The 72,089-nt window shown below is 41.0% G+C and overlaps 1 long non-coding RNA gene and 1 pseudogene across 1 annotated transcript; both read left to right on the top strand.

Moving 5' to 3' along the window:
* Positions 1-11,995: 11,995 nt before the first annotated feature.
* Positions 11,996-42,195, top strand: Gm34745. Its single transcript, XR_872744.3, has 7 exons — positions 11,996-12,124; positions 13,801-13,907; positions 14,879-14,992; positions 15,634-15,746; positions 26,533-26,669; positions 39,976-40,183; positions 41,481-42,195. It is a non-coding gene; the product is annotated as a predicted gene, 34745 (long non-coding RNA).
* Gm7172 (predicted gene 7172) lies at positions 34,140-35,718 on the top strand (annotated as a pseudogene).
* Positions 42,196-72,089: the final 29,894 nt, after the last annotated feature.

Genomic DNA, 72,089 nt, shown 5'->3' with positions numbered 1-72,089 from the left:
TTATTGTGTCTACTTCCCTTTTTAGGTCTAGTATGGTTTTGTTCATTTCCATCACCTGTTTGTATGTTTTTTCCTCTTTTTCTGTAAGGACTTCTACCTGTTTGATTGTGTTTTCCTGTTTTTCTTTAAGGACTTGTAACTCTTTAGCAGTGTTCTCCTGTATTTCTTTAAGTGATTTATTAAAGTCCTTCTTGATGTCCTCTACCATCATCATGAGATATGCTTTTAAATCTAGGTCTAGGTTCTCAGGTGTGTTGGGGTTCCCTGGACTGGGCGAAGTGGGTGTGCTGGGTTCTGGTGATGGTGAGTGGTCTTGGTTCCTGTTAGTAAGATTCCTCCGTTTACCTTTCGCCATCTGGTAATCTCTGGAGTTAGTAGTTATAGTTGACTCTGTTTAGAGATTGTTCTTCTGGTGATTCTGTTACCGTCTATCAGCAGACCTGGGAGACAGATTCTCTCCTCTGAGTTTCAGTGCTCAGAGCACTCTCTGCTGGCAAGCTCTCTTACAGGGAGGGTGCGCAGATATCTTGTATTTGGACCTCCTCCTGGCCGAAGAAGAAGGCCCAAAACAGGACCTTTCTCAGACACTGTGTTGCTTTGGCAGTTCCCAGGTGGTACAGACTCTCACCTAAGCAGACTAAATTCCTAAGTTCCTTGGAGTCCCGGGACCAAGATGGCGACCGCTGTCAGGTTCTCTGGCGCACCCTCTCACCTGTTCAGACTAATTTCCTAAGTTCGGCGGGTCCCGGACCAAGATGGCGACCGCTGCTGCTGTGGCTTAGGCCGCCTCCCCAGCCGGGCGGGCACCTGTCCTCCGGTCCGGAAGGTGGCCGGCTGTCCCCGGCCCACACAGGGTGCTGCCTCAGCGCCTCTGTGCTTCCGCCTGTTCCAGAAGCTGTCAGGTTCTCTGGCGCACCCTCTCACCTGTTCAGACTAATTTCCTAAGTTCGGCGGGTCCCGGACCAAGATGGCGACCGCTGCTGCTGTGGCTTAGGCCGCCTCCCCAGCCCTAGAAGCCATTTTCTTTAATGGCAGGTAATAAGTGGTTATTTAGTTTAGTTTCTTGGGTATTATGCAAACTTTATTTATTATCTCTCTCTCTCTCTCTCTCTCTCTCTCTCTCTCTCTCCTATCTATCTATTGTCTAATTAATTGTTTATCTATTTTAATTTTTTAAAAAAAAATTGAAAATACCTTCTTCTCATAGTATGTATATCCTGACCATAGGTTCCCTTCCCTCTACTCAACCTCCTTTCCTTTTCTCCCAAATTCATTCCCTCTCTGGTTCCTTACAGAAAAGAACAGGACTCCAAGAGACAACAATCAAATCTAAGCAAATAAAATACAATAAAAGAAAGGAAAAGCCCTCATAGGGATGGGCAAAGACAGACTCACAGCCAGACTTTATGTGTGTGTGTGTGTGTGTGGGGAGGGAGAGAGAGAGAGAGAGAGTGAGAGAGAGAGAGAGAGAGAGAGAGAGAGATCCATTTTAAATTGGAGCTCTCCCTCTAGTCCCTCTCCTTGGATCAAACTACATTTAAAATAAAGAAGATAATCATTGGTTTGAATATATTTATTTTTGTACTTTGTTTATGTTTATGTGTGTTTTTCTTGAATGTATGTCAGTGTGCACTGTGTGTGCAGTGCCCATGGAGTCCAGAAGAAGGCACTGGGCTCTCTGGAATTGGAGTCACAGACGGTTTTGAACCACCATGTGGGTGCCCAAACCCAGGTCCTCTGGAAGAACAGATGGTTTTCATAACTGCTGAGCCATTTCTCTAGTCCCATAAATCATACATTTTTTTGTTGGATAATATATTCTGAATTTTACAGAATGCCAGGGCAGGGCATTACCCCACTATCTAGCTGGAGCAGGAATGTTATGGCCTTACATGTGAACAGTGGGAATTGGAGTATTGCAACTGAGGCATTGGTGGTAGCGTTTATGGTGGGAAGATGGTTGCAGGAGAACTAGAAGTTGAGTGAAGAAGTCTGAGGAGTTGCCTCAGGAGGTAGAGAGATGAGTTGAACTGAAAAGGGATAAAAGTGGTGGGTAGGGAAAAAGAACTGCCATGGGCCAGATGACCCCATCTTGGCTCCTGTGCTATAAGATAAGGAGGGTGAGCAGTAGAGATTTGTTCCTACTGCAAGAAAAAGCTCTTAGTTGTAATGATAAGAGCAGAGAAGTACGTATATTAGTCTGGATGGGGAGCTGCTTGTATAGACAAGACATTGGGAAGTTGAAGCTTCTCTGTGATGATTACCTTCCATTTTGAACCTTTTGAATTCTGGCTGTAAACCATTAGCAATGTCTAATAGAAGAACTCTTGTTTAAAAAGATCATGCACACATTTGTTCATTCAGTCAACAGACACTGAGGGCAATAATTGTGTTCTTCAATTCCTTTGAGAATTAGTTGGAGAAAAATCAATGCAGTAGGAATTTTAAATGACAAAGTTTACTCTAGTGGTTATGTTTGTTGATGTCTGGAGTATTTCTATGCTGTATCAGGGCTTTCATAATTGAAACAGCATAGACAAAATGTGTTAAGTCTTTAGAAGACAGAAGTTTTGTCCAGAGAGAAGCTGGAAAGACATTGTGGAGGTAATAGTGTTTGAACGAGGTTTTGGAGGATGCATGGGCATTCTGTTATAGTAGGGAACTCCAGGAAGCATGAGATTATGGTCAGCTAGGGATATAGTCTCAATAGATCTTGGCAATTGATTGGATACAGAGAATAAGGAAGTATTGCTTTTTTTTATTTAGAATGTTTGTTATGACCCTGAGATCATTATAGATCGGGGAACAGAGGAGTTAGGGTGATTAGTTTACTCACTAATTCTGAGCATCTTCTCTGTCTGTCCAGATGGGCAGGTGCAGCCGGCAGGTGCAGGTGCAGGTGATGGGCAGGTGCAGCCGGCAGTGGGAAATGAAGGTTGGTAACGTGGGGGAGGTTCTAGAGCCAAGGGCTTCAAGTTCTCCAGAAAGGCTAGATAGGATTAACACAGACTTCTGAGATAAACAGGCACAGGGACATATTTTTGAGAGTGGAAGTGTCTCATGGAGGGGACAGAGGGGAGGGTAAGGGTATTTAAAGGGGTGTTAGCAGGGAATCACAGAGAAAAGGTATAATTCCATTGGAAAAGAACTATTGGAGATTGATGGGGTAATCAATACACACACACACACACTTACACACAAACACACACATTCTCTGTCTCATACATAATCTCTCTCTCTCTAGATAAATAAACATACAAACAAACACAGATGTTTCTCTCCTTCTACCTTGTGGTCTCTGGGGATGGAGCTCAAGTTCTTGGGCCTGATGTCAGGTTCCTTTATTTACCGGGCCATTTTGTTGGTCCTACATAATTCAATTCCTTTTTTAAAAAAAACCGTTGTGTGTGTGTGTGTGTGTTTAACTAGATCTTTGAGAATTTAATTGAAAGTGTTTTGATTAGATTCAGCCTTTCCCAGTTCTTCCCCAGATCCACTCCCTGTTGTTCCCGTTCCATCCACCTTTGTGTCCCTCCCTCAACGAAGGCCGATTTGTGTCACTCAAATATTCTTGGATGTGAGGTCTTCCACTGGAGTGTGGATAATTTACCAGAGGCTATGTGCTTACAGAGAACTGATCTTTTCTCTCTAAGCAGCTGGGAATTGGCACTAGTTACTTGGCTAGGGGCCGAACTTCATGCACAGATATCTTCTCCATGACGAATTTGGTGTGGGCTCACACAGGTCTTGCGCATGCTGTCACCACCATTGCAAGTTCATATGAGCAACTGCTGCGCTGTTGTGTGCAGAAGACACTGTTTCTTTGTAGTTACCCTCAGTCTCTGGCTCTTACATGCATTTTGCCCCCTTTCCACAATGACCCCTCAGCCTTGGGAGGAAGGATACTATACATATGCTGCATTAAGGCTGGGTTATTCTCTAGACCTTGGACAATTATGGGTCACTATGTTCATCATCTACTCAAACAGAAGCTTCTCTGATGAGGGTTGAGAGACGCCTTAATTTATGGGCATAAAGTTAAGTCATAATTTGATTTACCACTGTGTTCATTTAGCAGAATAATAGTGGTAGATTCTCCTTTTGGGCTTATGATCTGTATATGCATAGTTTCTTAATGATAATGGTATCAGGTATGAAATTCATCTTGTGGAGTGAGACTTAAATCAGTTCAGAAAGAGGTTGGTTACTTCCTTGACATTCATGCCACTATAATTCTAACAAGCACAGGCTAGTCTTTATTGTAGTTTGCAGGATTCACAGCTGGTATGAGTGTTAATTACTTTTATCTTTTAGTGGTGTGTATAATAGGAAGGCTACCCAGTGGGGATAGAGCTTTCATGTCATTACCAGCTTAATTAGTACATGTTCTATAATTCAAGTATGTGTCTTTTTTCCCCCCTTCGGCAATAGGGAAATACTGTAAAGTTATGGAGAGGAACCAAAAGCATTGGCAATAGCCTGTAATATTTGGGTGGCTTTGGCAACCTCACTGAATAACAACTCTAAAAGAAATAACCCCTTCTAAGAAGGATTGAAGTATCCACACGTTGGTCTTCCTTCTTCTTGAGTTTCATATGTTTTGCAAATTGTATCTTGGATATTCCAAGCTTCTGGGCTAATATCCACTTATCAGTGAGTGCATATCATGTGTGTTCTTTTGTGATATCTTTAAGATCCATCCATTTGCCTAAGAATTTCATAAATTCATTGTTTTTCATAGCTGTGTAGTACTCCATTGTGTAAATGTACCACATTTTTTGTATTCATTCCTCTGTTAAGGGACATCTGGCTTCCAGCCTTCATACTATTTTATCTAGACCTAGAATGTTTCAACCTTTGAGCTTACTGCTAAATATTAGCTCACCCTTTCTTTTTTACCTCCTGATCTCTGGCTAGCTGACTCAACTCAGCTGTTTCAGGGCTCTCAATGCTGACGGATTCAGCATTGACGGTTTCTTTTTGTCGGCCCTTCCTGAATTACTAACTTTGGCAATATGTTCTAATCTTCTAGATCCTTCTCATTCTCTGGCTCATTCTGTCTTCACCTGTGTCTACCTTGTTCTTTCTCTACAACCTGTCTCTGTAAAAACTTTCCTGGTAAAACTGCCTCCTCATTTTTTCTCTGCACTGCTCTCTCTTAACTTCCCTTTTAGTCTTTCTTCTCATGAGAGTTGGGCATAGTCTATTCTGTCAAATCTTTCTCTGATTCATCACTTTGCCTGACACTCAATTAGATATGACGTTCAAACATGAATGCTTTCTTCTGCAAACTAACTTTACCTTTGTTGTTTGGGATTAAAGGTGTGTTTGAAGGGTGTTCTGTACTCCAGCCAGAGAGATTAAAGGTGTGTGCTAACGGCTGAGCCACACCAAAACTAGAAATAGTTTGTTTTTTTCCAAATAAACAGCACAATCTTAGGGCTCACAGTGTGATCAAATATCCTGCAACACAACAGTGAACAAATGTTTTCATTTCTCCACATGAACACTAGCATTTGTAGTCATTTGTTTCTTGTATCTTAGTCATGCTGACTGGGGTAAAATGGCATCCCAAAGTAGTTTTAGTTTGCATTTCCCTGATGGTTAAGGATGGTGAACAACAAAATTATTTTTCCAGATGTTTGTGTTTCATTTTTTGGGAGTTATTTGGTTACATGTTATTTGGATACACCATAATTATTAGTGATTTTTTTTTCAGTATAAAATGTACCCTACTGAAGTTAGATTCCTTGCTTTTTGAGGAGGGAGGTTCCTTCACTTATATTTATTTGGGTAAAGCTCTTTAGTTTACTTCTCTCCCCTTTTTTTTAATTAGATAATCTTTTTATTTACATTTCAAATGTTATCCCTTTTCCTGGTTTCCTCTCCGTAAACCCCCTATCCCATCCCCTTCCCACTGCTTACCAATCCACCCATTCCCGATTCCTTGTAGTGGCATTCCCCTACACTGGGCTATAGAGCCTTCACAGGACCAAGGGTCTCTCCTCCCATTGATGACCAATTAGGTCATCCTCTGCTACATATGCAGCTAGAACCATCAGTCCCACCATGTATACTCTTTGGTTGGTGGTTTAGTCCCAGAGAGCTCTGGGGGTACTGGTTAGTTCATATTGTTGTTCTTCCTATGGGGCTGCAAACTCCTTCAGCTCCCTGGGTCCTTTCTCTAGCTCCTTCATTGGGAACCCTGTGCTCAGTCCAATGGATGCCTGTGAGCATCCATTTCTGTATTTGTCAGACACTAGCAGAGCCTCTCAGGAGACAGCTTTATCTGGCTCCTGTCAGCAAGCTCTTGTTGGCATCCACAATAGTGTCCGGGTTTGGTGGTTGTTTATGGGATCAGTCCCCAGGTGGGGCAGTTTCTGGATGGTCATTCTTTCAGTCTCTGTTCCAAACTTTGTTTCTGTAACTCCTCCCTTTGGTATTTTGTTCCCCCTTCTAAGAAGGATTGAAATATCCACACTTTAGTCTTCCTTCTTCTTGAGTTTCATGTGGTTTGTGAATTGTATCTTGGGTATTACAAGCTTCTGGGCTAATATCCACTTATCAGTGAGTGCATATCATGTGTGTTCTTTTGTGATTGGGTTACCTCACTCAGGATGATATTTTCTAGTTCCATCCATTTGTCTATGAATTTCATAAATTCATTGTTTTTAATAGCTGAGTAGTACGCCATTGTGTAAATGTACCACATTTTCTGTATCTATTCTTCTGTTGAGGAACATCTGGGTTCTTTCCAGCTTCTGGCTATTATAAATAAGGCTGCTGTGAACATAGTGGAGCATGTGTCCTTATTTCAAGTTGGAACATCTTCTGGGTATATGTCCAGGAGTGGTATTGCTGGATCTTCCAGTAGTACTATGTCCAATTTTCTGAGGAACCGCCAAACTGATTTTCAGAGTGGTTGTACCAGTTGAGTAGTACTCCATTGTGCAAATGTCACACATTTTCTGTATCCATTCCTTTGGGTGCAGATGGAGGCAGGAAGGACCCTGTCCCAGCTGTTCTGCTACTTCTGCTCCTGGCTGGTCCCACCTTCTTAGTTTACTTTTAAAATAATGACATATGTTTCACACTAAATCCATATTCATACTTATTGTTGATATTAAATATGCTTATCCAGCTACTTGTCTTTTTAAAATAAAAGTAAACATTTACATTTTAAGTTCTGAATGTGCTTCTCATGAGAGAATATTGATAATAAAATTGATTCTACTAATTTTCATTGATGCAGTGCAATCTATTTTTACAACAATCAAATTTAATATATGTGAAATAATTATATAAATATCAGGAAACATAGTTGTTCCCGTTATGATGATGATGTTGTATTTCCATAGGAATGTTATAGAAACCAGCCATGAATATGGGGTGAAAAAAATCATCTGCATATATGATCGTTCCCAGCAGGATAACTGAGAAAGGAGTGAAGACTAAAAGTGGTTTGTGGTTTTAGACAACATAGTATCTAGGGTAATAGTCATGATGGATACTGTACAGAAGGAAAGGGTATGTCACTAATAATGACCCAAGGAAGAGCTGGTATAGAGAAAGGAATAGGGAAGGAGTCTCCAAGAATCCTGTCAGAGAAAGATGAGGCTGATAGCCTTCCTTTCATATTTCCTTATTTTAGCCAGAAAGATAAATGTTTGTGCTATATTTTGACAAAGGTGATGGATGAAATAACACTGCTTTGCTTTTTCTTTGAAGAATGAATATATTTATATTGGCAATTTAAAGTGGAAAAAAAGTTAATGTGAACACATGTTTAGTTTCTATTTCTCCTTCACCAAGTCAAGCAAGAGAGTGTACATACAGCTAGGGAGGTCACTCAGTGAGCCAAAGAAACCCAGGCTGAGCGCACTGTGTAAATGCTATGGAAAGATTTTATAAGCTGAAATCTGAGCTTCCCTACTCAGCCAAGCCCTTGTCCTTACCAAAGAGGGAGAAATAAAACCCTTCTCTGGGTTGGGGAATAGAGAAGGGGGAGTTAGAGTCAGAGTGAGAGACCAGTGGGAGGGGACCCTGAACCATAGCACCTCTTCAGGCAGAGTCCCAGGCAGGGGAACCAAACCCCAGAAAAAGTTAGTCCACTGAGCTTGGAGATGGATGCCTTTCTTTGTGTGGGTATGCTGCAGCTTTTGAGTAAGTGTGGGGGTGGTATCAATTATTAGTTACTGACAGTCTAGCTCGTCTATTAGAGGGGAGACACCAGCTAGGTCCTAGGAGCTCTTTCTTTGTTGAATGCCCATATGTCTCATAATGTATCAGGGTTCTTCACAAGTTTCCAAGAGGTGACATGGCTGGCCATAGCCTGTTAGCTCTTTCTGATGCTCAAGACATCACACTAATGGCTGCTTGAACAGCAAACCTATTCTGTGGCAATGACCCTACATTGACATGTTGGAAATGGTAAAGATAGGAAAAAAGAGGCTAAGCTAAACCACAGAGTAGTGAATTGTGTGTGTGTGTGTGTGTGTGTGTGTGTGTGTGTATCCTCAAAAAAAGCACATTTCCCAGTCAACATTTCATAGTCTTAACAAGAATAAAATATTAATAGCATGAGGTAACAAAGGAATAATGAAAGACAATTGTGTACTTATCAGGAAATTAGCTGCCATGATTAATCTATCTTCTCAGTTCTACTATTAAGAATACATTCAATATTCCTTACAAGAGCACTGTGAACACTGAATGAGTTAAATTTCTCCAGGCAATTTGCAACACTAAGAATATGCCTTTCCAGACTAATGACTCTTTCATGGATGCGATGGAGAAGATATTCAGCATCTGTAATTCTCTTTGGCCCAAGAGTGAAGAGATAAGTAGTAATCATGCCTTCAAGGTAGAATTCATAATCAAAGCCTTAATTAAACTCAATATGGAAAGCCCTTAATAAATATCAAAATCTGACTATCAGATTTTCTGGCAAATATTTAATGCTGTGTTCAGTTAATGCTATCCTCACATCACTGGGAGAAGAATTATGCTGCTCCTCTTATATCCTGGGTGCATAGGACTATCAATGTCATATTTAAATGGAGATGCATCCTATATGTTAATAATGCACTTTCATATTACCCTATTTTTGCCTTATACATACTTAACACTTTCAGAGGAATTTCAATTTCTTTTGCTATTTTAGCATTTATATTCATTATGTATTAAGTGAATATGTATGGCTGATTCTCTCTTCAAGGAGTTTTTAATCAGATCTGTTCTATTTGCTGAGACCTGAAGTCTCATTGCCTTCCTTGACTCTTCTGCCTTTCATAGTTCACTTCTCCCCTACCAAACTTTCTCAATACTGCCTGCTGAGGGGGTTTTGGCCAACTCTTAACTGCCTTATTGCTGTGACCTAGTCCCAGCTATGGTCATTTCTCACATATATTCCTGTGATAACGTCTTTTCTCCTGCTTCAGTCAGTTGCTGTCTTCTCATAGCACCCCAAGGACCCTGATGTAGTATGAGTCAGACCTTGTTCTTCCTCTTTTCTTAAGTGCTGCAGAAGCCTCAGACCACTGTTAAAAACCCAAGTCTTTCTAATGGCCTAAAAGTCCATTCACGATGCAGACATTCCTCCCTTCTCCCATATTTGTGACAACATTTGCTTCTGTTCCTCATTCTCTCACCTCCATCCCACTCCATGGTGTCTCTGGTACCAAAGACCATCCTTTCTGCCTTGCAAGCTTCACTTCCATACACTTTCATGGTGCAACCTTTGTTCTTTCTTAGAGGTCTTTACTTGAAAGTCATGTTTTTGAGTACCTGAATAATGTGAAATTTCCACTCCATGACACTTCCTTATCTGTATCTTCTTTATCTGCTTTATGTTCCTTAAAACACCATTTAGTGTTTATTGGCTATAACTGGATATAACATTTAGTATATATCTATCTTGCTTAATTTATATCTCCTATTAGAATATATGCTTGCTGACTTTGTTGACACAGGAAAGTTCAAGGCTAACCTGGGCCACAGAATGAGTTCAAGGCTGGCCAAGACAATACAGATGTAAATGGTTGGTTGATCTCAAACATGCAAGAATGCTATGTAAGGACAGATACTTTATTTATTTATTTATTTATTTGTTTTACAGTCCAGACTTTATCCCACTTCTGGTTCACCCTCTGATTGTTCCACATCCCATACCTCCTCCCTCCCATCTCCATGAGGGTGTCCCCACTCCTCTACTCCCAACCTACCAGACCTCCCTACTCCCTGGGCCCTTAAGTTTCTGAAGGGTTAGGTGCATCTTCTCTGACTGAGTCTAGATCTGGCAGTCCTCTGCTGTATATGTGTTAGGGGCCTCATATCAGCTGGTGTATGCTGCCTGGTTGGTAGCTCCGTGTCTGAGAGATCTCAGGGGTCCAGGTGAGTTGAGACTGCTGGTCTTCCTAAGGGGTTGCCCTCCTCCTCAGCTTCTTTCAGCTTTTCCCTAATTCAATCACAAGGGTCACCAGTTTCTGTCCATTGGTTGGGTGTAAATATGTGCATCTGACTCTTGCAGCTGCTTGTTGGGTGTTTCGGATGGCTGTCATGATAGGCCCTTTTTTCGTGAGCACACAATAACATCAGTAATAGTGTCAGGCCTTGGGGCCTCCCTTTGAGCTAGATCCCAATTTGGGCCTGTTGCTGGACCTCCTTTTCCTCAGGCTCTTCTCCATTTTTGTCACTGCTGCAGTTCTTTCAGACAGGAACAATTCTGGGTCAGAGTTTTTTTGACTGTGGGATAGCAACCCCATCCTTCCACTTGATGCCCTGTCTTTCTACTGGAGATGGACTCTACAAGTTCCTTCTCCAAAGTATTGGGCATTTTATCTAAGGTCCCTCCCTTTGAGTCCTGAGAGTCTCTCACCTTCCAGGTCTCCCGTACATTTTAGAGGGTCCCCTACCTCATATAGGGCTTCAGTCCTCTTCCCTCCACCCAATACCTGATCATGTTCCCCTCCTCCCCTCCCTGTCCCTTTTCCTACCCAGGTACCTCCCCACCTCCTGTGATTGCTTTCTTTTTCCTCTCAAGTGGGAATGAGGCATCCTCACTTGGGCCCTTCGGCTTGTCAACCTTCTTGAGAAGAACAGGCATTTTTATCTTTTTGTTGTTGTTTGTATTGTCAGTGTTGAGAACATCTCAGTAGCTTTCTAGTACAGCAGTCCCCACAACCCTCCATACTTACTCACCTGAGACAAACTTCCACTCCCTAGTCTTTAATCTCCCTGTGTTTGTCCAGTCCACAAATGCACAGTGTTACCTTCTGTGCCTTGGCCTTATCTCCTAGCAACTGAGATGATGAACATTAGGACTCTGAGTAGACTGTGCTATCTCAGGCTACCCTGGGCAACATTTCTTCCAGCTGGTCAGTCTTCAGGATTCTTTCTGCTGAAAACCACAGTGACCTAGACAAACATTTAGGAAACCCCTAGTCCCCGGGAGAGTTACAATATAACTTAGAGTGTAATCCCAAGCCTCAAAAAATGAGCCATGATCACCTAGACGCAGAATGAGCAAAAGGTTCATCATTTTTGGATGTAAATGTTTACTTTCCAATTTTATACCTATTTTCTCATTAATGATGTGCAGTGAATCACAATTGGGCTTTTAAACAAAATAATTAAACACTACCCCCACAGAGAATAAATAAATGGATATTTGAAATATTTCATTCCTGTGGATTAACCTTGACCAAACAGGTTAAAAACCACTTAGCTTGTAGAAGCCCACCTGTCGGAGTTAGATCCTACTGAGAGAGGAATGAAAATCAGCCACGGACCAGTGATTCTATTGTAGGGATGCACATGTTAGAATTTCTCAAGGAGAAAAAAGTCATCTTCCCTGGACCAAGTACACAAGCGTGGGCGTCTAGAAAGAGGTAGAATTACAGTCTTGGAAGTTAGAATACACTGACTGCATAGGACATGCACATAGCAGTTGAGAGAGAAGCTCACAAATTAGAAATGCTTACTCGGTATTGGGTTCTCCTGTGCTCTGTCTGTGAGAATGTGGGCATTACTTACCCTGATTTTCTTACCGGCAAGGGAGTACCTGCTTCCGGGGTTGGTGAGAAGATGAGATAAGTTACTTCCGGATCACCACTTCAAGCAACACGTGAGTGCAAATAAGTACCTACTAAGTTGGAATTAGTAGTTTTATCATTATTATTTTAACTATAAGTGCCAGGAACAAAGGGGCATCAGGCAAGTCAAGAGAGGTGGTGCCCTGCGAGCAGGTCAAGACGACACTGAGTTGAGGTTGTTCCAGGGTGTGGGAAGGGAGAAGAAATTGGGGAGGGAGGGTCCTGCAAGGAGCTGATCGCATGGGACTGTCTGCAGACCCACTGGAGCACTGAGCTTGGAGTTTCTAGCAGTTACCACAAGTTATTGAGGGGAAATTCGGAGCTGGATTCTAAGACCCTATATCCAGATTCTTCCTGCTTTTCTCACAGTCTCTTAGAATTCCAGAGCACAGAGGATGAGCTCAGGGGAGCGGAGCTGGCAGGAAAGAGAAGTGGTGTTCTCTATCTGTAGTCAGTTAAAGCTATTCAGGAGGAGGAGGGTAGGAAACACTCCCATTAAAAATAGAGAAGCTGAAATTTTGAACAGAAGAAAAAAGATGGAGTCATATAATCCAGATGAAATGCAAAAGGGCCTATCAGCCATTTGATGCTTTTGAATATCTCGGTGTCTAGCATTGTGTAGGTAAAATACCCAGCTGCTTGTCTAAATTTTCCATTTTTCATCCAGATGTTTCCATTCCTTATTGTAAGTGGATATATTTAATAATATTTATAGTTTAATTAGGCTCTTAGGAAAGCAATTATGAAGTTTGATTGGATATTCATAGTTTTGAAACTATAAAGAATGGCATAAAATGTTTGTACTGCTATAATAAAATTCTATTTTTATTTTGCAAAGATGTACTTGATTTTTTTCAATAGAGGAAAGAACTTTAAAAATTCTGTATCATAACAAATTTGACACATCTGTTCTTCCTGTACAGCATATGAGGACACAGGGGCCAGAATGGACCTTGGGTCACAGATCAATTGTGTGAAGGCTGCCTCCAGGAGACAAGGGGTTGGCTAGAGCGGCACCACCATTTGTGCTGAGCTGAATGCTGTCTTCCTGGAGTTCTTGACATTTCTGCTCCAAATGGATCTTCATTTCTTTCCTTCAGGCCAACATTATTAACATTCAGAAACCGTGTCTACATCTCTCTTCCTTTCTCTCTTGCCCTATACTGCTTTTCCTCTCCTCCTCACATGACCTGGTGTGAAATGCTTCTCTAGCTTGTTAATATCCCATGGTCCACACAGTTCTGTGTTTTAACTCCTTTTGTAAGTAGTAACACTGATAACTAAATATATTTCCCTGGAGTGCTGAAGTGCACTCATTTCATTGGTGATTTGGGCAGTTCACTATTAACTGGCAAGGCTGGATGCTTTCATCGCAACGACTCTCTTTATGATCTCCATCCTAATGGGGTTTTGTTGTACACCACCCTAGAGAATGTGGTTGCTTTTCTTTCTGTTGTTGTGTCATTTAAGTGCACCATCCAGCCTGTTAAGGAGTTTGGGTCTGCACTAACAATGCTGCCTGTGTGGGGTGGACAAGGCATGACACCTTTCTTTACTTATCACAAGGGTACCAGCCAAAATTTCCACAGCTAAAGTCAGGTTTACAAGAGAAAAATCATAAACCCATATAATGAAAGTTTTAGGAGAGATGAAAGCCTCCAGAAAGGAAGACCTCCAAATACTCATGAAAAACTATTTTTATACTTAGGTTCAATTAAGAATGAATGGCGGTTGAGCAGTGCATCCAGACTACAGTTGATGTAATGGTGAAGGACTAAGCTTTTCTCTACCTCCCTGTCCTGTGGTCTGTCTCAGGTGTGTGACAGTACTATTTTGGGATTAGGGGAACCTACACCTCTCTGAGTTTTATGACTTGCTTTACAGCGAAGGTTCTACTTTCTGTTTCTCTCCTTGGGGAAGGAGATTACTTAAGTTTTTAGTGTTCTTAATATGCTCAAGCAACACAGTTTGGGAAATGCTTTACTCCTATCCGAGTACTAGCAGGCCCAAGCTTACTTAAATTCCAGAATCATAGGAGATGGGGTGTTTCTTGGTGCTAATGCTATAGACCTGGGTATGATTATTCAAGCTCCAACATATTATTTCAAACTTACAGATTTGTTAGTTTTAAATGAAAAAGCCAGGTTTCTATGTGTTTAAGTATTTGATTAAAATGGATGCAAAACAGAACTAGACCTCAGAGAATATGTCCTCAGAGAAGTCACCCCTGCTGATGCCAGTGAGGAGATGGGGGGACTGTCCCTCACAGGCAGCCCCTTGGGAAGAGCTAGGCTTATTCAGTGTATGAGGAATGTCTTTGGGAATAAACAGGTTTTGTTGTAGCGTTTACATTTTGAACACCTTAAGGGTTTCGTTTATTGCTAAGAATTAACATCTAATTAATTTGTTAAAATGTTTCAACAACAGCAAACAAAGTAGGTAAGAGGGGGAAAAAGCAAAAAAAAAAAAAGTTGTTGCTATGTGCAAAAAGCGAAGTTGAATTGTGCCCTGATTAATTGATTAAGGATGGTTCCTGTGGTGAATAATTATGTTCAATAACTGTCAATATCATTTGCAATCAATTATCACTTATAAAACCAGCCTATAGCAAACTTATTTTTACATGAGTCTTAATGCACCTGGTGCTTTAGGAAGCAGTCCTGGGCTTTTCCTTCAGTGTCCTTTATTCAATAAATTATTATCAAAAGCTCTCACTTTATGCCAACAAGATATCCTCCTCAACTTTGAGAAATTACCTCAAAGCTTGTCTTTTTTTTTTTCCCTAGCAAATCCACTGGTCTTGGTGGCTGTGGTCAGAAGTCCTCTGACCTGCAGTAGATGAACTGTCCCACTGTTCTACACCCTACACTACCCTTTCACATCTTTGGTGTGGCCTCCAGGTGAGTGAAGAATAGTTTTCTGCCCCTTTGATTTTAAGGCTCTGTTATGTGACTTATTTTGGCCAACAGAATGTTAGGAGACATAGCAGAATCTTGATAGATGCTTTAGGAGATGAGCTTGCTCTTTTGGTTCCCATGAAGGTCCAAGCCAGGGCAGGCCTATCTGCAACAACATGTCATCTCCATTCAGAACTGCAGCTGTAAACAAGGCCGCATGAAGTTTATGGAACCAAATCACAGGTGACCTGGAGACCTCTAAGAATGAGGACAAATGTTCACTGGCACATACTATTGATTTTGGGGCTCATTATTTTAAATTAGAAAAAAGTAACAACATGACAGTCCTCCCTCCCCCCTCCAACTGGGTACTTTTTAAGTCTAGTGGAAACTTGTCTATCTTCTTGTTTCAGTTTGGAGGTAATTCATCTGGCCAACATTTAGTTCTAGAAATCTTAGTTTTCTTAGTGTAGTCAGGAAGATACAGTAGAGGTAAGAGATCTCTGAGAGCCCCCAATACCTGCTGTATTTGTATACTGACACATATGTCTTCATTCAGGGAAGAATTCTTCAGACACTTGGGTATATTTATTCTAATTCTAAGATTCAAATTAAAATCTCCAATTCTGTTAATTCCTCTTCAGAAAGTGAAATAAAGAATGTAAAAGCCTTCAATTTTCAGTGCGATCCAGAAACCCTACTTGCTTCTGCAAGCCCTGAAAATGGCCCCATTTTTCAGCAGAGCCTTAGGACTCAGGTATGTGAAAGTGTGTGCTTAGGAGGCAAATGCATTGTGCTGTGGGGACAGGAAGTTGGGGCTTAAAGAGAATTTGTGATAAACGAAATAGATGCAGGACTTTTAGTAGACTAATAAAAATAAAAGAAGAGGGATTTGTGTGTGTGTGTGTATCAGTAAGGGTATTTATTAACATGATTTATAAGGAAGTCATTTATTTAATGTTGAAAAATATATGTAGGACCTTAAATAGGCCACTTGCAAGTGAAGTTTTATCAAATCTGTGGATTTATGCTGGAGGAGTCACTGGTTTGAGTTATTAATTTCATTCTTTTTTTAAAATTTTTTTAAATTTTTTAATTTTTTATTTTTTTCCTTCTTTTATTTTTTTTCCTGTTGACTCTTACTTTATTATTTTTTTTAATTAGGTATTTTCCTCGTTTACATTTTCAATGCTATCCCAAAGGTCCCCCATACCCACACCCCCAATCCCCTACCCACCCACTCCCCCTTTTTGGCCCTGGCGTTCCCCTGTACTGGGGCATATAAAGTTTGCAAGTCCAATGGGCCTCTCTTTGCAGTGATGGCCGACTAGGCCATCTTTTGATACATATGCAGCTAGAGACAAGAGCTCCGGGGTACTGGTTAGTTCATATTGTTGTTCCACCTATAGGGTTGCAGTTCCCATTAGCTCCTTGGGTAATTTCTCTAGCTCCTCCATTGGGGGCCGTGTGACCCATCCAATAGCTGACTGTGATCATCCACTTCTGTGTTTGCTAGGCCCTGGCATAGTCTCACAAGAGAGAGCTATATCTGGGTCCTTTCAGCAAAATCTTGCTAGTGTATGCAATGGTGTCATCATTTGGAAGCTGATTATGGGATGGATCCCTGCATATGGCAATCACTAGATGGTCCATCCTTTCGTCACAGCTCCAAATTTTGTCTCTGTAACTCCTTCCATGGGTGTTTTGTTCCCATTTCTAAGAAAGGGTAAAGTGTCCACACCTTGGTCTTCGTTCTTCTTGAATTTCATGCGTTTGGCAAGTTGTATCTTATATCTTGGGTATCCTAAGTTTCTGGGCCAATATCCACTTATCAGTGAGTACATATTGTGCGAGTTCCTTTGTGATTGGGTTACCTCACTCAGGATGATACCCTCCAGGTCCATCCATTTGCCTAGGAATTTCATAAATTCATTTTTTAAAATAGCTGAGTAGTATTCCATTGTGTAAATGTACCACATTTTCTGTATCCATGCCTCTGTTGAGGGGCATCTGGGTTCTTTCCAGCTTCTGGCTATTATAAACAAGGCTGCTATGAACATAGTGGAGCATGTGTCCTTCTTACCGGTTGGGACATCTTCTGGATATATGCCCAGGAGAGGTATTGCGGGATCCTCCAGTAGTACTATGACCAATTTTCTGAGGAACCGCCAGACTGATTTCCAGAGTGGTTGTACAGCTTGCAATCCCACCAACAATGGAGGAGTGTTCCCCTTTCTCCACATCCTAGCCAGCATCTGCTGTCTCCTTCTTTTATTTTAAAAATTGGGTATTTATTTCATTTACATTTACAATGCTATCCCAAAAGTCCCACACATGCTCCCCCACCCACTCCCCCACCCACCCACTCCCACTTCTTGGCCCTGGCGTTCCCCTGTACTGAGGCATATAAAGCTTGCAAGACCAAGGGGCCTCTCTTTCCACTGATGGCCAACTAGGCCATCTTCTGATACATATGCAGCTAGAGACACGAGCTCTGGGGGGTACTGGTTAGTTCATATTGTTGTTCCACCTATAGGGTTGCAGATCCCTTTAGCTCCTTGGGTACTTTCTGTAGCTTCTCCATTGGGGGCCCTGTGATCCATCTAATAGCTGACTGTGAGCATCCACTTCTGTGTTTGCTAGGCCCCGGCATAGCCTCACAAGAGACAGCTATATCAGGGTCCTTTCAGCAAAATCTTGCTAGTGTATACAATGGTGTCAGCGTTTGGAAGCTGATTATGGGATGGATCCCCGGATATGGCCGTCTCTAGATGGTCCATCCTTTCGTCACACTTCCAAATTTTGTCTCTGTAACTCCTTCCTATGCAGTAAAGAGTGCAAACTTTAGATACTATTTTAGGATAAAAATTCGATATTTTGTGTCTATTCTTTAGGAGACATTCACATTTTTATTGTTTGTAGGAAAAGTTGAGAAATGTTATTCTGTCATTATTAAATCAAATCGTGTCAACCACTTTAAGAAAACAGAGAGCTGTGTATTTAAGAATACGACACCCAGAGCTGGGGTTGGTGCAACCATTTGTATTTCATCCTTTGTGAACTCTTTAGTTCCATTCCCCATTTTTAAATTGGTTTAGCAAGTGGACAGAAGCAAGGAATGAAGTCAGAGGACTCCCAGCAATGGTTCTTGTAGTTCTCACCCATGTTTGGATAATAGAGAGAGTTTGGAAACTTATGACTGATAGCAGGATATCAAGGGTACCAGAATTTGATTCAGACAGGAGAAAATGGAGTTATTTTTAGTAGATTAGTGGCATGATGATCAGAAAGTTTGTTTCAGAGAGAGACAGAGAGAGGAGACAGAGAGAAAGGGGTGTGAGTAGCTTTTAGGGAATCTACACTTCTCAGACAGCACCAGGTACTCCAACAGATCAGGAATAAATACGATTCCAAAATACATATAGAGAAGAGGGAAGATGATTTAGGGTGGATGCCTGTCTGTGGGTGATAGAACCCTTGAATGACCAGTGACACTTGACAATCTGACAGCAGACATATTTTAGGGATATATTTAGTAAACAGATTTTGAGGTCCCCACGAAGTCCTCCTTCCCAAGAAGTAAAAGAGAGATAATGACAGCTCTCTTGTCTCTTCAGGGACACATGATTGCCCACAGTAGGAGAAACGATAGTTCTTGTAGTGCTCACCCATCTTTGGGCAAATCTCTTTTCAACTCCATGACCATTTTGTAGACAGAACTAATGTGTTTCTATCATGCCCTGTCTACTTGATTTTATTCTGGCGAATGCAAACATCAAGTATCTCAACTTCCATTGATTTCTTGAGAACACTGCTGCTCAGTAAAGTCATAAAAATGACATCCAGACTTCCATGAAGACTTTTGGCCACACAAGTCTTTGCCCTACCCTTTGCTCTTTCTTCTGTTATCTGAAAAGGAGACTGACTTTGCAAAGAGGCAAACACTAGATAGAGTTACTTCTTAAGATCAAAAATAATGGAATTAAAATGACATATACTTGAAGGGGTTCAGTCTTGGTGTTTGTAAAAAAAAAATCTCTTGAGATGGAAGTTCCTCATGTTCAAAGAGACTTCAAAGCCAGATGCCTTCATTCCCAATTGAGAACATGTAGTTCAGCAACCAGCTGCTGTTTTTCATACTGGATTTGGGAGAGAGGCTAAGCAGCAGGGCAGGGGGTAGGGTGGGACATAAATGGTTTATAAGGTCTCTAGACACCATCAGAGGTCTTTGCTTATTCCTTTAAGCCTTTACTTTCACACATTTAAGGTTTCCTTAGTTGGAAGGTTATTTGACTTAAAAAAAAAAAGCTGACCAATGTCCAAGGTCACTTCATTTTTTTCTGCTGTTCATTATCAGTTCAATCTGATTACACCTCAATCTGATTAATTCTCAAATCAAGCCTAGATTTGTGTTTTCGGCTAGAAAAGATATCACACAGAATGTCAAGCTTTGACAAAGACATTCAAGCAATGACTAAATATACCACAAACCGAAAAGCACAAGGAAGAAAAACTTCATGCCAGCTGCAAAAGCAACAGGCATGGCTTCAAGTTTTGTTTTGTTTGGTAAATGTAGGATGAGCTTAGTTTGTGAGAGCAAATGGTGCCAAGAAATTTATGTGTTAGCAAGGCAAGGACTCAACAGAATCATGTAGAAGCAACATCACTTAGGCCTTTATGGGAGGGCTTTTCAGAATGACATAGAAGGACTCTGGCCACTGACAAGGGCCTTGAATATTTATATATTTTCATAGGTTGATTTTCCATACTAGTTTTACTATTTGACTAAAGCTCACAAAAATATTATGGAAATATTAGTTTTCTCAAAGCTCCACTAACTGGGTATTATTATTGTAAAGATTATGATTTTGCAATTGGAAGAGTTATTGACATTTTCATCACTTGGCTCCCCCTCCTTGCTGCCCACCACTGTGCAAGCACAGGGTTATATGGAGGACAGACTTAGGGGATTTTCTCCAGCTGTGCTGGTTTGCAAATGGCCACAGTGAATCTACTGGAGCCAGGCTTCTTCTCAGAGGATAGGTTCGTGTGTGAACAAGTTAGCAATCTATGGCGGAGGAAGAATCTGTGGTAATTTGAACTTTTGAATAACCAACTAGAGTACAATGTTTGAAAAGCTGTAGAAAAGACTTCCTCATAATTCACAATTGAAGATGAGACTTTCATAATTTTGCCCCAAAAGAGTTCCATTTTAAACATCTTATAGGTAAATAGAAGGAAATGGCAAGTATTTCAATTGGATTTGTTCTCAAACCCGTTTTAACTTGAGCAATTGCTGCAATAAAATTTCTTTAATATCTTTGTTTAACTGCCATTGGTTGAAAGAAAGCCTAAATCTGGGGCTATTTCTAAAATTGAAGATTGAGCATAATTGATATCGAGTGCCATTAGGCTCATTCTTGGCCTTGTGAAGCTAGTTCTCTATTCTCTGGGAATGGATATCAGCTCAGGGCAAAGAAAGTTCAGCACTTATATATTTCTTCCTTTCAAGACTGCTCACTGAATCATATCACAGAATGTACTAACTCTGCCTGCTGGGAAAACAAGGAAGAGGGAGTCTACAGAGGGGGTAACTCTGTGTGTGTGTGTGTGTGTGTGTACATGCACTTCTGTGATAGAAGCATGCATAGCATAAGTGTGTGGACACACAAATGCAAAGTTAATGATTCTACAGCCACAGTCAGGGAAATGGTTGAGCAAGGTCAGTGAAACTGGTAAGAGATGCAATTTCCGCTGGGATGTAGTTGATAGCTAGGAGTTTGTTAGGTAAATAAGAGAACAGAATCTTAGATCGTGGAAAAGAGTCTGCTCGTAGTGTGCTGGATTTCAAGGGACGGTAGACAAATTGTTATTCTTAGAGGTTCGGCTTCTTAAATGGAAGGAGCTGGACGGGAGCCTGGAAAGCCCAACTTGCCCCGGGAGAATGTGTTGTTTATTGGCTGTTGTTAACATTGTGCGAAAGTGCTACTTTAACTCCAACTTGCAGACTTGTGCAATAAGCCCTCACTTTGTTGCCTTTACAGAAGATGGCATTTCCTTTATTCTACAAAAGGAAGATCTTGGAAAAAAAAATACCAATACATTTCTTCCCAATACTCATTTGCATTTGATTGTCTAAAAGAAACAGATGATCTGTAGAAATGTGTGTGATTTTACTGAACTATACATTTCTACAGAACCACATCATTTCTATCAGATCTTTCCTATTATACAATAAAAAGTCCTTAAAATGAATGACAGGGCAATGGTATAGTATTATCTCCACTAGAGAGGCTTAGATATTGTTTGTCATTGCTTCAATAGTACATTTTTGCATGAGAACAAGCAAATTGTGGGCTCTTAACAAAAAAAAAATCTCAGAGAATTCTTTCTATGTGATGAATTTTATCTTTGTGTATGAGGTTATACAGGGTGACTTCTAAAGTCTAGAGACACAATAAGATCATTTCATACGTATTGTAATAGCAATAAATCATTTATTAACCTGTGCCCTCAGACTTGGTTTCTAATCTGTACTTCTGAGATGACTATTAGTCAAATATATTTTGATAGTCAAATGAGATGCTTAAAAATAATGGGTTCTATTTAGGCAGATTTACTTTCACAGGTCTCTTAGCCACAGTGGGGAGCTATTTTAGATATAAGCGATTTGTATGACTATCAGAAAGCATCTTTATGAGTACTGGTTTGCAGGAAGATAATTGAACTTAAATGAACAGTTCATGGGAGACCTTGCCAGTGTGGATATAGGTGATGAATAATATAAGCTAACATGGAGACCTTGATACACTGATACTCCTTGTGTGTGGAGACTGACCAGAATATTTCAGGTACACACTTGAGGCAGAAAGGTAGTCTATGTTTTTGTTGGCCAGTGCATACATTGGCAGTGAATTAGAATGTATTGAGAAGTGTATACGGGATGACGTCCCATGTTCTACATTGTTTATGAGATCACTGAGGTACTGCTGAGGTTGTAATATCTCTTCCTTTAAAGCCCCTTCTCGCCCAGCTCCCATGGGCATTGCCATTGAACCCAGAGAGCAGGAGTTTCTTCTTAGCACTGGGAATATGGATTGGGGTTGGAGTGAGATGACCTTTGTGTAATGTGTCCAGAAAAAAATATCTTCTCAAATATACTGGATAACCAGGTCTCTGTTTTATAATGCCAGGTATTTCCAGAGTGTTGGGATTTAAAGGGAAATCCCATGGCTCAGTTTTATTATATATTATATAAGAATATAAACAATTAGCATACTAGCTATAAACACACACACATACACATATATTAATTTGAGGGTAGCATTTTGTGTTTTCTAGATTTCTCTAACTTCTTTTACTAAAGTTATAACAAACTTTGAAGGATTTCACCCCATCTGTTTCTGATATTGATTATTCTAAACCAGAAAAGAGAGTGTGAATTCATGAAATATCTTGGTCAGTAAAGCAGATGGTCCTGAGAGTCTATAGAGATTCAGTTAGCATCCAAAAGTCCAGGGGATGCAGTTACCATGCTGCTCATCTGAGAAGGGAAGGAGAAAATGTGTTCAGAAAGGCATGCAACAATATCACCTCCAAGTTAACTTTTCAACTTTTTTTTTCATACATGCAGAATAATGGGCCTCTAAGAGGTCCATGTTCTGCTCTTTGTAACATGTGAACATAGCACCTTACATGGCAAAAGGAATGTTGTAGCAGTCATGAAGATACAAGCTAAGTAACTTGGGATGGGTAGATTATTTTGGATTATTTGGATGAGTACAGCCAACCAGGCAAGTTCCAGAAAGGGCTTTCCCTGTAAGATGAGGAGATGTGGGGGCTGGTAGAGCCTTTGAGAATGGCCCAGGACTGTTGGCTCTGAAGATGACTGTAGGAAGGGTCATGAGGTAAGAAATGTAGCTGATTTCTGGGAACCAGAAAAGGCAAAGGAATATTCTTCTCCACCCTCTAGAATGAGTGCTGTCCCATTGACACCTCAGCTATAGACCTGTAAGGTTCATGGCAGAACTCCGACATGTAGAGTTGAAAGATAATGCATTTGTATTGTTTTAGCCAGCAAGTTTGCTGTAATTTGCCACAGCAGAAACCTGGTACACATTTTCTTCATGAAGTACTACGTTATGTACCAAATGTTTATTTGTTTTGGACCATTCTCTCAAAGCCTTTATGTTGCCATTTTTAAAAAGTTAAACAATTATATTTGTTTAATTTCTGTGCATCAAGGACTACCACCAGCAAAGAGGCCATCCGTGGAAGGAAGGACATGTTTACAGCACACACACACACACACACACACACACACACACACACACACTCACACACACACAGACCTGACAATCTCATTAATATTAATAAAGACTTCTTACAATTTAATGGTAGCAGCTGACTTGATTTAAAATGTGCAAAGAATTTACTAGGCATTTCTTCACAGAAGATGTTCAAATGGCCAATCAGTACCCAGAATGATGGAACACTCATTAAAGTGACAATTTTAAAACAACAACAAAATCCCAAGGTAGACAATAGCAAGTGTTGGTTTGGCTGTAAGGAAATTGGAATCCTGTGCATTGTTAGGGGGAATGTAAAATAGTTCATATGCTGTTGAAAACAGCATGTTAGATCCTTTAAAAAAAATCACCATGTGAGCCAACAATTCCATTTCTATGTTTGTGCCCAAAAGAATAGAAAGCAAGGACACAAACATACTTATATATGGGTTCATCTCAGTGTTATTTGCTGTAATCAAAAGTTGGAAATCAGTCAAGTCTTCATAGACAGACTAATAGTAAACAACATATGAAAAAAAATGTGCACACATACACACTGTGGAATACTATTCAGCCTTAAAAAATAGGATTTGGATGCACGCCACATGCAGGCATGAATAGAAATGAGCTAGACACAAAAGATCAAAGATTCTACGATTCTTCTTTCTTTTTTTAAAAAAATTTTTATTAGGTATTTTCCTCATTTACATTTCCAATGCTATCCCAAAAGTCCCCCATACCCACCCACCCCTACTCCCCTACCCACCCACTCCCCCTTTTTGGCCCTGGCATTCCCCTGTACTGAGGCATATAAAGTTTGCACGACCAATGGGCATCTCTTTCCACTGATGGCCGACTAGGCCATCTTCTGATACATATGCAGCTAGAGACAAGAGCTCCGGGGTACTGGTTAGTTCATATTGTTGTTCCACCTATAGGGTTGCAGTTCCCTTTAGCTCCTTGGGTACTTTCTCTAGCTCCTCCATTGGGGGCCCTGTGATCCATCCAATAGCTGACTGTGAGCATCCACTTCTGTGTTTGCTAGGCCCCGGGCATAGTCTCACAAGAGACAGCTATATCTGGGTCCTAAGGTACCTAGAGTAGTCAGTTCATAGGGACAGAAGGTTTAATGGTGGTGGGAGATAGACATGGGAATTACTGTTTAGTGAGTATGGACTTCAGTTTGGGAACAAGAAAATACTTCGGGAGTGATAAATTCTCATCAATATGTACTTCACACTCTGAGCATTTAGAGTGGCAAGTTTCATGTTACACTTATTTTACCAAATAAAGAATTGATGTACTTGGAGAAAAAAGGAGCAACATGACATTGTTCTAAACACATTTGGCACATAGTGAGGCGAGCATGACAAGCAAGAAAGAGCTTTGCAGAAAAGTGCCACTCAAGCTGGGCATCCACTTTAATCCCTTAGAAGATATCAGGCAATATCTGGAGATATTTGTGCTTCTCATCTCTGCTACAATGCACAGCTCTGCACCCACAGAAAGGAATTACCCAGCCACAGATGTTAGCATTGGAAGAGGTGATTGGGTAAAAAGCACAGACAGATGACAGTAATGTCTGAAATGCACAGTTGTTAGGAGTTTGCAAAAAAAAAAAAAAGGCCACCTGCTCTTTAAGATGAGAGAAGGAGGTTAGTGGAGATAAGAGAGGTGAATCTTTGGAAGATGAATTAGCTCTGAGGAGAGGTCCAAGGCAGGAGGCCAGGTAGGCAGTTGCTATGGAAATCTATTGTGGTGAAAGAGGACACAGTGGGGTGTGATGAGCACTGTTCTAAGGGCTTTGCTGTGTTAGTACATGGAGTCCTCACTAGCATTCTGAGTTAAAGTTATCTTTTCATTTTATAGAGGAGAACAAGGAAGGCAGAGTAAGTAACTGTCAACAGGGGATGGGGTGGGGTGGGGGTGGGGGACAAACTCTGGGGGGACAAGGCTACTTCATGCTGTAGGGTGAGTCTTCTTTTTCCTTTTAAAATCTGGGTGCATCTCTTTTTAACCTGTCAGCTTAGTTGGAAAAAAAATTGGGTTTGTGGTGAAGGAGGAAAAAACCGAGATTATTTAGAATTTTCTTCCTTTCTCTACCAGCCTGAACTTGAGGAAGGCTGAGGCAGCCAAGAAGACAGAACTGGCTTCTTGAGTTTTAAAAATTTGCTTGGAGAGATGAGGATTAAGAGTGGGTGAATTAAAAATACAGGTTGGAGGAGGTGAATAATGAGGGAGGGATCACAATCTCTCACCCACCAGCTCTCAGATTTCTGCCTCTCCAAAAGCTTCAGCAGGCTGTACGTGCCATTTCACTGACATGCGTCAAACTTGAGAAACACAATCTAGGCCAGGATTGTCACTCCACCTCCCACTTCCCAGGAACACTTGCTCGTCCCCAACACTTCCCACTCAACCACTAATCCTTTCCTATGGAAAGGAAGGGAGATGGCCATGCCCTGCTGGGAAGGCACTGTAAAAGCTTGCTTAGGGACAGAGGGCTGGAGAGGAGAGAGGAGGCTCTGTTTCTTAGAGAGCACTTGCTGCTCTTTGCATGCTCCTTTCAACAAGAATTGCAGCTTGCACAGAAACTCTGGAAAAGGCTGAAAAGCTGCCAGCCCAAATAATGTTTGTCTTTGCGAAGCTAAAGCCCCAAATCCAGCTGTGCGAGCATATCCTATCACTAGTCAACTTTGTCATCTTGGACAACACTACCCCATTCACTGCTGTTCTATGTCCTGCTTTCCCCTGACCTCCACTCTTTTCTCTGATATTCACAACAGGCCTCTGGAATAGGCCAGGCAGACTCTTTTCCTACTAAGAAAAACTGCAGTTAAAAAGAAAAAGTAATCTATCCATGGTCACCAAGTTACAGAGTGGCACCAATGGCCAATGAACGAGGTGTCTGACTCAATTCTAATCCATTTGCCTAATGTTCTTCATATAAGCCACCTTGAAAGTGTATTACCAAGGATTCCTGGGACCTTCTCCCAGGTCTAGCATATGTATAACCATAGAAGAATGTTAATAGTATAATTTTTCTAGCATTTAGGAAGCATGCCTAGATTAACTTGGTAGACTGAGGGTGGGATCTGAGATTGTGAGGTTTTTTTTTTTTTTTTTTTTTTTTTTTTTTTTAACAACTCCAGGGAACACACAGATGACACCTGACTAGAACATTGTCTAATGGCACATTATACCTCAGCTCACTCATCTGTCAGAGATGTAATAACCAATTCTCTTCATTCCCAGTATTGCCAGTGAAAATATATTGACGTGAAGTTGGCTACAAGTACTTTGTAGCTCATCCTTTCCAGTAGAATAAGCAGCTCATATCCTTGCCTCTAAATCTGGATGGCCTGCCGACAAGCTCTACTGAACAGGATTAGGTAAGAGGTAGCATGTGATTTCTATCCAAGATTGTGAATGGTCTTGGGACTCCCATTCTTCCCCTCACAGAAGCCTAAAACCACTATGAAAGAAGGTCTAGACAAGAACTTATGGTGACCTAGATCTGAGCATATGAATGAGGCTACCTAGAATCATGCTTTCCCTTGACTGAATCCACTTGAGCGAGCTCAGGTGGGACTATTGCCCCATTAGTACTGTGAGAAATAATAAATTGTGGGGTATAAGTTTGAGAGAGTTTGTTTTACAGCAATACCCAACTCAACTGGGAATAAAATGGAGAGTTAGTGTGAAATAATTTAAAATTATAGCAATAGTCTACAAATCCTCTCCTAATATAGCATTCTCATAAGTAATAAAACAAGTTATATTCAAAATGGACAAGGCAGATAACAGATTTAAAGTCAAAATACTAAAATAGAGAAACCTTGTACTACAAAGAAATATATATACACACACACTATTGCTCTGTCTATTAGTAGGTGTGGAGACTGAGCTGGAATTGGGCACCAGCATGTTTTACTGCCTCATAAAGACTGGGGAGAGCCAGAGTCAGCAGTGGGTGCTAAGTCTGGAAGAAAATGACACATTGATGTCAATTTCTTCTTGATTTCTGAAAAGAGAGTCCTAATTATATGGGAGAAAGACCTTATTTATTACTTTTCTGTCGTGATAAAATTCTCACCAGGGGAACAGACAGGGTCTAATGTCTCAGTGGCCTCCAGACTCTTGCATCACTGTCTCTATTGCTCTTCTACCCACTAGAAGGAGCTGGATCATAAAAGGCAGAAATTTCTAGATTATGTTCTCTCCTAAGCAATTTAAAAACTCTTTTTTCCCCCCTAGATTTTCTGCACTGGGCTTCTTTTTCCTAAATAAAAGCAGGGCAAACAACCCCTCCCAGGAATGTCTGCTGCATGAATATTGATGACCTACTAATTCACAGCAGTGCACAGCAAGAGCAAATGTGATGTGTTGATTTGGTAAAGGCCAATCAGAAGATGGGCAGCCTGCTTGTGCCTTCTCCATACCTGGAGAAATAAAGTCCTCAGAATGTCCCTGACTCCAGAAAGCTTGTGCATAATGGGAGGGAACACTGCTTTCCTGTTTTCCAAACCAGTGTGACCACAATGAATACTTGATCAAGGATCGCCCTTCATATTGACCTATTGCTCATGTGCTCATAATTTGAAAATAAAACCATGACCTAAAATTCCAAATTCATTTCAGTTGAGCTTAGGGATAAAAACAATTGTATACTTTTATTTCAAGTGTGTTGACTTGATATAAAGTATCTCAAGCAAAGTGACTAGATCGAAAAATATTCCTTTTACATCATTTTCACAAAAGCGTACTTCTAGTGAGGTGAATCTGGTTTTGTTATTTTGTGTTTGAAAAGCAGGGGTATTAAATGTGTAAGGATACATCATTTGGCCTTGACAAGCTTTTTTTTTTTTTTTTTTAAAGATTGTTTTTTAAGTGAAGAAAAAAGAATTTTGAATTGTTTCTTGAAATATATGTTTGAAATGATTAAATTGATACATTACCTATTTAGAGTTCATATATATTTTGACTTAAATCCTTTTTTGTGCTTACAGCAATTCTGTTCATTGCTCACCATCAAGGCACTTCTGTCTGTGGATACGATATAGTGAAACCATTAAAAACACTGATTTCAACTTAGAATATACTTACCTTATTTCCTAGGACAGTCATGTAAAACATCAAATACACAGGACTAGAAAAGAACTACAGATAATAATCAAAACATCAAATGTCCAGAACAAAGAAAGGATATTAAAAGTTGCAAAGGGAAAAACCAAGTCACATATAACAGTAGGCCCATTAGAATAACACTTCAGTTCTCGATGGAAACTTTGAAAACCAGAAAGGTCTAGATGCAGTACAAGCTCTGAGAGATCACAGATGCCAGTGCAGATTACTATATCCAGCTAAACTATCCATAACTGATAGAGAAAGGAAAACAAATCCAATTTAACCATTTTTTATATACCAGTCCAGTTCTGCAGAAGGCACTAGAAGAAAAACTTCAGTCTTAAGAGGTTAACCACATCCAAGAAAAGACAAAAATAAGTAATCCCGGAACAGTAACTCAAAGGTGTGTGTGTGTGTGTGTGTGTGTGTGTGTGTGTGTGTGTAATTGCCATACCACAACAACAAATAATTAGAATCAATAAACACTGACCACTGATAACTCTCAACAACAAGGGTCTCAATTCCTCAATGAAATGACACAGACTAACTTATTTGCAGGTAAACGGTTGGATTAGAGAATAGGATACATCTTTCTGCTGCATCCAAGAAACACACCATACCACAAAGGATAGATGATACAGTTCTAAACATGTATGCCCCATATTGAAGCGCACCCAAGTTCATAAAAGAAATGTTAGTACAGCAAAAATCATACATTACCCCTCACACAGTGATAGTGGATGACTTTAATACCCAACTTTCTCCAATAGGCAGGTCACCCCAACAAAAACTAAACAGAGATATGCTAAATAACAGGCATCTAAAGAACATTTAATCCAAACATTGAAGAATATACTTCTCAGCAGGTTATGGAAGTTTCTCCAAAACTGATCGTATCTCAACAGATATAAGAACATTGAAATAACACCCTGAATCCTATCTGATCACCATGGATTAACTATCAACAATAACAGAAACATTAGAATGTATACTCACTCAAGGAAACTAAAGAACTCAGTGCAGAATGAAAATGGGTCAAGACAGAAATTCTAGGAGAAATTAAAAACTATAAATGAACAAAAATGAAAACACGATTTACCCAAACTTCAATGAAAGCAGTTCGAAGAGGCAAGTTCACAGCACTAAATGGTAACATTAGCAAACTGGAGATATCTCCTATTAGTAACTTAGCAACATACCCAAAATCTCTAGAACAACAAGAAATAATATCCCAAAAGAGTAAATGGTAGGATAATCAAACTCAGGTCTGAAATAATGAAATAGAAACAACTAACTTTAAAAAAAATCAACGAAAGTTGTAAGTGTTGACAAACCCCATTACTAGTGTTGGGCATATATCCAAAGGACTTTACCTCCTACTGTAGAGATACATCCTCATTCATGTATGTTGCTGCTGTAATGATAATAGCTACAAATTAGAAACAGCCTAGATTTTAATCAGATGATATATAGATAATGAAAATGTGGCTCATCTAAACAGTGAAATATTATTTGTCTGTTAAAAATGAAATTATTCACAGATAAAGGGTTGGACCTAGAAAAAAAAATCTGAATGAGTTAACTCAGACTAAAAACACCCCAACTATTTTATATTTTCTCTTCCATGTGAATGTTAGCTTTTTTAATTGGATATTTTCTTTATTTACATTTCAAATGTTATCCCCTTTCCTGGTTCCCTTCCTGCCCCCAGAAACCCCCTAGTCCATCCTCCTTCCCCTTGCTTCTGTGAGGGTGTTCCTCCACCCACCCACTCATACCAACCTCCCCGTCCTCAGTTCCACTACACTGGGGCATCTATCGAGCCTTCATAGGACCAAGGACCTCTCCTCCCATTGGTGCATGACAAGGCCATCCTCTGCTACATATGTAGCTGGAGCCATATGTACTCCTTTGTTGATGGCTTAGTCCCTGGGAGCTCTTGGAGGACTGGTTGGTTGATATTGTAGTTCTTCCTGTGGGATTGCAATCCACTTCAACTCCTTTGGTCCTTTCTCTAACTCTCTATTGGGGACCACCATGTTCAGTCCAGTGGTTGGCTGTGAGCATTCATCTCTGTATTTATAAGACTCTGGCAGGGCCTCTCAGGAGACAGTCATATCAGGCTCCTTTCAGCATGTACTTCCTGGCATCCACAATAGTGTCTGGGTTTGGAAACTGTATATAGAATGAATCCCCAGATGGTACAGTCTCTGGATGGCCTTTCCTTCAGTCTCTGCTCTATACTTTATCTCAATATTTGCTCCAGTGAGTATTTTGTTCTCCTTCTAAGAAGAACCGAAGCACTCACACTTTGGTCTTCCTTTTTTTTGACCTTCATGTGATCTATGAATTGTATCTTGGCTATTGGGAGCATTTGGGCTAATATCAAATTATCAGTGAGTACATAGTATGAGTGTGGTTTTTTTTTTTTTTTTTTTTTTTTGCTATTGGGTTACTTCACTCAGGATGATATTTTCTAGCCTAAGAATTTCATGAAGTCATCACTTTTAATAGCTGAGTAGTACTCCATTGTGTAAATGTATCACATTTTCTGTATCTATTCCTCTGATGAAGGACATCTGGGTTTGTTCCAGCTTCTAGCTATTATAAATAAGACTGCTATGAACATAGTGGAGCATGTGTCCTTATTACATGTTGGAGAGTCTTCTGGGTATATGGTCAAGTCTTCTGGGTATAGCGGGCCCCTCAGGTAGTACTATGTCCAATTTTCTGAGGAACTGCCAAACTGATTTCCAGAGTGGTTGTACCACCTTGCAATCCCACCAGCAATGGAGAAGTGTTCCTCTTTCTCCACATCCTCACCAGCATCTGCTGTCACCTGAGTTTTTGATTTTAGCCATTCTGACTGGTGTGAGGTGGAATCTCAGGGTCTTTTTTATTTGCATTTCCCTGATGACTAAGGATGTTGAACATTTCTTTAGGTGCTTCTCAGCCATTTGATATTCCTCAGTTGAAGATTCTTTGTTTAGCTCTATACCTCATTTTTAAATAGGTTTATTTGGTTTTCTGGAGTCCAACTTCTTAAGTTCTTTGTATATATTGGATATTAGCCCTCTATCAGATGAAGGATTGGAAAAGATGTTTTCCCAATCTGTTGGTTGCCTTTTTGTCCTACTGACAGTGTCCTTTTGTCCTACTGACAGTGTCCTTTGCCTTACAGAAGCTTTGCAGTTTTATGAGATCCCATTTGTCTATTGCTGATCTTAGAGCATAATCCATTCGTGTTCAGGATTTTTCCCCCTGTGCCCATGTTTTTGAGGCTCTTCCCCACGTTCTCCTCTTTAAGTTTCAGTATATATGGTTTTATGTGGAGTTCCTTGGTCCAGTTGGACTTGAGCTTTGTACAAGATGATAAGAATGGGTCGATTTGCATTTTTCTACATGCTGTCTGACAGTTGAACCAGCACCATTTGTTAAAAATGTTGTCTTTTTTCCATTGGATGGTTTTAGCTCCTTTGTCAAAGATCAAGTGACAATATGCGTGTGTATCCATTCCTGGGTCTTCAATTCTATTCCACTGATCTTCCTGCCTGTCTCTTTACTGATTCCATACAGCTTTTTTTTTTTTTTTTTTTTTTTTTTTTTTAAGTCACTATTGCTCTGTAATACAGCTTGAGGTCAGGGATAGTGATTCCCCCAGAAGTTCTTTTATTGTTGAGAATAGTTTTCACTATCCTGGGCTTTTTGTTATTCCAAATGAATTTGCAAATTGCTCTTTCTAACTCTATGAAGTTGGAATTCTGATGAGGATTGCATTGAACCTGTAGATTGGTTTTGGCAGGATGGCCATTTTTGCTATATTAATCCTGCCAATCAATGAACATGGGAGATTTCTTTCTTCAGAGACTTGAAGTTCTTGTACAGATCTTTCACTTGCTTGGTTAGAGTCACACAGAGGTATGTAATATTTATGATTATTGTGAAGGGTGTTGTTTCCCTAATTTCTTTCTCAGCCTGTTTATCCTTTGAGCAGAGGAAGGCTACTGATTTGCTTGAGTTAATTTTATATCCAGCCACTTTGCTGAAGTTATTTATCAACTTTAGGAGTTCTCTAGTGGAATTTTTGGGGTCACTTAAGTATATGATTGTATCTTCTGCAAATAGTGGTATTTTGATTTCTTTCTTTTCAATTTGTATCCCTTTGACCTCCTTTTGTTGTCTGATTGCTCTAGCTAGAACTTTGAGTACTATATTGAATTGGTAGGGAGAGAGTGGGCAGCCTTGTCTAGTCCCTGATTTTAGTGAGATTGCTTCAAGTTTTTCTCCATTTAGTTTGATGTTGGTTACTGGTTTGGTGTATACTGCTTTTACTATGTTTAGATATGGCCATTGAATTCCTGATCTTTCCAAGACTTTTAACATAAAGGGATGCTGAATTTTGTCAAATGCTTTTTCAGCATCTAATGAAATAATCATGTGGTTTTTTTCCTTTGAGTTTGCTTATGTAGTGGCTTATGTTGATGGACTTCTGTATATTGAATCATCCCTGCGTCCCTGGAATGAAGCCTACTTGATCGTGATGGATGATTGTTTTGATGTGTTCTTGGATTCTGTTGGCAAGAATTTTATTGAGTATTTTTGGATCAATGTTCATAAGGGAGATTGTTCTGAAGTTCTCTTTCCTTGTTGGGTCTTTGTGTGGTTTAGGTATAAGTGTAATTGTGGCTTCATAGAACAAATTGGGTAGTGTTCCTTCTGTTTCTATCTTGTGGAATAGTTTCAAGAGTATTGGTATTATGTCTCCTTTAAAGGTCTGATAGAATTCTCTACTAAACCCATCTGGTCCTGGGCTTTCTTGGTTGGGAGATTATTAATGACTACTTCTATTTCTTTAAGGATTATGGGACTGTTTAGATGGCTTATCTGATCCTGTTTTAACTTTGGCACCTGGTATGTGTCTAGAAAATTGTCCATTTCATCCAGATTGTCTAATTTAGTTGAATATAAACTTTTGTAGTAGGATCTGATTTTTTTCGATTTCCACATTTCCATTGTTATGTTTCCCTTTTTATTTCTGATTTAATTAGTTTGGATACTGTCTCTGTGCCCTCTGGTTAGTATGGCTAAGGGTTTATCTATCTTGTTCTCAAAGAACCAGCTCCTGGTTTGGTTGATTCTTTGTATAGTTCTTTTTGTTTCCACTTGGTTGGTTTCAGCCCTGAGTTTGATTATTTCCTGTACTCTACTCCTATTGGGCGAATTTGCTTCCTTTTGTTCTAGAGCTTTTAGGTGTGCTGTCAAGCTGCTAGTGTAAGCTCAGTCCATTTTCTTTTTGGAGGCATTTAGAGCTATGTATGAGTTTTCCTCTTAGCACTGCTTTCATTTTGTCCGGTAAGTTTTGATATGATGTGTCTTCATTTTAATTAAATTCTAAAAAGCCTTTAATTTCTTTCTTTATTTCCTTTTTTTGTTTGTTTTGTTTTGTTTTTTTCAAGACAGGGTTTCTCTGTATAGCCCTAGATGTTCTGGAACTCACTCTGTAAACCAGGCTGGCCTTGAACTCAGAAATCCGCCTGCTTCTGCCTCCCAAGTGCTGGGAATAAAGGCATGCGCCACCATGCCCGGCCCTCTTTATTTCTTCCTTGACCAAGTTATCATTGACTGGAGCATTGTTCAGTTTCCATGTGTGCTTTCTGTTTTTGTTGCTATTTAAGACCAACCCCCAGGTTCTCTTACATCGACCGCCTAAGAGTCGCGCTGTAAGAAGCAACAGTTCTTCCTTGCCTCTGCCATCCGCCCAGCAGCAGCGAAGCAGCAACCATGCGTGAGTGCATCTCCATCCACGTTGGCCAGACTGGTGTCCAGATCAGCAATGCCTGCTGGGAGCTCTACTGCCTGGAACATGGCATCCAGCCTGATGGCCAGATGAGAAGTGACAAGACCATTGGGGGAGGAGATGACTCCTTCAACACCTTCTTCAATGAGACAGGAGCTGGCAAGCATGTGCCCTGGTGTTCGTAGACCTGGAATCCACAGTCATCGATGAAGTTCGCACCTACCGCCAGCTCTTCCACCCTGAGCAGCTCATCACAGGCAAGGAGGATGCTGCCAATAACTATGTCCGTGGCCACTACACCACTGGCAAGGAGATCATTGATCTTGTCCTGGACAGGATTCACAAGCTGGCTGACCAGTGCATGGGTCTCCAGGGCTTTTTGGTTTTCCACAGCTTTGGTGGGGGAACTGGCTCTGGCTTCACCTCCCTGCTGATGGAGCAGCTCTCTGTGGATTACGGAAAGAAGTCCAAGCTAGAATTCTCTATTGACCCAGCCCCCCAGGTGTCCACTGCTGTGGTTGAGCCCTACAATTCCATCCTCATCACCCACACCACCCTGGAGCACTCTGATTGTGCCTTCATGGTAGACAATGAGGCCATTTATGATATCTGTCGTAGAAACCTAGACAGTGAGCGCCTAACCTACACTAACCTAAACAGGTTAATAGGTCAAATTGTGTCTTCCATCACTTCTTCCCTCAGATTTGATGGGGCCCTGAATGTTGATCTGACAGAATTCCAGACCAACCTGGTACCCTACCCTCGTATCAACTTCCCTCTGGCCAGTTATGCCCCTGTCATCTCTGCTGAGAAAGCCTACCATGAGCAGCTTTCTGTAGCAGAGATCACCAATGTCTGCTTTGAGCCAGCCAACCAGATGGTGAAATGTGACCCCTGCCATGGTAAATACATGTCTTGCTGCCTGTTGTACCGTGGTGATGTGGTTCCCAAAGATGTCAATGCTGCCATTGCCACCATCAAGACCAAACGTACCATCCAGTTTGTGGACTGGTGCCCCACTGGCTTCAAGGTTGGCATTAACTACCAGCCTCCCACTGTGGTACCTGGTGGTGACCTGGCCAAGGTCCAGAGAGCTGTGTGCTTGCTGAGCAACACCACAGCCATTGCTGAGGCCTGGGCTCGCCTAGATCACAAGTTTGATCTGATGTATGCGAAGCGTGTCTTTGTGCACTGGTATGTGGGTGAGGGCATGGAGGAGGGTGAGTTCTCTGAGGCCCGTGAGGACATGGCTGCCCTAGAGAAGGATTATGAGGAGGTTGGTGTGGATTCTGTGGAAGGTGAGGGGGAGGAAGAAGGAGAGGAATACTAAATTAAATGTCACAAGGTGCTGCTTCCACAGGGATGTTTATTCTGTTCCAACATAGAAAGTTGTGGTCTGATCAGTTAATCTGTATGTGGCAATATGTGCTTTCATACAGTTACTGACTTATGAATGATTGATTTGTCAGAGACCCAAGCTGCCCACTTCACTGATGGGTTTTAAATAAAATACTCCCTGTCTTAAAAAAAAAAAAAAAGACCAACCTTAGTCCATGGCAATTTGGCAGGGTGCATGGAATCATTTCACTCTTCTTGATTTTGTTGAGGCCTGTTTTGTTACCAATTATAAGGTAAATTTTTGAGAAGGTACCTTGAGGTGTTGAGAAGAAGGTATATTCTTTTGTTTTAGGATGAGATGTTCTATAAATATCTGTTAGATCCATTTGGTTTATAACTTCTGTTAGTTTCACTGTGTCTCTGTTTAGTTTCTGTTTCTGTGATCTGTCCATTGATGAGAGTGGGATGTTGAAGTCTCCCACTATTATTGTGTTGGGGTGTGATGTGTGCTTTGAACTTTAGTAAAGTTTCTTTTATGAATGTGGATGTCCTTGCATTTGGAGCATAGATGTTCAGAATTGAGAGTTCATCTTGGTAGATTTTTTTTTCCTTTGACCAGTATGAAGTGTCCTTCCTTATCCTTTTGTTAACTTTTGGTTGAAAGTCAATTTCATTCGATATTAGAATGGCGACTCCAGCTTGTTTCTTGGGCCCATTTGCTTAGAAAATTGTTTTCCAGCCTTTCACTCTGTGGTAATATCTGTCTTTGTCACTAAGGTAAATTTTCTGTATGCAGCAAAATGTTGGGTCCTGTTTATGTAGCCAGTCTGTTAGTCTATGACTTTTTATTGGGGAATTGAATCCATTGATGTTAAGAGATATTAAGGAAAAGTGATTGTTACTTCCTGCTATTATTCTTAGATTCTTCTATACCTATTATTCCTAGATTTGATCTTCTCATTGTGTCCTCGATTTCCTGGATGTTTTTCATTTAGGAGCTTTTACATTTTGCATTTTCTCTGACTGTTGTGTCACTATTTTCTATGGTATCTTCTGCCCCCAAGATTCTCTCCTCTATCTCTCATATTCTGTTGGTTATACTTGCATCTATGACTCCTGGTCTCTTTCCTAGGTTTTCCAATCCAGGGTTGTGATTAGAAACCTCCCTTTGTGATTTCTTTATTGTTTCTATTTCCATTTTTTTTTTTTTATATTGGTTGGCTTTGTTCATTTCCTTTACCTGTTTGATTGTGTTTTCCTGTAATTCTTGAAGGGATTTTTGTGTTTCTTCTTTAAGGACTTCTAGCTATTTTCCTGTGTTCTCCTGTATTTCTTTAAGGTAGTTATTTGTGTCCTTCTTAAAGTCCTCAGTCATGGTCATGAGAAGTGATTTTAGATCCGAGCCTTGCTTTTCTGATGTTATGGTGTATCCTGGACTTGTTATGGTGGGAGTTTTGGGTTCTGATGATGCCAAATAACCTTGAATTCTGTTGCTTACGTTCTTATGCTTGCTTCCTACCATCTGAATATCTCTAGTGCTACCTGCCCTCACTATCTCACTGGAGCCTGTTCATCCTGTAATCCTGGTTGTGGCAGAACTCCTCATAGTCCAGCTGTCTCTGTGATCCTGAGATTCTGGGTGTGTCAGAGTTCCTGGGAATCAAGTTGCCTCTGGGACCCTGGGATCCTGGTGTGACCAAGCTATTGTGATCCTGTGATCCTGTGATCCTGTGATCCTGGCTGTGTTAGCTCACCTGGGATTTAAGCCGCCTCTGAGTGCCGTGGGACTTCTGCAGAGTTTGTGCCCAAGGTAAACTGGTGCAAATCAGATGGAACCTGAGCCTCTAGTCTGGCGGGGTTCTTGCGTCCCTGGTTCCTGCTGGTCCCAGTTACTCCCAGTGGTGTTGGAACAGATGTGTCCTACTCACCCCTGATCCCAAGATCCTGGACATGTTAGAGTGCCTGGGAGTGGAGCCTCCTTTGGGTGCTGTGGGACTGGCTGCAGAGTTCGTGCCCACGGTAAACTGGTGCCCTTACTTTGGATGTTAGCTTTTAAATGTTTAATTTTTGCTACCATCTGAATAAGCACAGAGGTTAGGTACCTAGTAAATGACTAGGAAGCAGAAAAGGATCTTTAATAGAAGGGGAAATAGAATAGCATGTTATGGAGAGACAAAGGGAAAACTAGAATAAGAAAAATAAATAGCGAGGGCCATGGGAGAGAAGGGAAAAGGTGGGAATATGGGGAGGAACAGCTAACACTAAAGGATGTTTGTAGACTGCATGGAAACCTGCTGTTGTAGAAGCTTTCTAAAATACATGGAAGGTATCTAAATGGGGCACCAAATAATAGGGGAGATAATGCCCCTACAAGACCCAATGTGTCAGCAAGTAAAACCTCCAGTGGTAGAAATGGGGTATACCTTGTTGAGTCATTGGCCAGATGGGCCCTTTAGAAATGCACAAGTACCACAGGCCATTGCCAAGACTCTTTTGTTACTTTCTACAACCTGATGGTTAGGCCCTATGGCTAAAGACAGCCTGTTACAAAGACATTGAACACAGAGAAGTTGAGCTGGTGCCTAACTAAAAGCTTCAACCCCTAGCTTCAATAACACACAGGGTACCACCAGGTACTCTGCGTGCTACTAGAGAAGAAAGGTAATCATTAATATCGTCCAGTCATAAGCCTGCAACCTACAACAGTGACCTGCCTGAAAGATGTACTGGCTCAAAAATGGCACAAATGTTATGGGAGTAACACATCACGTTCTAATTGCATATAAGGCTAGCTCCATGAGATGGAGGCCATATGTGACACTGCCAAAGTGACCAAGAACCTGAGACTAGATAGGTCGAGAGTCTACGGGAAAACCTACTGTTATTTTTCTGCTATAGGAACATAATAGTGAAATGACCCCTAAAAACATAATGCTGTTCAGATCAGTATTTCCTCAAATCACATCAGAGAAACTTCTTTTTGCAGTATGTGGAGATTAACATAAAGACTCACAACTGGACAATGTTCAGAGTGAGAGACTTTGAAGCAGTTAGTTCTAAATGAGATGTTTTCATCAAATCCCTTCCTCAGAAGTCAAGAATTTGTGCAGAAGAGGAGGTGGAAAGATGGTAAGAACAAAAGGTGTTGGCTGACTCCCAGAAAACCATGTCTTCTGGACAAAACAGGACTGATGCGTATATGAACTCATAGAAACTGTGGTAGCATGCACAAGACATGTGTGCAAGCCAGATGGGATTCCAGCATTGAGAGATAGAAGTAGACATGGGGTCCCATGCCTAACAGAGAAGCTATCTTCAATTACTACCCACTGGCAATGGAAAAATAAATTTTCTTTAAATGACATGTCATTGGGCATATTATCTACATTTCAGACAGGCCCTTGCCCAGGAGTAGTTGACCAACACAAAATGAAGTCAATGGTAGTTTTGTAGATTTTTTTGCTTTGTTTTGGCATTTATAAAAATCTTATTGGGGTTTTGCTTATTTTTTATTTATTTATTTTTTTTGGCGTTTCTTGGCTCTTTAGTTTGTTTTTGAAAGAGAGTGAGCGAAAGAAAATGTACAGTCCATTGTAGGATGGTAGAGGAGGGGTCTAGGAGGAGTTAGGGGAGGGGAAAACTTGATCAAAATATATTGTTGAAGAAGCTTTTTTTCAATTAAAACAATGCTTTGATGAAGGGTGGTAGTTACTCTTCTCTGTGGTTATCAGCATGAGATTAGAAATGAATTGAGGAGCTGGGCGTGGTGGCGCATGCATTTAATCCCAGCACTCAGGAGGCAGAGGCAGGCGGATTTCTGAGTTTGAGGCCTGCCTGGTCTACAGAGTGAGTTCCAGGACAGCCAGGGCTACACAGAATAACCCTGTCTCGAAAAACAAAACAAAACAAATGAAGCGAGGAATTATGTGATGGTCGTGCAGTGTGGTGGTAGTAGATTCTTTTCTAAGGTTCATGAACTCACTACCCCCATGAAACTAGCTAGTTTTCCTGTACCAGGCATGATGTTCCTCCTGTTGAATGGACCTTAAGTCCAACTAGATAGCTGTTGGTTGCCACCAATGTGTGAGTGCCACTCATTGTACCTTTATGTGTATTGTCATGATAGTACTTGTCATGGTTTGTAGGTGTTGCAGCTGGAGAGGGCTGTTTAACTGCTTCCCTGCCTTGTCAGCTTGCAGAGTATTTTTTGGAACCAGAGAAGCTAGTCTGCAGGAAAGAGTCATATCTGATTCAGCTAGAGGCATCTGAGTTATGTGTCCTAATTATGAGGTGTCTTCAGCAATAGAAGCCTACCTTTAATCCTTGAGAGGCAACAAAGGGCTACATCAATAATCTATTTTTTTATTATCCTTATATCAACAGGTAAGTATAGACACCAATCATCATCAAAGAGGCCTTTTGTTTTTTTCTTTTAGCTAATGAAGACCATCATAGAAAAGCACAACTGGTTGTAAAGCAGACAGCAATCAATCACGCAGAACCCAGCCTGGAAGGATGCATCTACATCTCTGGTTCAGGAAACAGAACCAGAGAAAAGGGCCAGAAAAAAATTTAAGAGCCAGAATACCACCATGTCGCCACCTGTGGTAGTTGGGCAACCTGGCCCCAGGGTCATGAGAACAGGTGAACTGGACTTATCCCTTGTTGGCTGCAGCCCTCGGGAGAGGGGGTCCTGTACCTCACCTAAGCAGCTCTGTAGAGGTGGCCTTTGTGGAGAGGCCTTTTGTGGTACTGGGAATTGGACCTAAGGCCTGGACATTCTAGCCAAGTGTTCTCCCAACTGAGCCTGCCAGAACTCTATAGTCAGCCTTTTTTTTTTTTCTTTCTAAATAGGATTTAAGTCACTCAGGTTAGCACTGAATTTTCATCATTGGGTATGAGTGAGGGAGAGCTGGCTCTGCCACTCAGAGAGATGGCATGGGTTGGTGGGATAATGCTCTTCCTATTCCTATCCCCCCCCCCCACCATCTGTTGTAGCTGGGAGATCTAGCCCCAAGGGCATGAGAGCCAGAGAGCTCTCTCCCACCCCCATGTCTGTAGCACTAGGGAGAGCAGGCCCTGCACCTCTTCTGGGCAACACAGTGGAGCTGGCCCTGATGGCAAAGTCATAGATGGAGCCAGCCCAGAGGGGATGAGAACAGAAGAACTGGTCCAACCTTTTGTAAGCTGCAGCAGGTGGGAAAGTGGGCACTGTACCTTGACTGGGAAGAGAGTGGAGCTGGCTCTGGAGGGGTGGGTTTGGGTGAGCTCTCCCTGAGGACAGGAGAACAGGATTGCTGACCCTGCCTACTGCTAATGGTAGAGTTGGCTGGCCTAGCTGGAACAGTGCTGGAGAGAGTTTGTCCTGGTAGTGTGGGTAAGGGAGCTGGCGGTCTGATCAGGTCAGTCAGCTACTACCCAGGGCCAGATCCAGGTCTGTGAGTTGGCCCACCCCAAAATCTGTGTCATCTGTGAGAGCTTGGGATGCATGAAAGGGCCAGTCGTGATGATCCAAAGCTGTAGGATCTCCCCGGCACAGAGCAACAACAGGATAACTGGGAGCAGTCCCTGTGAGGAGCCAGTATTGATGGCTTCCTAGAAGCCAGAGACTTCAAAGCAGACCAATGACTCATTGCAACGAACACTTGCCAGTGAGCAGAGGGATATACTGTGTGACACATTGTGACACACTTCAGCCTCCATGACGAGATGTTTTCTATGCTGTTTGTTTGTTTGTTTATGTGTATATTTACTATTTTTTGAGGAGAGGTTGCAAGAACCAAGGGTAAATATGAGGGGAGAGAGAGATGAGTGTGGGGATTTGGGACGCTGTATGATGTGAAACCCACAAAGAATCAATAAAAAGTTTTAAAAAATATCCAATTCTTCAAAAATGTCAGAGATGAGTAAAAGTTAATCTTATCATTTTCTTCTTTTCTAGATCTTAAGAACAGGAAACATACAAAAATCCTGGTGAAAAGAGACCAGAGTGGGAGCCTTCACTTCGGAATCCTCTTCTCTCTCTCTCTCTCTCTCTCTCTCTCTCTCTCTCTCTCTCTCTCTCTCACACACACACACACACACACACACACACACACACGAGTAAGATGCATTTGCTAGAGTACATCACAGGTGCTCTGACACGGGGGTCTGTTCAGCGCTTAACATTAGGGAAGAAGATTCCGTTAGCTATGAAGGCCTCACAGCAGTAATTTGTGGCCGTGTATATCTATATGTATATATATGCTCGCTCTGGGCATTGATGCTGACCTCAGCATCTGTACCTACTCTCAAGTAACATCCTTCATTTCCTTGTGTTCACTTCACCTAGTGTCTGTTTTTCTGTCACCATGGCACTCTCAACGACCTTACTGGGTTTCTGGGATTTGTCGGGCCAGAGACATAGTGAGGATCTTCTACTGTCCCTTCTGGGCAACTAAGATGTCTACATCTGTTCAGTCACATGCTACCTCATCTATAGCTACCTGGACAGGATGAAAATTTCCAAACCTGCAATCACCAGTTCCTTGTTTTTGTTTGCTTTTGCTTAATAGTTTCTCATTTAATACATGTCTCTATATTTGTATTTTACATGAAGGAGTAAAAAAAGAACTTGAGTATTTCTCTACAAACATAAAAAAATACCCCACCATGTACTACATATCTGTATTTATTTATGTATTTATTTACTTATTTTCCTTTTCTTAAAATTAGATATTTTCTTTATTTACATCTCAAATGTTATCCCCTTTCCTGGTTTCTCCTCTGAAGCCCCCTATCCCCTCCCTCCTCCCCTGCTCCCCAACCCACCCACTCCTGCCCTGCTTGGCCCTGGCATTCCCCTACACTGGGGCATAGAGCCTTCACAGAACCAAGGGCCTCTCCTCCCTTTGATGACTGACTAGGCCATCCTCTGCTATATATGCAGCTGGAGCCATGAGTCCCACCATGTGTACTCTTTGGTTGGTGGTTTAGTCCCAGGGAGCTCTAGGGGTACTGGTTAGTTCATATTGTTGTTCCTCCTCTGGGGCTTCAAATCCCTTCAGCTCCTTGGGTCCTTTCTCTAGCTCCTTCATTGGGAACCCTGTGCTCAGTCCAATGGTTGGCTGTAATCATCCACAGGCACTGGCAGAGCCTCCCAGGAGACAGCTATAACAGGCCTGTCAGCAAGCTCTTGTTGGCATGCATAAAGTGTCTGGGTTTGGTGACTGTATATGGGGTGGATCCCCAGGTGGGGATGGTCATTCCTTCAGTTTCTGCTCCACACCTTGTCTCTGTAACTTCTCCCATGGGTATTTTGTTCCCCCTTCTAAGAAGGATTGAAATATCCACACTTTAGTCTTCCTTTTTCTTGAGTTTCATGTGGTTTGTGAATTGTATCTTGGGTATTACAAGCTTCTGGGCTAATATCCACTTATCAGTGAGTGCATATCATGTGTGTTCTTTTGTGATTGGGTTACCTCACTCAGGATGATATTTTCTAGTTCCATCCATTTGTCTATGAATTTCATAAATTCATTGTTTTTAATAGCTGAGTAGTACGCCATTGTGTAAATGTACCACATTTTCTGTATCTATTCTTCTGTTGAGGAACATCTGGGTTCTTTCCAGCTCCTGGCTACTATAAATAAGGCTGCTATGAACATAGTGGAGCATGTGTCCTTATTACATGTTGGAGCATCTTCTGGATATATGCCTAGGAGTGGTACTCAGGTAGTACTATGTCCAATTTTCTGAGGAACTGCCAAACTGTTTCCAGAGTGGTTGTTCCAGCTTGCAGTCCCACCAGCAATGGAGGAGTGTTCTTCTTTCTCCACATCCTCTCCAGTATCTGCTGTCACCTGAGTTTTTGTTCTAAGCCATTCTGACTGGTATGAAGTGGAATCTCAGGGTTGTTTTTATTTGCATTTCCCTGATGACTAAGGATGTTGAACATTTCTTTAGGTGCTTCTCAGCCATTCAGTATTCCTCACTTGAGAAATCTTTGTTTAGCTCTGTACCCCATTTTTAAATATGGGTATTTGGTTCGCTGGAGTCTAACTTCTTGATTTTGTATATATTGAGTATTAGTCCTCTACTGGCATATCCATATTCATTATTTACAAGTTTTACTTTCTACACTCATCTGTTCTACTTTATAGTTAGGACCAACTCTCCCCCAGTTCATACTCATTTGCTTCTGAGGCCTCATGGAATCATCATTGATGTCTATACCTCTACTAACCATGGCAGCTGTCTTGAATGTCTTCCCAGTTCTACCCATCACCTATTCCAAAGCCGCTTCTACATTTTGAGGTACTTGCTACAACAGTGCCCCACTTCCTGGCACAAAATGTGTATCACTTTTACTATGCACATAGATGTGTGTAGGAGCTTTAATATGTAGCTTTAATCCAGAAACGACACAAATATCTATTAACAAATGAGTAGAATAATGAAATATGCTGTATCTATACAATGGTATAATATTGAGGAGTGGAAGAATAAACTGTATGAAACTACATGAATTAATCTCAAAATTATGACAAATAAAAATCATATGGTATATATTCTAGTCTGAATCTTGAGTATGCCTCAAGAAGGCTCATGAGCTGAAGACTTGGTCTCTAATGGGCAGTCACTGAGAAGTGCTTGTATCATGGGGACTCTAACTTCATCAAGGTGCTAATCTGTTGGTGAAGTCATGTGAAATGAGGCAGTGAGGGCTATTGTCTGTTGCCAGCTTGACTAGTTTTGGAATGAACTACAGTACAGAAATGGACATATCTGTGAGAGAATTTTTTGCTTCGTTTGAAGTGGGTGAATCTACTTCTAGTTCAGACATTTGCAGTAGGAAGACACATGCCTTTGATCCAGATCTTGAAGCATAAAGATACACCACACCTTCTTCTGGAAGCCTATGTAAGGACATAGAGGAAGGAAACTTTTGCTCTTTGCTTGTGTACCTTCGCCTTGCTAGCACATCATTTCTTCACTGGCATTAGAGCCTACTTCTTCGGGATTCCAGTATCTACAGAAGGCCAGCAGAGACATGCAGCCTTGTAGACTGATGAACTACTGGGTTCTTGGACTTTTTCTGTCATATCCAACCATCATTGAATTAGCTGGATTGCAGACTGTAAATCATTTTAATATACCCCATTTATATTTATTCATTTTATAAGTTCTGTTACTCTAGAGAGTCCTGAGTAATACAGATTTTCATACTGAGTGTGATTGAAAGAAAGCAGGTCACTAGGGAATGACTTTGAAAGGCATATGTTAGCTCTGGCCCCACCTTGCTTCTCTCTGTTTCCTGAGGACCATAAGATGAACAGCTTTTCTTTACTATGTCTTCCCTGAATGGCCAACACACCATGAAGTGTAATCCATGACACCATGAGTCTCTGTAACCATCTTTCCTTTCTATGACTTTTCTCATGCATTTTATCACATCAGAGAAAAACTAACATACTATGTAATTTCACTTACACAAAATTGTGGAAAAATGAAAATAATTTACCACACCAAAAAAAGAAAAAAAAACAGACTTGCAATCTCCTGGGAATAAGGTAGTAAGAGAAATCTTTGGGTCAGATGGGTAGATCTCTTTATGGTAATAGTTTCATAGGGGTGTCTATAAACATATATGTATGCATAAAACACATCAGATAACATGCCTCAGTGTGCAGTTCATTACATTATCAGTTATAAATTAATAAAGCTAAGAAAATGATATAAATCAAAAGGAAAAAAGAAAAGAAACATTGTAAAGCACTGGGAGAATACTTAGAGTTTCTGTTAAAGAGAATGGAGATAATGTTTTAAGTTTTAGTTTCTATACCGAAAACATGAAAATTCCAACTTTAAAAGCATCTATAAATACAACTATTATCCTAATTGTTTACTGATTCTACAGTACATTCATTTTGGTATGTGTATGTGCTGTGCTGTGCTGTGTGCACTGTCCTGAGAATGTATGTATGTGGATCATATACTTGTTAGTGTAGGTATGCATGTACATGTGCTTGTGTGTGAGCGTTTGTGTGTTCTTGAGAGTGTGTGCACATGTGTGTCTGTCTGTACATAGAGAGTGAAAAAGCTATATATATAGAATCAAGGCTATGCCTTGATTACACACCTTTTTCTTTCTTTTTCAGAGTCACTTAATCGACCTGAAGTTTTTCATTAGACTAGGTATGAGCTTCAGGAATCTGTCTATCTTTTCTACTACCTGCCCAGTGCTGAGATTACAGGGATTCACCACTCTTCTGTTTTCTGACATGGATTCTGGGGTTGCAAATTCAGGTCTTCATGCTTGCATAGAAGGTGCTTTCCTGGTTGAGCCATTCCCTGAGCCCTCCAGTCTACTTTGTGAACTAGAACACAGATTATCTGAGTGAATTGGCTCAGAAATGAGCATCAAGATGAAGCAGCTTGTCTTTTGTTGGTTTGCATTACCAATGTTCATCTCTGAGGAGAAATCAGAGGTTTCCAGGGGAACCAACAACAGAGATGATAGAGTGGGAGGTTACTTCTTAGGCCATGCCCTTGACATGCCTTTATTTAGGTCACTAGCCTCAGGCTTGTTTCTCCAGCCCTCCCAACAGTTTCACAAGGTACTACCTACGATTATGCATCTATTTCTTGCTTAACACAGTGGAGGGGCCTCTATTAATTATAGTCAAATGGCTCAACTATTATAAGCCATACATAAAAATACAAATGTTAAAAGTATGTTTTGGAAAAGTGAGAATTTGTTTTTCTCTGCTTTTTGTTTTTGCTTTTGTTTTTGGAGGGAGTGTGGGGGGTGATTATTAACCTAGTTGAGCTAAATATGACCAGCAACCTAAAATTCATTTGAATTATATGCAAACATCCTGCTCCCCCCCAAATCTTTCCTTATTCCTTTATGTAAACCCTCCTTGTATTATAATGGAGGTGCAAGTCAAACACGATATTTTCATGGAAAGATTTTGGGTTCTGTGCTGGTTAATCTTTGTTCACTTGATACAAACTAGAGAACCTGGGAAGAGGGAACCTAGCTAAGAAAATGCCTCCTTTACAGTCCCCTGGGGGTGTGTCTGTGGGGGTATTTTCTGGATTTATGGTTGATCTGGGAAGATTCAAGTCACCATGAGTCAGTGTGATTGTCACACTCCTGCCAAGGAGTCCTGTTGTTTGTAAGGAACCATACTGAATAAGCCATGTAGAGCAGTCCAGTAAGCACTGTTCTCTTGTGGTCTCTGCCTCAGCTCCTGCCTCAAGGTTCCCGCTTAAAGCCCTTGCTCCGACTCTGTCGGAGATGGAGTGTAATTTGGGAGGTGTAAGATGAAATGAACCCTCTCTTCCCCTGTGTGCTTTGGTCCTGGTGTTCATCACAGGAGTAGAAGGCACATTAGAGCAAGCTCTCAAAGGCCAGTAATTTGGTAAGCAACGAGGAACTTGGAATGAAGAATATGAATATATATGGAGCTAGAGAGATGGTTTAGCAGTAAAGAGCTCAGTCATTCTGTTCTGTGAGACCTGAGTTCAGTTCTCAGCACCCATGTCAGGTGGCTCACAACTTCTTATAACTCCAGATCCAAGGGGTCTGATGTCTCTGCAAATGAGGTCACCTCCCCACACACACCTTACACACACACACACACACACACACACACACACACACACACACACACCCCTTACATACACATACACTCAAATTCAAAATTCAAAATAAATCTTTAAAAGAAGAACATGATGAATGTATACAGCATCAATGGCAACATAAAAGTGAATATAAATGGTGATGAACTTCCACATTCCATAGCTGTGTTCAGATCATATCAGATGTGAGTAGACACATGGGAGAGTCTTCCTATCACATTTTTTTTAAAAAGAGGAGGGAATGATAAATCGAATTAAATGTAGATATAATGTGATGGTGTTATTGATTTATTAAGCTGAATCAGAGAGTTCAGTGTGGCCATACCAGACACAGCAGAATGCTAGGGTAAGGTACTGTCTGACAAAGAAAGGTGGCCTGGAAACATGACAGGCCCGTTGCCAAGTGTATCCGAATCAATCAGATTCAAGGCCAGCTCCAGAGAAAGGCCTACTATGGGCACTGGCCCTTGGGGAGTTGCCTGAAGAAGTCTGAACTTCTGCTTAATTGTTTCGGAGAAAAGTGTACAAGCCAGCTAGTCTTCCAGTTCAGCGTTCTATCCTCACTCAGATAGCTGTAGATAAAGATTTGAGGACAGTGTCTGATGCAGATCAAATATTATGACTTAACAGATTAACCAATGAACAAGCAAACAAATGAGCTAAGGAATTGAAGAGGAAATGCAACAGAATAAGGAATGGAAAAAAGTTATAAACGACAAAGAACGGTATATTGTAATCTCGTTTGAAAGAAAAAAATAAAACCAGAAAGGATACTTATTCTTAAAGACCAGGAAAGAAACACTCATATTAATTAAGAAAAAGAAATATTTAAAAAATTAAGAATCGAAAGGACAAAATTGAAAGCATATCCTAGAAAATAGAATAAGACCAGGAAATGAAAAAGCAAAGATAAACGAAACAAAACTGAAGATTAAGTTTAAGATGTCCACATACATATAAATTCAAAAGGGAAAACAGAAAATGGTAGTTTAGCCATTGCAAAAGACAAAATTTCTCCAAATGGAAGGATGTGCATTTTAAGATTGAAAATTGCCACGAAGTGTCCTGAAAACTAAAACCAAACCAAACAAAACCACAGCCACCCTAAAACAGAACTCTCATGGTAACACCTTGAAAGCCCAGAGCATTAAGAGTCAGGCTCCTCAATGCTTTTGAGGAGACAAACAATATCACTGAAGACTCAAAAGGCAGCCCACTGTGGACCTTTAAGGGCAAGGGACCACTGTTAAACTAAAATCTCTGGAAAAATATTATTTCAACTTAGAATTACTCACCATATTAACAAATGAATACAAACCGAATTGATATTTCCTGTTTGGTACATAAATGTTCAGAAACCGGCTTTCTGAATACCTTCCCAGAAAAGTGCTGCCACCGCAGAGGGAAACAGAGATGTGTGAGAGATGGAGGAAGCAAGCTCCAGCTGGGTAGAGCACCAATGTGTACACCTTGGAGAGTCAAGATCAAATCTCAGAGAGAAGCCTGAGAGGAAGACAACAAGCAAACAAAGACGGACATACTCCCTCGGTGTGAGACAGCTTGGCTAAGGAACTATTTATATTTATTTAAAAGAGCCTGGACAGAGCCAAAGAAAGAGATGCAGAGAAGGCCGTGAGCAAGCAAATATAAGAAATATATGATTAATTCAAGAGCATCACCCCAGAATTAAACCTAGGGCCTCATGCTTTCTAAGCAAGTGCTTTTGTGTAGACCTGTATACTCAGAAAAGATCTGGACTTTCTTCAAGTGTGTGCGTGTGCATGTGTGTGTGTGTGTGTGTGTGTGTGCGTGCACTCGCAAAGGAGTGCAGGTGCCCTTGGAGGCCAGAGGCATCAGATCCCCTGGCACTGGACACAAGAAGTTGTGAGCTGCTTGTTGATAAGGGTGCTGAAAACTGAGCTCTGGTCCTCTGGAAGCACACTAAGGGTTCTTAACCATTGAGTCATCTCTCCAGCCCCAAAGGTCCAGCTTTAATAGAAACATGCTGAAGACCATCATGGCTGAAGACAACACAATTCTGCCAGAGGCTTGTTCTACATAAAGCCAGAAGGAAGCTTGCCACAAATTCCTTGAGTATAAAGCCACCTGCCTGGCCTTTGTAGTTGCTGGTAGTCCAGCTAGTTGTTTTAGTCACCGGCCTATTGCTGTTAAGGAACACCATAACCGAGGCAACTCTTATAACAAGAAAGCACTTAATTGTGGGCTTGCCTATAGTTTGAGGAGGTTAGTCGTTATCCTGTCAGGAGCCTGTCAGGAACATGGTAGCATGCATGGTGCTGTAGCTGTAGTTATATTCTGATCCATAGGCGACAGGGGGGTACATATATATAGATAGAAAGGATAGAGATAGTGGGCCTGGCATGGGCTTTGAAACTTCAAGGCCCACCCCCAGTGACACACCTATTCCAACAAGACCACACCTCCCATTCCTTCTAATCCTTTCAAATAGTTCCACTCCTTGGTACCTTAGCATTGAACTATATGAGTGTATGGGGTGGGGGGTGCATTCTAATGCAAACCACCACATTAGGTGTTTCTGTGTCTGCGATCAACTAAAAGTCTGCTTTCAGCCCATGAGAAGACAAATGTGTGATGAGCGACTGTACCGATCATGTACAAAGTGACTGCGCCGTGCTGGAGCCCTCACTGCGTGCCTTGCCTTATCTCTGTTGATTCTTAGCTGCTTTCAGTTTGGCTGTACAATTGGGTGAAACTGAGATTTAAAGAGCCAACACAACTTTCCCAGAGTAGCAGGCCTTCGATGAGAACGCAGGCAGTGCAGGTCAGAATTCTGCTCCAGGGTGTCACTCTTCCGTTCAGTACACACCTCGTAACGTGCCGCAAGGGAACGGACAAAATCAATAAGAAAAGCAGACTCTTCTGATGGATGAAGAGGTTGAACCGAAGCCAGGGAAGGCTTAGGAGGGAAAGGGAACAGCCCTGCTGACCCACTCACAAGAACCAAGAATTGATGTGGTTTTGTAAACAACTGTTTTAGTGACTGGTCAAAGTCCCTTCTCTACCCGAAGACCAGAACAAGCCACCGCAATGACTCTTTTTTTCCAGAGACTCAGTTTTCACTCTTTTCTTATCTTTTAAACACCATTTTTCCTTCTTATGCCTTTTAATTACTAGGCTTCCTAGTACTCAGACCTAGATTGTCTTGTCTAAACTTTCTTTCAGTGACTATTTGCCTCCTGGGAGTCCTGGCAACCAGGCAAAGAGACCCCAATCTGGGAGCCAAAGAAGGCCTAGTTTTCCCTCCCATCCCCAGCCTCATTAAATATGGTGCAGTTTCTACCAAGAGTGTTGGGGGCGGAGGCTGTGTGGGCAAGACACAGCTTCCAAATGTTCTTGTAAATATTCATAAAAACACGTCAGTGTTGCTAAACCCACGGTAAACCATAACCACCCATCCCTGTACACCCTGCATCCTTTTGCTGTTAATCCTTTTGTCCGCCTTGAATTCCTTCCCACAATTGCTTCTCCCTCCATCTTGTGTTTTTGAATTGCTGCCAGCCACCTTAGCCTTTCAGGCAGCCCGCGGTACCCTTTTCAAAGCAGCGGGCCTTGCTGCCAGCTAGGATGCGAACGATACACGCTGTCCCAGCGATGTTGTGTTTTCTCATCTTGGTTCCTTGCTCATGGGGAACACGGCAATTATTCTACCCAGGACCTGATGGGGATTTCGGAGCGACCTGGCACATCTGAAACATTTTTCTGACTCACTGAGTTGGCATCTCTTGCTAGATCAGCATTGGCCCAGTTCCACACAGCCTGTCACCAGCAGTGGGTGTTGTTGTAAGCACTAGTTTTGATTGTGGCAAGATGGGCTCTGTGACTCTCCTCTTGTTCTGTTGAGTTCAGAAAAGGCATCTGCTCTCCATTCACATTGCATTTGACAAGAGTCCAAAACCTAAATGAATGTTGCTAATAAAGAACTGTAAGGAAAAAACATGTTGAGAACCACTGAGTGTATTCAACACATATCAAGTGTTGGAGCAGGGAGGGGGTAGGCTGGAGTGAGGCACTGGCTTGGGATCGGCGACTGGAGGGGTGGGAACTCTGGCCTCAGGGGCTAGCTCTGTCGGTGCACTGTGCCTCAGTTTGCCTTCTTTAAGTTGAACATGCTTGTGAGGTGTTTTCTGAAACAGACTGCTGGCGACCTGGAATCTGTTTACCTCGGCTGTGGGTCAACGGAGCCTGAGTTCTGTGGTAGTATTGATTAACTACTCAATGGCTGCCAAGGGTGACTTCAGCTCTGTACTTAAGCTTCACTGCTCATTCTCATCAAAGTCTTTGATCTGGGCAACTGGCTTGTCCACTGCCTTTTGTGTAGCACGTATAAACACAGCCCAAACCCATCTTCCCTTACTTTCTCAGACATAGCTCTTACATTACAAAGTCCACCCTGGGCACTGCTTTCCAGAGCAAGCAGCGGGCATCCTGAGAGGGTTTGCTTCTAAATAGGAGTGGTTGAGAGTTTGGAAAAAAATATTAGAATGTGAAACTATATTAAAATCACTGTCATCGAAGTCCTCATTTGGAATATGAATTATCTCGAAAACATACATACATATACCAAGGTGGTTGAATGAGAAAACTTTTAAGAGAGTATCTTAAGTCTTTAAACCGTAACATTATTATTATAGGTAAAATTCTTTCAGGTAAAGTGTAACTAACTTTTAATAAGTGTGATCATTTTAAACAGTACTAACACAACCACACTGTCACAATATTAATGTTACCGTGCTTTTGGCAATTAAGATACAAGGCATATGCTTTTTTCTTTAGAGGCTAATACCACATAAATAAATATTATTAAGTATTTTAAGGGCTTTATCCACAGAAAATTCTTACACTCTTAGTTTTTACAGGAGAGTGTCTATCAATTAAGACAAATTACTTTTATCCCATGGCCTTAATATCATAGCTAGTCCAGATTAAGAAAGACTGGAAAGTGAATAAAAATTGAATGAACCCAATATTTATTCTTGGTAGACTTCTCTGTGGTGGACAAAGCCTATCTCGTTCTCAAGAAAAACCTGGGTTAAGAATTCAGATTTTAATTTGTCAAACAAACATCTGCTCTATTGTATTGATGGGGCGTAGACTAGAATGACATGCTATTATTTGAGGTAAGTTGAAGGCCACCCTTTATGAAAATAAAGACATCAAGGATTTAGCCACGCAAAACTTTATCAGAGCATGTAAGGTTGGTAATGTTTGCAAAGTTTGGAACAGTCTTCAAGTCCCTCTAGAGCTGGACAGCTTAAGGAGGGTAAGAATGTGTGTGGTGGCATCCATGCTAATTTCCAGGTAAAGGTGTGGATACGTGACAGAATGGACAATCTGGGACCCTTAGGGCTACAAGTCTGGAAAGGGGGGTGGGGTGGCATTAGTTACTTTTCTTATCCCTGACCAAACACCTTATAGAGGCAACTTAAGGGAGGAAGGGTTTATTCTCCACCATGGATAGCATGGTGGAGAGAGCATGGTGGGTAGACACATTGGAGTGACTCAGTTCCTTCTGGTATTTGCTGTTGCAGTAATTTCCAACCCCAATAATCCCGAATAAAAACCACACAATCTAGTTATATTTATAAGCGATAAGCCTAGGTTGGGCAGAACTAGCACTATACTAACTTATTTCCCAGCTATGAGACCCTTTGTTACAGAGTTTCTCCTGGCCATGTGGTTCTGTACCATCTTCGTTTCCTCCTTCCTCTCCCCTCCCTCCCTCCTCTGTCCTCTCTCCTTCCCTTCTCATATTTCTCTCTCTCTCTCTCTCTCTCTCTCTCTCTCTCTCTCTCTCTGCTCCCACTCTCAAAGACCTCCTGTCCCACCTTTCACCTCTGCTGCCTAATCACAGGCTCTAGCCATTATTGACCAGTAAATGGGGAGAAGGTTCACATGGGATCACCTGAGTACGTGATCCACTGTTCATCCGGAGGCTGTCCCTCCCTCTTGAGGAAGCAGAATTAACGTCAGAAATCAAACAGCATCAGGACAACCCACAACAATTTGCTTTCAGCATGCTGTCAAAATCACCTATATCCTGCCAGATCTGAAAACAAACTGGGATCAGAAGTGGACATCACCCTCAACGCCCACCCCTCACAACTCACTTCTGCTCTCGAGGCCATCGCTCCGAAGTCTCCTCACAACAGTGCCATCAATTGGAGGTCTAATGTTCAAACACACCAGCCTGTGAGGTTCATTCTATACTCACACAGACAGGTAAATGGTATATGACGGTCAATCAATAAGGATGAGAAGTGAGCAATCGCCAGTGTGGTCAAATTTTAGGTTACTGTTTATTGAGAATTTGTTTGTATTTGTACTTGTGTCCTACATAAAGATGAAACAATGTGTTTAGTGATAGAACAAAAACAAAATCCCCAAACAGTGTTTTATATAAGAGGATAATTGCTATTAAATGGAAGTATTCAGTTACTGAGTGACACTTTTGGGGATCTTGTTCAACCCTAAATCCTCACCTAACCTATATCAATGTCACAGTCCAATTGTCACCTTTACTTTTTGTCCCCTTTACTGCTCAATCCCTTCTGGTGTTTGCTGTCGGACATCAAAACCTCTTTCGAGTCTTTTTGCTGAATTCCAAGATAATATTTGCTCCTTATTTCTTAGGAAGATCTAACACTCTTTTTTCCCTAATTCATTCTTTTTTAAAAAAAAAAATTTAGTTTTTATTCTTTATATCCACTATATTTCAGCTTACCTACACTTCTCCTAATCTCCTCTCCTTACCTCCCATCTCCTGTAGATTCATTCCTTCTGTGTTTTCCTTAAAAAAAAAAAAAAAAGAGCAGGCTTCCCAGGCATATACCAGACACAGCATAACAAGTTACAATAAGATTAGGTACAGCCCCTCATATCAAGGCTAGACAAGGGAACCAGTGAGGAAGAAAAGGGTCCTAAGCACAGGCAAAAAAGTCAGAGGTTGGAGATAGCCTTTACTCCCACTGTTAAGGGTCCCTTAAGAATACCAAGCTACTATCTAGGGATCCACCCCATAATCAGCTTCCAAACGCTGACACCACTGCATACACTAGCAAGATTTTGCTGAAAGGACCCAGATATAGCTGTCTCTTGTGAGACTAGGCAGGGGCCTAGCAAACACAGAAGTGGATGCTCACAGTCAGCTATTGGATGGATCACAGGGCCCCCAATGGAGGAGCTAGAGAAAGTATCCAAGGAGCTAAAGAGATCTGTAACCCTGTAGGTGCAACAACATTATGAACTAACCAGTACCCTGGAGCTCTTGACTCTAGCTACATATGTATCAAAAGATGGCCTAGTTGGCCATCACTGGAAAGAGAGGCCCATCGGACACACAAACTTTATATGCCCCAGTACAGGGGAACGCCAGGGCCAAAAAAAATGAGAATGGGTGGGTAGGGAAGGCGGGGGGAGGGTATGGGGGACTTTTGGGATAGCATTGGAAATGTCATTGAGGAAAATACATAATAAATTAAAAAAAAAAAGAATACCAAGCTACACAATCATAAGGTATGTGCAGAGGCCCCAACTCAGACCCATAAAGGATTCGCGATTGTAGCTCCTGTGAACCCTCAGGAGCCCTGCTTAGTTGATTCTGTGGGTGGTCTCTGGCTCCTAGAATCCTTTCTTCTCCTCTTCTTCAGAGTTTCTTTGGCTTTGCCTGGTGTTTGGCTGCAGGTCTCTGCATCTGCTCCTATCAGTTGCTAGACGATGCCTCTCTGATGACAATTAGGTTAGAGACTGATTTATGAGTATAGCAGAATATCATTAGGAATCATTTTTCCCCCTGCCAGTTGTATGTGGTCCTTTCCTGGATCTCTGGGCAGACCAGCTTTTGGTTCCATCCACGAAGTGTTAGGTGTGGACTCCTATCTTGTGTTGGACCGTCATTGGTTGGACCCTCCTACATGTTCCTTACCACCGTTACCCCAGCGCATCTTGTAGGTCAAAGGTTTCATGGATGGGTTATTGTCCTAGTCCTCCACCTAGGAGGAGCCTTGCTTAATTATAGACAATTGACGGTTCAGGTTCTATATCCACATTACTAATTGCTTTTTTTTTTTTTTTAAATAAAAAACAAAACCCTCAAACCTTTCTTCTTTTGAGTTTCCAGGATAGTACTCTATTGCACAGACCTTTTGGGACTTTCTCCTAATTATGCTTTAAATCCTGGAGGTCCCCAGAGCTCTTTAAAGATGTTTATTTTACTTTACGTACGTATATACGTTTTGCTTGAATATATGTTAAGTACACCATGTATATGCAGTCCCTGAAGAGGCCAGAAGAGGGCATTAATTTGCTGAAACTCAAATTAAGGATGATTGTTCCGTTATGTGGGTGCTTGGATTTGAACTTGGGTCCTGTGCAAGAACAACAAGTTCTCTTAACTACTGAGCCATCTCTTTATTCCCTAGAATGCTTTTGTTACTGCTTAGACTCATGTTAGGTTTTCTTAGTAGTCATAACCCTCTAATGTCATTCCATTTTCTTTCTTGCCATTGTGAGTTTGTGAGGCTAGCCTACTACACGACCTATTTCCATCACCTCACGTAAAGCTTATACTTTGCTGGCTGGAGCTGAATGAGTCTGAGAGGCTTAACACACGTAGAGTCATGGCAAGGAGAGAGGTGGTCTTTGCTTTTCCTCTTTTACATGTGATATGAGATTAGGAGGCAGTGGGCAGGTGAATGACAGAGAGAATGGAAGGTTAAGTTATGTCAGTGGCAGAATGAAGGAGAGTGGATGTGGGACCCAGGCCGACTGGCTGCATGAGTCTGAAAATGATGAGGGCTCTAGAACAACAGTTTAGGCATCGTTAAGAGAGTAACCAGTATGTCTTAGAGAGGAGTTAGGAGAAATCCTGGATGCGATGGAGTCCCTCACCAGCATAGGAAACACAGGAGAACACACATAGGAGACAAATATGGATTTGGAGACAAATATGGATTTAGATTGAGGAAATTCTTAATTCTTATATGTTCCATTACAAGTTAGATTACATTATGATTTCTGGAAGTTTGGGTTCATGTCAATTGAATCACATAGTTCATTCTACACGTTGGTGCTTGATAAATTCTTTCGGTGGTGTGGATAGAATATCATACTGCTACTGGAGAATTGCTGTCTCACTCAGGGGAAGCCCTCTACACAAAGCCCACGTGTGTGCTTACTCTCTCAGCGAGGCTTTATGACTAGGTTGCCCTTTAGATGAACATTATCTATTTTTGCAGATGGTGTTTCAAAATTGATTAGTTCTCTGACCCACCCACTGAAATCCTCTAACCTATTGAAGGAGCAGAATAGGCTGTGGATTATAGGGTTTCAGATAACACCACGGCCCTGGTGAAAGGTATGCTATTTCACTGCATTGTTCTGCTTTCGGAAGAGGGTAGCTGTGTTTTCTTTTCTTCAACTGTATAGGTCACAGAAATTTTTTCCCTCCCCCAGTGGGAATTACAAGCTATACAGAAAGTTTCCAGAGCAGAATCACAATCTTATACAAATGCTAAGGACGATTAATCAGGGCCTGGAAGATACAGAGGGTAATTAGCAGGTTATATTTGGGTCAGCACCAAGGTCATTTATTTTTCTCACTATGAGAAAAATAGCTGGTTTGACTATGGAGGTGGGGGAGACAGACCTATATATTTTACTGCATTAGGATATGTATATTCAAATGGATTAAATACATTTTTGGTAAAGTGATGTATTTATGTGTGTACATAAATGACTTAGGGAGTGGAGTGAAACACTGCTCTGTGTTCATGAGAAGAGAATTAATCTTGGTAATAATAAACTCAGCTCTACTCTGACATACCGAAACTGTTGTCAGAGCTGACAGAGGACAAATCCTATTCTTGGCTCGGTTTGCTGCACGCTGCCAAGGGCTCATTCATTCGGTTGTTTTTAAAGTCTTTCCTGTGCAGCCATAACAAATAAGTTGATGATGACAGGGCTTTTGTGTGGTGGATCTTAGCTTTTGTAGCCTGTGTGGGCTTTTGGAGGCTTCCCTTGCCAACAGAAACACAAACAAGAGGAAGTAATATTAATGTAAGAGGTCAATATAGCATAGTAAGAATTTATGGGAGCTTGAAATAGTGATGAATTTCCTGAGTGGACTGGAAACACAGGCTCTGAACCCCCTTCACACAAGGACCTACAAGTCGAGAGAATCTACATCCCTTATGATTTTGCTACCATTCTTAAGGAACAGACTTTCAGATTAACCCTTATGTGGTTTTTTTTAAACATTTTATTACATTTATTTATGTATTTGTGGGATGGATGACCACCACAGCACCTATGTGGCCGTCAGAGGATGACTTGTCTCCAGATCTTAGCAAACTGACACCACAATGGAAGGAGCACTCAGGCCATAAACCTCAGCACATAGACAGTACCATCTGCCAAAGTGAAAACAGAGACCTGCCAGGCAGTGGTGGCGCATGCCTTTAATCCCAGCACTTGGGAGGCAGAGGCAGGTGGATTTCTGAGTTCGAGGCCAGCCTGGTCTACAGAGTGAGTTCCAGGACAGCCAGGGCTACACAGAGAAACCCTGTCTCAAACAAAACAAAACAACAACAACAAAAAAACCCAGAGACCCAATCCATCAAAGTCTATAATCCTGGGAAAGTCTCTAAATGTACTAACATTGTTTTTTGGCTTCTGTAGTGTCACTTCTGGCTAACTGTTCTTGTTAACTGAAGTATGCTAACCCAGGATATGGGTTTTGTGCTATAAAGCAAACCCTGAGAAAGGTTCAGGGCTACAGTGGGATCCCACACATCCAGTGTAGCTGTTGGTTGGCTTATACAGACTTTCTCTTGGCTTAAACTGGTGTTGGTGCCTCCCCCACACCAGAGCCAGTTCTCTCCTCCCACCATGTGGCTCCTGGGGTCAGAGTCAGGTGGTCAGGCCTGGAAGAACCTACCTTTACTGGCTGAGTCATCTTGCAGGTCCAGTCTTCTCATGAATTCTGGGTCTCTAAACCTAACCGACTTCTATATTTACATCAAATCCTTTCTAAATCTATTACCATCTCAAAATTTTTATCTGTATCTCTACTTGTTCAAAGTCAAAAGTCGAGCTGATAGTCTTCTTATACTTCTCCCTGCCAAGCATATTAATAATTCAAATGGTCAGTCCCAGGTTTCTTCTGAAGTTTTTCCCCTGACCCTCCCTGTTGATAGTCTTTCATTGGAGTGAGTTTGACTTATAAACATCTGAAATGGTCACTGTCTTAATTTATGTATTCCTTTTTATTTTCTCTCCCCTGAATAACTATAGCCGTCTTTTGGATGGATACTGTAGCTTCTAGAGTTTTCTTTTCTTCCTATTTTTCAGTATAGTCCCCAGAACCCTACTGGATAGTGCTTTTAAGTATAAACGCAAAGCCCATTGTTCTACTAGTTACATAAAGACCACCGAGCATGCACTGTCTCGGTATCCCGTCAGTTCCCACCGTGTGCCTTGTGTTCCCATTCTTCTTCCTATCTCAACCTTTACAAACTCTGTGTGTGGTCAGTCTCTGAGCCAAGATCTGCCTTTGTACTCAAAGCTTCTTTAAGGCTCTTGGCCATCATTTATTGCCACTTTCTTTGTCCCTGAATACCTTATTTCCCTTAATACACAGACACATCCTAAATTCCCTAAGTTAAACAAAAATATTTTTTTCCAGATACAATAAGGACCACATAGAATTACTATTTCCTTGAACTTCTTGTGGATAACTATGTCTCATACTGCATTTCTTATCTGCACTGGGTGCTCCTATGCCATCTTAACTGGTTCACATATCATAGTTACACACACACACACACACACACACACACACACGCATACACACATACAATAAAATACACACACATACACACACACCCATACACACACATACATACAATAAACACACATACAGAATAAACATACACACACACCCAAACACACACACATATACACATACACACAATAAACACACACTCAATACACACACATAAACACACACACATACACCCCCACCCACCCCCACACCCCCATACTTGCCTGTCTTTTCTATTAACCTGTGAGTTTCTTGGGTATTTGATATGGGCATTTTATCTTTATTATCAGAGCTCAATTAACTAGGAATGACAAATTTCAAATAATAAAGTTGGGTCTGGACATGTTTTTAAAATTTTCAATATTTTTTTATTTTTAGATTTTATTTTGTCACGGATGAACTGAAGTATTCTGTTTAGGTCTCCCTTCCAGCTCCTCATATCTGGAGATAGATTATGAAGTACTGAAGCTAACCAGGGTGATACGTAAGATACTTATGGTCTTGAATTGCTTGGGTTGGCACCCTTGTGACTTCTCATCAATACAGCTTTCCCTTGCTGCTTGTTCAATAAATGACATCCTCCCATCTAGACCACAGGCATCTCTGAACTGCCGCTTTCTTCACTATGTCTGCCGCCTTGCTGGACACAGGACTGGCGTTCTCTTGTTCTCTCTCTACCTGGAGATCATGCCAGGGACTGGAGAGAAGCAAGGGTCCTCAGGAGATGTTAGTGCCTTGGTTTGCTTGCTGTTTTTCCACCTTAAGGAATCAGTTTTATGTCATATTGGCTTCTGATTTAGTTGTCATAAACTTCAGGCTTTAGAATTATAAAACCTCAAATTCTAAGGCATTAAATCTGATGATTTCCACCATGAGAGAGGAAAAGGGCAGTTTCAGTAACAACAACAACAACAACAACAACAATTGCTTAGTGATCTCACATGAAAGGAGGTTGCGTTAGGGATAATGCTTGCTGCTTGCATTGGCTGATAGCATAGAAACCTTAGTCATGATCCTGACACACTCTTTCTCTCTCTTGCCTAATCCTTAGTACACAACTTTCATTATCAAACCTCTTTCGTCATGGCCCCTGAACGGCTGCCTCCATTCTCAATATTACAAAGAGATATTATATCAGTTGTTGGTGATATGGTAGTCTATCGTATATTTCTACCCTCAGCAACATGAAAGTCAAATGATGAGGGCAACATCAGTCTAATATGGTATTTGCATACTGTGTCCACTATCTGTCATCTTAGGTTGTGTGTTAATTGACATACCCACAGTGTCTACAAAATGTAAGAAGTCATCAACTGCTCTATATTTTGTGTATTAGCAATGCACAATATTCAACAATTTCACCACTGCCTCCCCAAAAGAATGAAAATTCAAACTTGTCAAAAATAAAACCTGAAGGCAGATGTTTCTGTGTGAAGAGGCAAATGTCACATTTAACAGGAGAGGAGTTGCTAGTGGTCACTCACTTATACCTTCCCAGCTTCCCTTGTGTATGATGGCGTCTTCGACTTTTGCTTACCTACAAAGCACTGTATTTCCATCTTTTGAGTAGCTTTCCTAGACTCATCTTTACTTCTTTGGTGATACATCCCAGAGAGTCAAGCCAGGTCCTTTAACAGCCAAAATTCAAGGCATCTGGTCTCTTCTCCTAACCATATCGAATCCCTGGATAGCTATAGGTTTTACTCCAGAAGGAGGGAACTGTTCATATCTGGCTCGCATCCTTCCTTAGTTTGCATTATGAGCAGAAAATTATGCATTCTTGAGTTGAACCAACTCACAGCATAACGAATGAGTAATGCGACTTGGCTCTTGTTTTCCGTTTTAATTTTAAAGGACATAATGTGTGTTATCTCAGAGAATGTCAGTTTGCTGATTCAAATTTGGCCATGTGGTTGAATCCAGCTGCCCTTTATAACTCCACTCTCTATATATTTCAAGTTTCTTTCACATTCCAAATAGCATCAGTGAATGCATTTTTAAAGCCAAAATTGGGATTCCTACTTACATTCTTGTTGAGATTATTCTCACATCAGAAATAGCTTCTGTAGGTCATGACCTTTTTCCTCTGCTGTATGACAGAACCTTACAATCTGGGACACATGGCCCTACTGCATATTACCTACCAATGAGATTGTCTAGTTGAGAATAAACCCCAATGCATAAATTTCTGTAAAGATTCAAAACTGAGCTTCTAATATTATCCTTTGTCAATCATCTACTTATTATTTATTAGATTTCTATAGTGCCTTTTCTCCAAGGAGCTCAATGTATTTTAAACACATGTTATAATATACTTTAAATAAGTGTTACCAGATTTGGCATTATACGTGAGAAATACTGGTAAAATTACAAATCTCAACTGCAAATTACCAGAAGAATGAAAGAACATTTTAACATCATTTAAAAATTACATGTATGCACTCACGTTCATGTGCATGCACGCACACACACATGCACAGGTCCCTACACACACACACACATACACACACATGCACAGGTCCCTACACACACATACACATACACACACACACACACACACACACACACACACACACACACACACACACATCCTGTTGGTCCTATAAGAACCTTTTCAGAAACAATTGCAGGTTGTTAGCACTATAGGTTAGCTTTGAAAAAAAAAAAAAAGAAAGAAAAGAAGAGAAAGTTACCCATAAATGCAGGCACTTGCCTGGGACCTGAAATGCAGTGTAGCCATCTTGTTCTGATGTTTCCTTTATAGAAACGCAACCGACATTTCAATCTAGCCATCAAGGGATGGGGTCAGTAGGTGCTGGGTGCTTTTTTTGTTGGACTTATAGGGTCTCCTACCTCTTTTGCAGTTAATATGCTATTTCTTTTCTTGGCCTTGGGTGTGTCAGGGTTGAAGTAAGACTGAACACAACATGGCTGTGAGCTCCTTGTCCCCTCTACAGCAGAGGGAGCTGAGCTTGAGGTCAGTGAAGGCAATTGCTGTGCCTTCTGCCCTCGGAGGAGAACTAGAAACACTCCATCTTTAAGTTAGAGGTAATTCAGAAAGTCATTGGCAGGCAGTGCTTTCTAATTTAGAGACATTTTCTCTCTCTGCCATAAAATACCACTCCTTTCCCCAAACTTCAACAATAATAAAAGAAACGCCACAATCAAAGCACCAACCCCGCCCCCTGCCCCCCATCCTGGATATCCCAAATTGTGGGCTTCAGTTGCATTCTTCCCTTTTCTTCTCTTCCCTCTTCTTTTTACCAGGGTGGATTGCTTTCAGCTCAGGCACTCTTCATTGCACATGAGCTTTGAAATCGTATCCCTGGATCTGTATAGAACGGTAGTAGTTCAAGGTATTAGTAGCAGCCTTCAATGGTAATGCTGTCATTAGATCATTATGAGTATTCTAAGGTTCTGCCTGTGAGCATGGCATGAATTTTATATTTGGAAATAAAATCCTCCCGGGATACCACAAAGCTGCACGCCATTCTTGCCCCTTCTCGCAGGCCGTTAGGATTGGCTGCCCTGCCTCTGGCTTGTGTTTCGCAGGAATAAGTCCCGCTGCGTTTGTTTCACATAAGAACCCTTTCACTTTGTTTATAATGATCTGAATGATATTATTAGGGGAACAAAGCCGCTCAATGGTGACATTTATTGACCAGTCATATCATCTGTATTTAACTCTCATGTTACATTTCAGGGAAATTGTGTGAACCTAACTCCAGTATAACTTTTCTTTGGGGACTATTGCTTTGTGTTGAGTTTGAAATAAAATAGAACATAGAAAGCAGGTTTTATTTCCAGGACAGCATTTCACTTAAGAGGTTTAGCCTTAGCCAGATTATATAGAAAGACTTGTCCAAAGGAGACGTTTCAACCCAGCTCTGGCTCTATGTCTGTGCTCATGTGTTAGGGGAACATGGTCTGCTCTAAAGAAGGTGGTGAGACTTGTTAGCAGCCCGGCCATGAATATATATCAGAGGCCTCCAGCAATGATTGGAAGACAGCCACGTAGGAAAAACTGAAGTTCCTGTGTAGAGTTGGGAGGCTGACAGATACCCTCTGCTGGGATGAGTGTGCATGTTAGTATAGTGTTTATTGTCTTAGGAGACAATGAAGGTAGCAATGACGGTGGCTAGGTAAGCGGATGAGTTAGAACCAGGGGATGTCAGAATACTACTCAAGCATGGAAGCCTGCTCATGTGAAGGCAAGGAGGCTGGCCTGCATTCATGATTTTTGAGCAGCGGCAGAGTGATGCACAATAAAACGCTGAATCTACCAGATCCTAACTACTCTCATATCCCTTCCATTAGCTTCACAGTGTCACACAGCCAGTCCTTGCTCCTGCAGAAGCCTCTCCGGCCCTGCTGCTGTAAGATTGGAAGGGAGTCCAAGGTCTCACATCTTTACCTTCATAATTACCCTTGTATTAGGCTATAAGAGATCATTTAAAAGGTGCTAACTACAATTCCAAGATCAAAGCTCTAAGTTCATAGTCTCTTGATGTCAGAGAGGATTCAGTTAGCACCCCACTTTCCACGGCTGTCTCAGAGTTTTAGGAGCTGTGTGGCTCTAAGGAGAATACTAACAGGGCTTTCAGATTATGTATGGCTTCTATGAACTCTCAAGCTCTTAATCCGTACATACTCCTATTTCAGTTTTTCCTCTTGAATTATTTTGTTGACAAAACCTCAGTTATTTTCTTCACAGAGGTGCCTATGCTTTGAATTTTGTGATTGCATCACCCTGTTTAAAAAAAAAGCTACCAATGATCAATTGGACCTTGAAGCTTGATTGGATTCATGTTTTTTTTTTTTTTTTAATCTGGTAAGAGCATGCTTATTGTTTCTTTACTCACTATAGGGAAGAACTGGAGTCAACCTAGTTGTCCATCAACAGATGAATGAATAATGAAAATAGTTTATATATATACATGTGTGTGTGTGTATTTAGTGCATATATAAAACATAATATATGTATATTATATACTAAATATATCTATACTAACTATATGTTGCTATTTGGTTTTATAAATAAAAATATATAATAAATTCAAATCTAAGATAAGTGAAACCACAAAATTTGTAGAGAAATTATCTTGAAATGAGTTCAAAATACTATAAGACAAAAAACCTCTCATGTTCCCACTCATATGCAGAATATAGCTAATAACATATGTATGTATGTGTATATGTATGCATGTATGTGTGTATGTACCTATGTATGTATACAAATGTATGTGTGAATATAGTGTAATATGAAGAGAAGAAAAGAAAGGCTAAGTATTAGGGTCTGAGGAGGGACTGAATGCAAATACTGGACCTAAGATTTGAAAAGGGATGTGAGGCTGAGTTTTGTTCAGCTTTAACTCTGATGTTGACTTTTTGTTTTCGGTAGCACATAAATATGTATAAATATATTAGGAGTGAACATATGAAATCCTGTGTGAAGCATTATAGCTTCTGTCCCAAGTGACTTAACTGAATCATAGTTCACAGGGGTGCAAATTCTTTAGGTCTGGTTCGTTTCAGTGTGTGACTTTTGTTCATAAGCTTTTATAACCAAGTTTTTGGTACCACTTCCTAGGCAATAGAATGTTCTTATATCAAGGAGCACACAGTCTATGGTAGCTCTTTGGGAAGTGTTAGCATGTGACGGTGCTTGCTGCCTGGATCTGTAGTTTCAATGGTTTACAACATGGAGTTTCCTTTTCTTTGTTGGCATATGTCCATAGAGAGAAGCCATTTCTTAGCATCTATAGAAGAACCATAGGGCACAGTTCATATGAGATAGGCGAGTCCAAATCTGGTTGTTTCTCTTCACTTGGTGTAATCCTCCCAAGGACAAGGTGTTCTGTTTCCTGTGGTACTAATATGTGTAGATGGAGTTTTGCATTCGATTAATTTAATCTGTAGACATTATTATTTTTTAACTGCTCAAGATGTTCTATCTTTGGCTACTGCCGGCCTTTCAGTTTCTCTTAGCTTCCGTGACACAGTAGCTTTTGAGAACCTTCTTGTCATTTGGCACAACTGCATCCTCCTTGCTCCAGCCGTACATTTCTTCATATTATACTTGGAGCCAAATATTTGTTCAAAAAATGGTTTCATTCATAGGAAACTGAAGATAAGGAGTGCCCACTATGTCCCATCGATGGGAGTGGTGTGTATGCTTTGCATTAGGCCAAACCAGTTTAAAAAAAGAAAACAACACACACTGTGTTTGTTCAAACCATATCTGTTCAGTGGTGACACGATTGATTGTCCAGGCTCTATTGCTTGGCAAGAAACAGAAAATGTCACCCAGGCTGACATAAAAAAAATGTTTTTCCTTCTTTTTCTGTCTTCTTGTTGTCTGTTTGTTTGTAACAAAAAGATAAGATTCGGTTCAAATGAAGCAGCTGGTTTCTTCTTGTGCCACACCTTTCTTTATATCCATTGGCCTCAGTCTCCAATTAGCTTTTCTCAAAGCTCTGAGAATTTCCACTAGCTTCCAGGTCTCCATGCTTCCATATTTACAACCTGCTTCAAAAGAGCATCTTTGTCTCTTTCTTCCCAGAAATAATACTGAGATTCATTTGCATAAGAATCTTCACTTTGGTGGTGTGTTTGAGAGAAACGACTTGTTAGATGGAATATTGCTGATTGATTGAACCTTCACTACATATTTTGTTCCTGAAGTTGGAGATAAGAGCTCCCCAAGATCTGGTTGAGTCTTCAAATAGCAGCTGGGATAGTGGAAAAGGGAGGTAGGAAGGAGGAAGCAGATGCCAAAGAGAGGGTAATAAACACCCAATATTACAACATCCTATTTCAATCTATTTAATGTATTAATTCAGACCTTTATAACAATGTATGCACGATTTAAAACCTTAAAGAGACAAAGTGGAGTTAAAAAATGTCCTGCTCTCATGGAAACTGTATGGCATCAGAAATTGAAACAGTATCTTTGAACAACCTAGTAGATAAAAATGTAGAAAGTATAGTAGGGTCTAAGAAAGGAAGAAAAAAATGTAGTCTCTCTTTATGGCTCTGGTGTCCTGAAATTCACTATGAAGACCAGGCTTGCCTTGAACTCACAGAGATCTGTCTGCCTCCACCTCCCAAGTACTAAAGTTAAAGGGATCTGCCACCACAGCCAGCATAATTTTTAGTTGAAAAGTTTTCTGGTTATATTGATACGTTTATTACCTTCCTTGGAGTCTACCTTGGAAGACTCAAACATTGTGCAAATAACGTTCCCTCTCAGTGGTGGACTCATAGGGACATTTCCCCCCCACATCTCTCAAACAAAGGTTCTTACCAGTGTAAGAATTTGTTTCGGAGATACTTTTCCCATATGCTCTTTCAGGGAGAAAAGGAGTCTCCTGTGTTAACACTAAGTTGTTTGGTTTTTCTAAGTTGGTTCTTCTACGACTAGCATGTCACTGATGAGTAACTCCAAAGTAAACAAGATGCTAACGCCAGAGTGTTCCACGGGGCTGACTATAAATTTAGGTGTAGTGTTTTGGATTATAACATCAAACTTCTCCACCACGTGAGCTACAAAAGCAGAACGTGGAATACCTTGGAAATCCCATCTAAGCGAAGCTCATCTTCAAAAGGAAAATGCAGAAGAGTCCCATCAAAAATGGACAGCTATAAAGCTTACAGTGACCAGAATCATAAATGGAATAATAAAAATTTAAAAAGCCAGATCCAAGGTCATATAGCTGGAATGGTAAGGAGATCTCTGACTCACTTCAAATGAAACATAATTCCAATTTCTTTTCCTCAGTGAAAAGGTTTCATTGTAGTTACTTTTTCTATTTTTTCAGCTGGTACCAGAGTCTAATAGCAGATTACAACTTAGTATACAAAATAAGGACTTTATTTATTAAGCCCATGGGGATGTCATCTAATTATTTTTAATCACTAAAGGGATCCATGCATTCTTTTCTCAACCGCTTTCCGCCATTGAATTGGTTGGTCCGTATGAATTGGCCATATCCTGAGTTAGTTCTCATTCACGTTTGGCATTTATTAACAATATCTTAGAGACCTCCCATGTTGGGCTGCAGTGACATTAGCTCATTGTGGTCAAGTCTGTACATGGAAATGCCTTGGTTGGTAGGGGGAGGGGAAACAAACAAAGCCAACAACCTCAAACCCAAACGCAACCATCTGTGTGCTATTTGATGGGGCGTTCCTGACTCTGAGCAGTAGTCCTAGCTGAGAGGTACCACTGAGTACGATTGTTTATGCTGCGCCGTGGTGTAAAGCAGACAATACCACACAATCAGAGCCTTCACACTCAAACAGACATCACACTCTGTAATTATATTTGTCTGACAGATTATTATAATTGTACGTGGCAGGTAGTAGAAAGCAACTCCTTTTTACAGCCTAAATAATGTGGCATATTCTGCATACTCTAAATCAACCTTGCAGAAGGTAAATTATGAAAGCTAAATGCACGTTGAGTGTTTTTATTTACTCTTTCAGTTAGCATCTTATGTGGTGCTAGACAGCAAAAGAGCATTACCTTATTTTGCCTGGTACTATTTCATTTAACACTTTATTGTGCAAAGTTCTTTTTGGCTGACAGCTTGTTTTATTTTGGCATACTCAAGGCAGCACTAGCAATGATTCTCTGTAATGCTTTTCCCTGGGGATCATATTGACCTGGTCAGCCTATGCGAAGAAGTAGAAGCTTAAATGCATTACTTAGAGAGAAAAATGCCGAGCTATAGTTTGTTCCTTTAACAATTAGAATAAACCAATTTTGGGAATGAGCTCTTGAGCTATTTGCAGAATTTAAGAGACTTTCTGATAGCCTTTTAGATGAACAGACAAGCTGTGGTAGGCTGCCGTAGTGCTTACCACATCTGCTCTCATTTCCTTCCAGCACGTGGGTGGTCAGATTGCTCAGCCACTCTGTAGTTAGATGGGACAATATTCATGAGTTTTTGCAGCTGGCCTATGGGTAGAAGCGGCTATGTCACTTTCCATACTGAGGTGTACATACATGTAAGACCCTCAGCTTGGTCTCACTTGGCTGGTGGCCAAAGACACTACTTGGTGCGGAGAGCACTTAGCAGAAGAGGATGCATCTCTCAACTCCAACCCCCCAAGCTGCACCATGCTAACTGGCTTCAGATAGGTACAGCGAGAGAGAAACACACCCACACTGATTAAACTACTAAAACTCGAGTTTAATTATTTTATTGTAATTTAACTTATTCTGCCTCATATGGCATTCTTTATTTATTTATTTATTTATTTATTTTTTTCGAGACAGGGTTTCTCTGTATAGCCCTGGCTGTCCTGGAGCTCACTTTGTAGACCAGGCTGGCCTCGAACTCAGAAATCCGCCTGCCTCTGCCTCCCGAGTGCTGGGATTAAAGGCGTGCGCCACCACGCCCAGCTCTCATACAGCATTCTTGAGAAAGATTTTCTAGGCAGCCTACATCTCACCGCAGGTTTGTGAATTCTATACTGACTTTTCAGTTTCTACACCAAGGTTTTACATTTTCAGAAGTATTTATTATATGAGATGCTGAGTAGTTGATAAGTGCTTATGTTGTCCATTCTTTCTGTGCTTTATGGATAAGTCTTGAAATTTTACAAAATGAACTTACTCAGGCTAATCCCCAAGCCTATATAGAAAAAAAAGCACTTGCCCAAAGAAGTCTTGTGGGCTCTGTTCTTATCCTACCGCACTGTGCTGGTTCACATCTGTTTCTCATAACAGCAATATTGATTAAAGAGCAAATGTGTAAAAGGTAAATACTACAAGATTGGGTATTCCTCAACATTTTATAGTGTTCTGTTCACGTACTGCCTGATGAGTGTGTGGAATTAGGTGTTGCATGGAGATGATCGTAATTAAATAGTCAAAATCCTAGTCTTCATAAATGGTTATTCTGAGAAGGCATGAATCATATGTAAATATATTCAGATATAGTCTTAGGCAGATGCTGCAAATGATCGGTCTAACTGGGGAGGCTTGTCAGGTGTATCTGTGAATTTCTTGACACACTTTTAAGATTGAGGTCTGTTGTGATTTCTATTGTTATGGCTTGTCTTAGTCAGTGTTCCATTGCTGTGAAGAGACACCATGACCATGGCAACTTTTAATAAGGAAAGCATTTAATTGGGGTTTGCTTACAGTCTCAGAGGTTTGTTCCATTATCAGCATGGCAGGGAGCATGGCAGCATGTAGGCAGACGTGGTGCTGGAGAAGGAGCTGGAAGTTCTACGTCTAGATGCACAGGCAGCAGGAAGAAAGAGTACCACTGGGCTTGGCTTGAGCATTTGAAACCCCAAAGCCCACTCCCTGTGACATAACTTCCTTCAACAGGACCACACCTCCTCACCTCTGTCCGGTAGGGAAGCCGAGAGATTCGTGCTGAGGATCAAGTTGAGATGCTTCATTTAGTCAAGTGATATCATGTGGAAGAAAAGCTAAAGTTCATGAGCAGAATTATGTCTCTCAGGTTAAGGATGCCGACAGATTAGTGGGAAGTCCCAAAGTGGCAGAGAGCTCACCCTGCTGACTGGAGAGACTGTAGACCACTAAGTGTCCTCAGATTTAATTCATTAGGTTCTCCCTCGAGTACTGTGGATTTGTTAAAGAAAACACATGCAGGCAGGGAACTTACTCGACTGTTGATTGTTAACAGTAGCTGTGGATATGCTAGTTTTAATTAGTAAGATGCAGAACAGGGGGCCATACAAACCACAAGTCCATGTGGAGATAGGGTAATCTGACCAGCCCAAAGATGACTACAGGCAGGCTGGAGAGACAGCTCAATGGTAAAGAACGCTTGCTGCTCTTCCCAGAGACAGGGTTCAGTTTCCAGTATCCACATTGTCGCTCACAACTGTCTGTTACTACAGTTTGGGGATCCAATGCTCCCCTCTGTTCTCCATGGCCTGCCAGGCATGTGTGTGACACATAAACAAATATACAGTCAAAATAGTCGTACATATAAAAAGTGAGATAAGCCTTTTAAAAAGTGACTAGGTGTCACTGGGTTTCAAACTGTGTCTACCAGACCTACACCGGGATGCTGAAGCAACATTTATATTAAACAAATGTATGATTTACTACTTCACATCTGGGAAACAACTCCAAGGCAGTTGCTGCTATTGAAGGGCTCTTCAGCATTTTCCTGATGGAGATAACTTCTGGATTGTGTCACTTTTCCTCATTGTCCCAGGTGGCTTGTGTTGGTGGTTGATTTAAAGAGTGAAAGCCATTGTGGAGTATTAAGAAAATGGATTTATTGCTAACTCATTTGCATGGAGTTCCCTATCCCCAAACTGCTTCGGAGATCATTTATTCCAGTATAAAGAATTTCCTTGGTTTACTGTTTTCTTCCAGTAGATATCGTCTTGCTATATAGCCAGACTGGCTACCCATAATCCTCCTGCTTCAGCCTCCAGAACACTGGGATTATAGACATGTGCTATTATGCTCAGTCCTCAGTTTTATTCATGTAACTCTTCCAAATCATGTAATTTCACATGAATCTGCCCTGAATACCCAGGTAGTGTTGGCACCTTAATTGAAATTTATCTTAGATAAATAGCAGATCACCTTAGACTTTGGTCTAGCTGGAAAAGATGATCTGGACCAATCAAATATATTTCTAAAAGTCAAAGGTTAGGGAATTTAAATACAAAGCTGTACCTATGATGACTAAAGAAACATAATTAGGGCTGGCGAGATGGCTCAGAGGGTAAGAGTACTGATTGATCTTCCAAAGGTCTTGAGTTCAATTCCCAGCAACCACATGATGGCTCAACTACCCATAATGAGATTTGATGCCCTCTTCTGATGAATCTGAAGACAGCTACAGTGTACAGTGTATAATAATAAATAAACCTTAAAAAAAAGAAACATAATTAAGCTGAATCTTAATTTTTGAGAAACAAATATCATCTTCAATAAGATGATAATATTTTAAATTTATTATTAAAAGGTCTGAAAAGAGCTTTGGGGTGCACACAAAAGTTACTAAGTGTGTTAGTTACACTTCTCCTTGTGTGACCAAAAATAGGACAAGAATCAGCTTAAGAGGGGGGAAGGGTTTTTCTAGTTTATGGTAAAGAAGGGATATACCTCATCACTGTGGGGAGGGCATGGTGGCAGGCAGCTGGCCTTATTGTGTCCACAGTCAGGAAGCAGAGGGAGATAAACACTATACTCAGCTGACTTTATTTATTTTTCTTGAGTCTGCGACTCCAGTCCATGGGATAGGTTTTCACTTCTTAATTAAATCTTTTCTGGAAACACAGCTATGGAAGTGTTCTTCAACAGTGATCCCAAGTCTAGTTAAGTCTACAGTGAAGATTAACCATCATGCTAAGTGACTAGAAGGCTGGGATACTCCAGTTAGGAAACAATGCCAAGGTGTCCCATGGAATACAGCAGCAACCCAGCCTCCAGTGAAGCAGGAGACCCCACATGAAGACAGTCTATATATGAATCTCAGAGGTAGGATCTGCTAATGTTAGAAAAATATTCTACGAAGTCAGCCAGAAGTGGGGTGAAGCAGATCCTCGGACTTGTGACATAATAAATAGAAAGCAAACCACCTGAAAACACATAATTGTGTCTGTAGTTGATATCTTCTGTTTCTTCTTGATGATTTAAAAATTTGATTTTGACTCAGAGATATCAATATCCATTTCCATCATTGATTTAGTTTTTACTGACATTGAAACATTAGCATACTACCTATTAATGGGCTCCCAACGTGTGTGCAACCTCCTCAAACTTAGTGACTATTTCTTCATGCAGGAAGTACTTGAAATTCTTTTTTTAGTTATTTGAGTTATATGGTATCTAATTGTTATTTACGGTCACTCCATTGTGCTAAACTCCACCAAAGCTTCTTATTTTTAGATTGCTATAACTTTGTATCCATCAATATACTTCTCCCCCATCCTTTGAGAACCACTGATGAATCTTTGTCTTCTGTGAGACCGTTTTATGCTTCATGTACCATGCATAAACACTCATTTGTAAAAATAGCATTTGCTAAGGTTAGAAATTATAGAAAGGTACCT

Source organism: Mus musculus, chromosome 12 (assembly GCF_000001635.26).
Source record: "Mus musculus strain C57BL/6J chromosome 12, GRCm38.p6 C57BL/6J".
Lineage (NCBI taxonomy): Eukaryota > Metazoa > Chordata > Mammalia > Rodentia > Muridae > Mus > Mus musculus.
Note: the sequence above shows the minus strand (reverse complement) of the source record. Positions and strands in the feature narration are given on the sequence as shown.